At 33.9% G+C, this 72,089-nt stretch overlaps 2 protein-coding genes across 2 annotated transcripts; one reads left to right on the forward strand and one right to left on the reverse strand.

The window, feature by feature from the left end:
- The first annotated feature begins 16,432 nt into the window (after positions 1-16,432).
- On the forward strand, positions 16,433-17,913 carry LOC133187825 (potassium voltage-gated channel subfamily A member 1-like). Its single transcript, XM_061323222.1, has one exon. It carries the CDS (start codon positions 16,443-16,445, stop codon positions 17,883-17,885), a length of 1,443 nt encoding a protein of 480 aa, XP_061179206.1. The 5' UTR covers positions 16,433-16,442; the 3' UTR covers positions 17,886-17,913.
- A 14,057-nt stretch (positions 17,914-31,970) lies between these two features.
- Positions 31,971-51,079, reverse strand: LOC133187495 (uncharacterized). Its single transcript, XM_061322894.1, has 4 exons — positions 50,625-51,079; positions 38,060-38,239; positions 37,315-37,485; positions 31,971-34,941 (listed from the first exon to the last, which is right to left on the reverse strand). Exons 1-4 carry the CDS (start codon positions 50,890-50,892, stop codon positions 34,829-34,831), a joined length of 732 nt encoding a protein of 243 aa, XP_061178878.1. The 5' UTR covers positions 50,893-51,079; the 3' UTR covers positions 31,971-34,828.
- Positions 51,080-72,089: the final 21,010 nt, after the last annotated feature.

Raw genomic sequence — 72,089 nt, forward strand, 5'->3', positions numbered from 1 at the left:
ATGATAAACGTGATGACTTTATTTTTTTCTATTGTCAACTTCCTTTACTTATGTTGCAATATGCTAACATCACCTGCAAATGGACTTTATATCTCCCATTTGATTCAATATCAAGAACATGTTCTTCGTAAGAACAAATTCTATAATGAGGCAAGCTATTGACAAATACGCTAATGATAAAAGTATATCAGAAATCTAGTTTAAGGTCATATTGTCGATACAATGACCTTGTTATCAAATACATGTACAGTTATCATTATATTGAATGTTGACTGACTTTTTTAACCAATTTGTTATGTCATTTTCACACTGAACTGTCTACGGATTTTTCCGCTTAACTGATTATGAGGAGCACTTGGCTGGTGTAACCTTTTGAACTTGAATACTGTTCATTATCTTCATCATCCTTTTATCGGAGTCATTTTGTACGACACAAAACCATATCAAGACAAGTATAAAAGTATTACTTTGATGCCAACTTAAAATCACCGACCAATATTTTTTTTGTAACAATGTTTAGCCATTTTTAGATATAATTGATATAGGAATCAAAGATGATGCCATTACTAACATCAGAAATAAGGATCAACAAAAAGTAATTTGTTGTAACATTTCTAATTGGTTTAACCTTGTGTTCTCAATGTAGGAGGACTCCCTCAGAATGTAAAACAACTTTTTGAAAGCTGAAATATGATTGAGATCAATATTATTTTAAATAAGATTCGTCAAATGTTTAAACATATTCTATGATATGTAGGAATTAACTTCATATTTCACAAGGGAAATTTCTGAAAAGGGTTTTAAAAAAAGAACATGGTGTTTTCAGATTATTGCATGTTTGGGGTAAATCTTCAGTTCTATGGACACCAAGTTACTGCACTGGAAAACCCGGAGAAGTCCTGATATTAGAAAAACATTTGAAATATATGGTTTTCTAGAGTAATACCAATTTCAGTAAAGGGAGTAATGAAAAGAAGAACGTGAGAAATGTTTCTAGGGTCTAGACATTCTATAACTTATGATAAACGAATATTAAAAGCTCAAATAAATGACTTGTTTGATCTGTTTATATAGGTCATGTTCGCTCAATTTTTATATTTAAAGTCAGGTTTTATTAGATATATTTGCATACATGCACCTTATATACTCGTAATGAAAATCAATTTTAAATTCAATTAATCAAGCCATTATAAAAGAAACATTATATAAGTGATAGGTTGAGGTGAACTGAATGTGGACCGTGTACCTCGCCCTTTTTATTTAATTGATGCATTTAATGCTATTGAAAAGTCTTCAAACAAGATTTTAAATATTTGCTTTCTTATTAAGAAAATATCAGTTCTATACTGAAGGACAATATCATCAAAAACTTGGATTCATTTTATTTACGAATTATGTTTGCGTTTGTTTTAAGTGTCATTGTATATATGGAAAACAAGCCAATAACGCAATAATAATGCAAGCCATTAACAATGTGTTTAAAATGAATCTCTGTCTCTCGTATCAAATACTATTAACATTTAAGGATAAATAGCACAGACAATGTCTTTCTTCTAAAATTCAAATATCTTTGCTTTAATATGTGCCTCTCTCACTATAGAAGTTAAAAATGTGTTTAGTTATACAAACTTATGTTTGGCCAAGTCACATAATTTGGTGAAAAATAGACGACCCTACTTCAGAGTTTTAAAAAAATGAAAATTTTAGGAAATATATGTTTTGTTAATGTTAAGTTTCTAGGAACATTTTCAAAAGTCTATTTTTATATTTTACACAATTAAAATTTCCTAATTATATTTCCATTGCAAGAAATGATGTAAAAATAGGAATGGAATTCTTCTGTGTGGAAGATGAGAAATTTAATTTGTGGTATGTATCTTTAACGTACTTTCTGTTGATATGAAAATTGTTTCAGAAATAATTTCATCATGAATATAAAATCAAACCACTTCCTGCATTGATATCCTTAGATAAAATGATCCTCACAACCTCAAGCAGTGTTGATATAGCTAATATCCGACAAGTTTGTGCCCCCGCCCCTTCTGGAGTGTTGTAACAGCTTGTTTAAGAATGAAGTCGGGTGACCCATTTTCGCTTTTTGCAGAGTATTGTTATAGTTAAAATCAAAATTAAGCAAGTCAATCCCTCCTTTGCAGAACCAGAGTGAGGTCTATAAATGTTTCATATCTGAGTGATGTAACAAATATGGCATCAAAATCAAAATAAGGGAAAAAACTGTAAAACTATTGCAGAGTATCGTTACGGGTAGTACCAAAATATAACCTGTGTAATTTCCCCATTTAAAGTTATGTTTATAGCTAGTATTGGTACCTTTTATTTAGATTGTTGTCACATGTACCTGTATCGGAAAAAGTTCTTTTAAATTCCCCAATTTTCATTTAGAGTGTAATATCAGACACAAATCGGACAGCCACTATCAGTATTAGAACAGTGGAATCTCCTATGTTAGTCTTTCTTAACAATAGTATCGGTAGTAAGACAGTGAAAATCAAGATGTAGAGTGTTGCATGCATAAGGTTCTATTGAATGGAAATTCTTATTTGTTGAGTGTTGAAAATAACAGATCAGAACTACATATAAAACATTGCTATTGCAGGCATATGTCACCCCGTGCACTCCTTAATTGTGCAATATCGAAGGTGAAAGCAGCGTAAGCAATTACTGTGAAACTGTTTACAATTTCAATTTCTCATATATTTGTCCTTGTTTTCATGGTAACAGAAATTTTGGAAATTAAAAACAAGAGGCCCAGGGGCCACATCACTCACCTGAGCACTTTGGCTTGAAAAAAGCAGAAATCAGTTCAGTATTGAAAAGTTTAAATATAAAAGTGGTTGGGGGATGATTTGAACAAGCTTTAATCTAAACTTCCTTAGGATTCTTTTGAATTAATATACCACATAATGGCTTTGCTGTTCATAAGATGAATTTTTTTTTTATTGATATATCCTTTATATTGCCTTGTATAAATATGATCCCCTGTTATGGCCCCTCTATTCTCCTGGGGGTCATGATTTGAACAAATTTAAATCTACATTAATTGAGGATGCTTTAATATTATTATGATCAATCATGCATCGCCCATTTTGGCCCCACCCTCCCCCTGCGGTTCATGATTTGAACAAGCTTGAATCTACACTACCTGAGGATGCTTCCATATTAATATGATCAATCACAAATTTTCTGTTCTAGAAAAGATTTTTAGAAGTTTTTCCTATGTATTCCTATGTAAAACTATGATCCCACATTGTGACCCCACCCTACCCCCCGGTCATGATTTGAACAAACTTGAATCTACACTCTCTCACAATGATTCCACATAAGTTTCATACTTTCAAGCAGAGTGGTTCTTGAGAAGAAGGTTTTTAAATTATGCCATTAATTTTTCGCAAAATTATAATTATCTCCCCTTGGAAGAAGGCATGGTCCTTCATTTGAACAAAGTTGAATCCCCTTTACCCAAGGATACTTTGTAGCAAGTTTGGTTGAAATTGTCCCAGTGGTTCTTGAGAAGAAGATGAAAATGTGAAAAGTTTACAACGACGACGACAACAACAACGATAACGACAACGACAGACAACGGACAAATTTCGATCAGAAAAGCTCGAAGGTTCAGGTGAGCTAAAAATACAAACATGGGTGAACACTTACCAATTCATATTATGCAGTTTGATATACCGGTATCTTTAGAGGAAATTATCAAATTTTAAAAAAGTCCTCTTTTTTCCTCTTCCAGTGAAAATATTTATCAAATCTACTCAATTTTGTTGAAGAAATTAGTTTGGCTTGACGCAAGGAAAAATCCTTTGGTTTTTTCGAAAGAGTTGGATGAGTAGTTATAGAGAAAAATTATGTTAAATTTTCAAACATCCACTGATTCCATGGAACGCTGATGATTTTGAAATGTTTAAATGTTAGATAGATAACTTGACTTGGTGATTACTAGTATAAATACTCGGAAGTTTTCCAAGATTTTCCAAGATTTTCCAAGATATCTGCAAGAACATGAGAAAAAAAGTGAAGATTACGAACAGTGATCGATTTAAAAAAAAATAAACAATACAAATCTGTGAAGAGCGCATATAACATGGACCCCTGGAAATTCCAGAAAAGGGATCAGAGCAATGAAATGAGCATCCCCTGATGACAGGTCTCATCCGCCGTGAGCCCTTTGTAATGATCAGATAGACGGAAGTCAGTCAAAAGTCAGTCAAAATACGACACAATGATAGGTTATACTTGCTAACAAGGTCATTATTCCGACCATAGAATTTACTAAGACTTTAAACGAGATTGTTGAAATCCCTGTAACATCTAGTTATCTGTCACTAGCCTGCCTCGGTTTCAAAATTGATCGTTCTCGGAGCATGCTCTTGAGTATAGAATAAGACATAATAACAACATATGCAGGTGATAGCGGGATATAAGGAAAGGTGATGTTGGAAAACCTGAAGTCATCTCGTTTGTTATACAATTTAGTTGTTAGTTGGCATTTATCGTTTTTAGTCAGTAAAACATCCAAATATGAAAAAGATATGGCTGACTACGTGGTGTCTTTTATTTCAAGTTCACTGGGATATGTTGAGTTGACATATGAATGGATGATAATATTGTTAATGCATCGTCGATATATCTAAATGTTGAGTTGAAGGCCACAGGAATTTTTTTTTTTCATGGAGAAATTAATTCTGCTTCATATGACTTTCTGCTTCATAGGGATGTCAAATCGGTCAATTTTTGATAATCGGTTACTCGGACGTTTTTCCGATCGAGTACCCGGGTACTCGGTAAAATTGGAAATACAAGTGTGTTAATTTTCTTGAGCCTCGTTAAGCTCTGTTTAACCCTAAAGCTGTTTTTATCAAGTTTGTAAATAGAAACTTGACCCATTCATATTCAAAAATCATTTTTTATGTCTCTAATAAACCGATTTTCCACTAAATATGCTTTCCTGTCAACTTAAAAAACAAATTATAATCAATCAAAAAGTCATTCAATAAAATAATTGAATTAAATGCGTTGAAGATGACATTACTGAAACATTATTTTAGAAAAATATAACTTTTCCGTGAACTTTGATAAATGAGAAATATATTGTCCCAGAGCGGCGGGGGACCGTCCTCGCCTTGTACACCCCTTTCTGTATTTATCAAATAAACACAAAAGACACAATTAATACATAAAAATTACAAATGGTTTACAGTTCTTGTTTAGGATCTATTGCATCAACGCAGAAGGAGCTAGGACAATCTGTTGCGCAGGTTTGCATTGTGATTATTAGACTAGCGAAAGAGAAGGAACGGACGTTGTTGGGATCACTAGTCTAATATTATTTCTTTTGTTGTTTGTCCCCTCCCCTCCCCCTTCCCCATATACACTTAACTTACTTGGCAAACTTACTTTCCAAATTTTTTTTAATCTTTAGTTATTTCTTCACTTTTGAAGTGGGTTATGCATGTCCGATTTCGCTGAAGTATATTAACTAAATAATTTAACAAGAGGCCCAAGGGCCTTAACGGTCACCTGAGTATAATACAACAATTTAGAGAATCCATAGAGTATAAAATGAACTGAAAGGTGAAGCTTTGTTGCCCAAAAGCAAGAAAAATAGGGTGATCAGGATCAACAAAATAATTAGTCTAGTGTTCATTAACAGTTCATAAATTAGGTTCTAATCTGTTTCCCATTTATCACTATCACAATACAGTATATTAACAAACTATCAGTGCTTCTGTACTATTTTAATTCCTTGTTGAAATCTCTTACATTGGACTCTCTTGGTCTTTGATGAACATTGAATAAGACAAGTTATTTTTGTCTCATTTTTATTTATCTATTACTTACAAGTCTACCTGATCATTAAAACTACGGAAGTACTTTTTGTATTATACAATAAAAAATCTTGCAAAATTCTCTTATTCTATTAACCTTTCAAGTACATTATTTACAGTGACTAATTATCAAAAGTAAATGGCAAAGGAGAATAACTCCCCTCAGTAGAATACAAATTAATAGAGCCCTGGCCAGGACCAGAACACTTGACAAAATGGTCCAGATATTCAAAAATATTTATTAAAATTTTTACTCTTTTTGCCTCTGATATGCCCAGGTGCAGAGAAGATTTTCAAAGAAATAATGCATTTTTTACTACAGATTCACTACATCATCAATAGAGCCCCCAGCCCCCCCCCCCCCACACCCCCCCCCACCTCCCATCCCCACCGAGAAACACCAGAGCCTCTCACCCTGGGACCAAAGTTTATTCATCATACATGTAAGTAATCACTTTTTTTTATCTGATTAACACTAAGGAGCAGACAGGATTATTTAACAGAATTAATGCATTTTCACTATATTATCAAGAGCCCCACCCTTACACCAGCACATCTGACCCAGGGGTCATGCAATTCACTACTCTGAAAGAAGCAATCATGCTCATCATAACTATACACTTAGCTTCTTTGCTTTTTAACCAGAAGCAGAAAAGAATATTTTCAGAGAAATTTTGCTTTTTCACTATATAATCAATAGAGCCCCCCCCCCTTTTCACCAGAACCCTTGACCCTGGGGCCATGAAATTCACAATTTTGGAAGAGGCATACTTGCGTATCATAACAATGTACTAATAGTTTGTTTAAATAATACCCAGGGGCAGAGAAGAAGATTTTTAAAGAAATAATTCACCTTCACTATAGGATATATATGGCCCCGCCCTAGCACCAGAACCCCTGTACCTGGGGCCATGAATTTCATAACTTTGGAAGAAACATCCTTGCTTATCATAACAATGTACTTAATTTGTTTAAATAATACCCAGGAGTAGAGAAGAAGATTTTTAAAGCATTAATGCATTTTCACTATATAATATATAGAGCCCAACCCTAACACCAGAACCCCTGATCCAGGGTCCATGAAATTCACAATTTTGGAAGAGGCATCCTTGCTTATCATAACTATGTATTTAATTTGTTTAAATAATACCCAGGAGTAGAGAAGATTCTTAAAGCATTAATGCATTTTCACTATATGATTTATATAGCCCAGCCCTAGCACCAGAACTCTTGACCCTGGGGCTATGAATTTCACAATTTTGGTAGAGTCACTCTTGCTTATCATAACTATGTATTCAATTTGTTTCAATAATACCCAGGAGTAGAGAAGAAGATTTTCAAAGAAATAATGCACTTTCACTATATGATTTATATAGCCCCGCCCAAACACCAGAACCCCTGACCCTGGGGCTATGAATTTCACAATTTTGGTAGAGTCACTCTTGCTTATCATAACTATGTATTCAATTTGTTTAAATGATACACAGGAGTAGAGAAGAAGATTTTCAAAGAAATAATGCACTTTCACTATATGACCTATATAGCCCAGCCCTAGCACCAGAACCCCTGACCCTGGGGCCATGAATTTCACAATTTTGGTAGAGGGCTCAATGCTTATTACAATCATGTCAACAGTTTGACTGCTTGATGTCCAGGAGTAAAGAAGAAGATTTTTAAAGATTGCATTAATTTTGGTGGTTTTAGCCCCACCCCTCAGGCCCCAGGGGGGCAGGGACCATGAAATTCACAATTTTTGTCCCCCTTCACCCATAGATGCTATATGCCAAAATTGGCTGAAATTGGTTGAGCGGTTTCAGAGAAGAAGCTGAAAATGTTTAAATGTTAACGCACGACGCACGTCGCAAGACGGACGACGCACGACGACGGACAAAAACGGATAGCAATAGGTCACCTGAGTGACTCAGGTGACCTAAAAATGATTTGAGGATAATAAACCATACTTAAACGATGTTCACTGAAAACAATCATTGAAGCCATCCAAAAATTAATTAAGGGCCACAATAGGTGAGAACAGTTGTGTACCAAATTATTGGTAGCTAATTACTGTATATACGCAGTCACAGGCGGTAACGGGTGTTTTACAGGTGTAGATGACGACACGCTAATTACCGTGTGCATATTTAAGTTATTTTTTGATAGCTTTTTGATAAAAATATGTACTTTGAAATAAGAAAAAATACACATCCGAGTAACCGAGTACCATTTTTAGTATTCGATACTCGGACGTTCGATCGAGTACCCGGTTAACCGGGTACTCGTTGACATCCCTAATATGAATATAAGAAGAGGTCTGCTAATAAAGTAGCATAATTAGTGCCCATGTAATTTCCAACCGTTTGCTGGTTTCCGAAAACTACATTTATGTTGTCAAAGAGGACCTACAACATTTTTAAAAGTTAATTTCAGAGTACTTGTGTGTAAAATCAAAGTGATACTTAAAAAAGTAATTCTGTTGATGACCAATCACAAGGTATGACAAATTCTGACTTCCATTTTTATTGAAGAAGCAGTTATTTATGATATCAAAAGCCTAGTTTTAAATTTATCGTGAGGAATGGTTGTATAAAGTGTTGAAAAGTCGTTCGTTTTCATGTTACTGACTTTTTAAAAATTTGGCAATTTAAAATCCTCTAATAATTCTTTGGAATTTTTGAGAATCCAAATTTGATTTAAACCACTTCTAGAATATCCTGTTGCACAGTACGTCTGAAGTTTCTCCTTTACAGCAGTTAATATTCATGGCCGTAGGAACGGGGGGGGGGGTGCCCCCACCCCCATAATTTTGCCGATATATATAGATTACTATAGAAAACATAACTACTATATAATTGTGCCCCCTCAATAAAAACATCTGATGACCTTTTTTTTATTTTTATTCTTTTATTTATTTTTTATTTTTCATCTTTTATATATATATATATTATATATATATATATATATATATATATATATATATATATATATATATATATATATATATATATATATATATATATATATATATATATATTTCTTTTTTTTTTTTTTTTTTTTTGCTTGTCAAGGAATTTATGGTAGTTGATAGTGCCCCCTCAACTGAAATTGTAGGGCTGTGCCCCCCCCCCCCCAAACTGAAATTGCTTCCTACGGGCCTGAATATTTTTGTAAGAAGTAAAGATAGGGGCTTGGTAGAGCATTTCCTAGACCCGGCAATGTATTTCTGTGTGTAATTTTTATGAAGTTTAGGAATCCAGTATAGGTAGGGTAAATAGAGCTCACCTTGGTTGACTGGAATAATAAAAGTATGAAACACTGAAATGTGATTTTGAAGAAATTCATCCTTAGAAAGTGAACGGCGAGTATAAATTGGATTTCCAGAGGAAGAATAAATTAAAACCAAGTTCTTCTGAAAAAAAACATGGGGTCCTTATCACGGTAGGCATTGGCACGACAAAAAAAAATTACTGCTCAGTGGCCCTGAGTGCTGAGTATAGGTCTAATTTTGAAGCCCTACGCCGATATATGGTGACTTCTCTATCTCAGTCAAATATTTCGAATGGGACGTAAAACAACAATTAATCAATCAATCAAAACGGCTTGTATTACTTTCAATATTTCCCAATAGTCTTCCAAGAAATAGTCTTCCAAGAAATTATAGAGGATTTTTCGTTATATATATATTTTATATATATTTTGAAAATAAAATACAATGTACAGTTTAAAATCAATTGTTATCAAAGGACAATATTTGTTACTTCATTATGTGCAGTTTTAATGAATAACTTTACTTTAACATCTTCCTGTCGATTGCTAATGCATTTGAAACAAGAAAGTCTAATGTAGGTGTGTATTATCAAAGGATTACAAAACTAGTGACACTTCTGAAACACTGAGTATTCAATTCTCTACTTTTGTTTCATTTTTCTCTGGGACTTTCCAGCCAATTTTGGAGTGTTATTCCTTGCATCAATTTAAACTTTTATCCAATAAATGGATAATTTTACTCCTGCCATGGACATTCAAAAATGCATATGAATATAATTTGTCCATCTAAAGGTATTTCAAACTGCATCTCTTTAATTATTGGTTGATGATTGTATATTGTTTTTACGTTCCACTCGAGAATTTTTGACTCATATAGAGACGTCACCATATACTGGTTAAGCGCTTCAAATTAAGATCTTTACTCAACACTCAGGGACATTGAGAAGTGATTGATTTTTATCGTGGCAACGCCTACCGTGACACAGGGCATTGGTTTTTGAGGTATCATCCTAAACATCTTCACTTAAAAATACCGAGCGCTTGGCTAAAAACGGTTCCTACTTGTACCTATCCCTGATCAAGTTAGGCCTGTCTCGGCAGGGGCTTGAATTCACGGCCTTCACGATTCTCTGAAATGACTTTAATATTTATTTATGGGCCTTGGCATGCATAGTCACATAAGTTTCATTGAAATCGGTGACCATGCATGCCAGTAAATTTTAAGACCGCGGAACATTAACTGGCAAAATTGGAAATATGCAGCTTACGTCATTTCTATCTGTTACAATCAAAACATTCAATTCGGCACGGACGTCCGAGAAAACATTGGATTGAAATTCTAGTTTGAAAATCATTTTCAATCCACCTCAGCTACGCTAGAAGGCAATGCGTTACTGATTGACCCAGAATACAAATAATTTCAATTTCGGACTATTTTGAAGATTAAATATATAAATCAGAATTTCTGATCAGTGCTTTTAAAGAAATATAAAGGAACAAATATTTGATTTCTGTTAGGTATGTGCATGCATGTGTTGGGGGGTGCATGGAGGGGGCTGAACGATCTTGGAAATAAAAAAGAAAGTTTTTTCTCGAAATTATTTGTCTTTTGGATCATACAATCACACTGTGCGTTTGAAAACAGCTCAGGTGGATTGAAAATGAATTTCAAACTAGAATTTCAATCCAATGTTTTCTCGGACGTCCGTGCCGAATTGTACCCGACCATTTCATTGTCTATCATTACATGTTTTGACTGTAACAGATGGAAAAGACGTAAGCTGTATATTTCCAATTTTGCCAGTTAATGTTCCGCGGTCTTAAGTGGTTACAAAATGACAATTGATATAATATTTTTTGCTCGTATATAAGTGCATGGGAAAAACTTTTTATAATGTCAACATTCAGATAAAAAATATTCTATTATTCCTCACTAAATTAAGCATTACTTTATATGTAGGACATTTGCATTTATCAATATCTGAACCCTATATGTCGGTGTAATATAATTTGTTAAGTTCCTAGTTCTTTTTATCTTCAGTTACTTTTATCTTCAGTGAAGGAGGTTCGATCCTGAGCATTTGAGCAGATTTTTGTCTGGCACTATAGACATGAAAGTTTGCATTACATTTTGTTGCTAACAATATATTTAGACTCTATTTTACCAAATAAACTATATTCAATTATAATTCACGTTTAAATTCCATACAAAAAACAATAATTAGTTATTAACTATATTTTGTGGCAGAAGGTTTTCTAGAAGAAAGTGTTCGATTTCTATTTCAAAGTATGTACAGTACTGGTAATTAAGTTTGGAGTCCTAGATTTCCGTGTAGACATAAAGGATATTCAATGTTTTGTTGATGAATATGGAATTTATTTCACAAGTGGGACAGGATTTTTTTAATATTTTCACGAGTGCGAAGCACGAGTGAAAATATTAAAAAATCCTGTCTCACGAGTGGGAATAAATTCCATATTCATCTACAAAACATTGAATTTTCTGTTTATTACATTTTCTTTGATTTTCCCTTTGCCTCTGTCTTATCTTAACACAGTGTCATAGGCTTGACGTCATAGTCGAACGGTTGAGACGTCACAGCTTAGCAGTTCTGAGACTGAAAACATTACATAGCATGGCTTTTAGCAACATATTTGGGAAGAAATTTGCAGTTTTAGCTGTATCTAGTTAATTACTATCTCTATCTTATGACAGTCCAGAAATTATTTTTTACTTACTTTGATATCCTTTCACATTGTGAGAGAATATCATTTTGGTATCCTTTCACACTATGAGAGAATATCACTTTTATTCAATAAAAAAATCACAGTATTTCACTGTTGAAAATGTAATAATACATTATATCTTATGCGCCGAAATAAGTTAGGTGTATCCTGTTTTACATATGACATTAAATATTTTGGAGTCTATAGTCATATTGTGACACACACACTTATATTGTCAAAGTCGAGAAAAAGCCCAAATTTTAGTTTAGATTTAACAATTATTTTTGTAATCTCTAAAAAAAAATTACATCAGAAGCCTCCACTTTTTGAACTTTTTTTCTGAATATACTCAATAACTCCTTTGAATCTGCTGTAAATACAAAAAATCTTTAAAAATTAAAAAAAAATCTATGTCTTGTTAATTTTTAATGCCAAAAACGTTATAGTATGTGAGTGCGAAAAGGTCACATGATTGGTTATGTGTAAATTATAAGTTATTTGAAGCTATTTCTTTCTCAACGTTTTCAATTGGTCCTTGTAACACAGAATAAGTCTGTATTTGGTTCCGTAATTTATTCGGATAAAAATAATGAGGAAAAGTCTAAGAAAGTGATTTTATGTGCAAGGTTATATTACAGTGCAGAAAGGTCATGATGAATGAACCGTAGCGCCTAAAGAACCGTATTACAGAAGCATTTTTCGTTTTGATTTTTAATCAAGCTATGTGTGTAGATTATTAAAAATATAATTTATAAAAAATATTCTGAAAACTTTTGATTGCAGGATCCAACCCCCTTAATTTAGCCTTACAAAGTGAACAACTAATTTAGCTGTAAAGGTGTATTAATTCAACGCAACCTTGTTTTTTTTTTTATCCATGCTAAGTAAAGGTGGAACTTCTACAACAAAGTACATGTATGTCTTGAGAAAAAAGTTCACATAAGAAAATTCTCTCACAACTTTCATAGACCTTTCTGGGTTTATTTCGGTAAAAGGAGATTTTATATACATGTAATAAGGCACAAATTGATGTTAAAAGTTAAGGTAAAAAGTTTTCTGTTATAAAAAGGTTCTTCCAACTTAACAAATAACCTTTTCTTAATATTTTAATTTTTAACAAATATTATGTTACCTTTGGCTGAGTGGAGCAAAAAATAATCATGTCTGCTGACACAGTCTAAATCCATTAGGCAAGATACCCGCACTTTGACCCCAAACAACCATAATGCATTCTAAGTACTTAGTTGTTCCAGTAATAGCAAACACCCAGACAGACTGTGACCCTCCCGAACATAATTAGGGTGTCGTGTGGCTCATTAATACGAAACTTGTGAGTCGTTTGTTGTTTTATCGCATAGTTTCCCGGAGGTCGGCGCTCGTTAGTCAGACTCAGACCAACAGCAGTGGAGAACTTGTTACATAAGAGCCAGTAATTGGGATCCCAAGTGAGTTTGGTGTGAATCGACAGTTTCATGCATTTGTGTACATCATGAGGAAAAGAAAATATGAAAACTGGAGATTAAATATATTTTACGACGATTTACTTGGCGAGAACAAATGTAACTTATTGATGTGAGTTATTTTTTTCGTAGAGATCTGAATTTTAGTGAGATAGTAATTGTCTTAATCGCACTTAAGGTATTCGAAGATAGGTTATTATCTTATCATTTTAATGAAAGTTACTTGTCAATAATTATAAACATGTGTATATATCGGCACGTGACAAAAAAACATTTGTCTTCTTTAATGTCTCTATTAATGTCTTTAATGTCAATATCCAATTGTGAATTTTGAAGTTATAGGGTGAGAGAAATTAAAAAAAATTCCAAAATTATCATGTTGAGAATTTTGTGTTACCTCCACAAGGTTAATTCAAAATACACCGTGAGATTTCTACATATACATTTGAATTTGATTCCTTACAAGTTACAAGTAAACCACACATTCATGAACTATATATTCATAGAATTTTGTGATGTTTTTAATTTGAATCAATCAGGGTTCCCTCTCACGTCCTCTCTTGGTTGTAGTCGATCTGTTGGTTCACCGACATCTTAAAATCATTGACATTATTATGGTCTAAATAAAAATTCAGAAACTTAAATTAATACAATTTTGAAAACGCAATGTACAGAAGTGCATATACATTGTAATATATAATAATCATAACTGGTTAGCAGTTATTCCTCTAATCATACAGAATTTGGACAACTTTACGGAATCCGTAGAAGAAGATGATTTAATGTTAGTAAGTGATTGTCTTTGATGTGTGAGTAGATTTGCCAAAAGATCTTGATTATCCAGTATACCACTTATTTGTCACTCATCTCTCACAACAGGTCGATGCTTCTAACAGCAATTGATAAGAAGCCGTTATTCTTCTTTATTACGCACAACAGAAATGTAGACATTTAAAATTTTATGCATTAACCATTATTATTATTTTTTTTTGTATTTATTCCCAAAGCAAATGATTGATTAATCGATTGTACTTTTGCGTCCCATAAGCAAAGAAAATTTTAAAATAATTAGCAATAGACCTTTTTTTATCGATTGTAGGTACATTTGATGCAATATCAAATCATTATAAATTTTTTATCATAAATTTATTGTTATATTTTTTTCATAATCAAGACGCTTAAGCATTCTGTGATATGGAACTACATTTACGTCTTTTGCTAGCTTACAGTTGAATTTTGAATTTCAAAGTTCACAGTAAATGACTTCTTATTTTGTTCGAATGAGTGCTAAAAACATTCTTGCTATATGCACAAAGTGTGTATTGAATTCAAAATTGAAAATAACAATAGATGTTGTTCCTTTTAACATAGAGGTGTGTAATTTGATTTACTCGCTTGTATTAATGGCTGTGTTAGTTTGATTTGACTAGGAATTAATGCTGGAGAATGTTGTTCTATTACTAAAGAATAGACCTTTACGATCTGTGCAATTGATCGAAAATTACTTTTAGCAATGAACTGTTGTTGATCGTATCAGATTAATTAAAAAGGGCTAATATGGCGTTATTATTTAAAAAACTGTCGCATCTGAGTGAAATACAGAGCTGTTAGATTTTTAAATATCTACTTTAATCTATTACAGAAGTTAAAGCATGCGATCCAGAGACATGTTTAATTGATTTATAGTTGTACAGATAACCATATTTGATGATGACCACACATGAGATTTGCGTGTATAAAAGAACTTTATTTTCCTTGACAGGAATACAGCAATAAGCAGCGTGTCCTTACAGCTGGTGAACTTGTGGAATGAAACTTACATAATAAAATCTACTGAAGTGCACAATTACAGCGTTATCTGATTCTTTGCGATGTTAAATATATATATATCTATTGGATGGATTAGTGAAATTAGTTACAAACTAACAGTGGACGAGCACGGGATCCAGGACACAATGCTTGTTATAAATATGTATACACCCAATTATTCCACATGATGGAATCTACAAACTCTTGGAATATACATGTATTGTGTCTATTGTTTGTCGATATCATACCGTCTTGTTAAGCCATGTTTGGATGCCCAGCGTCACGTGTATACTAACAAGCTATGTGTTTTGTTGTCGAGTCGGTATATGCAGGCTCTTCGGGGTCATTAACAATACATTAGAAGAATTTGGGTGAGAAACTGAAAAAAAAAAAATTGGAATGTATAGTATCTTAGTGTTGTGAATTAACAGTTATAACTATGGACAACGATGAAAATGAAATATGTTTCTGTGTACAAAAATCGTTTTTCGGTGCAGTGTGCAAGTAGAGTGGACGAATACAGCAAAATTATTAGCATCAAGAAAATATTCCGGAGAAAATACTGTGACTTGATTCCCGTCCATGCTGAACTTAATCGTTGACTACAGTGAGAGATACAACACATAAAACGAAGTCACAATCGAGTTTTAAATTGTTTGAAAGGATTTTTCACTGGGCTTTAAATATGTTTCCTTTAGTTAGGAACTATACATTTAATTGGACAAATTGTAGTCTAACAAATGTCCCTTTACATACGTTCCATATTTATTTACTGGATTTAAATTCATCTTGCACTCGAGGAAAGTATGGGATTTTTCAATCACATTTGTTGTCCAAAATTTCGAACAAAGGGCACAGTAGTGGATTGCTTTATTCGACACTGAAAATGTTTACTATGTGCGGAGGCATTAGAGAGTGCTTCTTGGCCCCGGATTCGTTATATACCTTATGTGTACCTTAAAATAAGGTCAAATTATAAAGATCTGTAAAGGACCCAAAGGAAGGGGGCCATCGCTTTCGCTTTGTTCTTGGATTAAATTTTTACACCGATTATCCCATGAATAAACCGTTATTTAACGCAGTTAAATACGGGCGTTAATCTTCTTTCATGTTTTACCACGTGACATTGGATTATATGTAAGTGAGGAATTAATGTGACCATTTAAATATTTTTTCATATTAAACTGTTACCGGCATATAACAGAAGTTGACACTCTACTTTAGAGTTCAAGTTTTATATCAAAATTTGCAATGAATTTCTCGGGAATAGATACGACACTTGTGTGATTCTATAAAGTAGTTGTTGTGTGGTACTAAGAACTTCTTGAAGATGCATTTCGTAGCAAGAAATACCACCAGCGAAACAGGACTGCGACCACCAAACCATCATCTCAGTCCCGGTGTGTACGGACATCGGTTACGGTCAAACTCTAATGACTCTAAACACAGCTGGTTCAAGTATAAACTCGCCGGATCCGGATCCCAGATCATCCCAAACAGTGATAACGAGGCTACGGATGACGAGGTAGATTTTAATGAAAACGAGGACCTTACTCAGGAGTTTGTCAAAAGCAATGAGCTGACGAAGGACCACGACTGTGCAAAAGAAGGTTGCAATCGAGTGGTTCTTAACGTAAGTGGAATGCGGTTCGAAACCCAGATGCGGACTCTAAATCGTCTGCCACACACACTCCTTGGAGACAAAGAGAAGCGAGATAAGTTTTGGGATCCGCGCACACAAGAATATTTTTTTGATCGCCATCGGCCTAGTTTTCCTGCTATTTTGTATTTTTATCAAAGTGGAGGCAGATTAGAGAGGCCAATAGAAGTGCCAAGTGATATTTTTCTCAGTGAGCTTCAGTTCTTTGAACTTGGAAAGAATGTAATTAATTCCTATAAAAAGAAAGAAGGATTTTTCATGGAAACTGATGAAGTTCCAGAAATGCCTGATGGAACGTTTCAGAGGAGAATTTGGGAACTATTAGAATACCCAGAATCATCTATCCCAGCTCGTGTTTTAGCTGTGTTTTCAGTCGTACTGATTGTTACCTCCGTTACAACTTTTTGCATAGAAACTCTTCCAGTATTCAACGGTACACAGTGCAAGAACACGACAATCATTTCTGAAAATGGTGAAGTCATTCCAAGATTAATGCCGAATTTTGATCATCCACTTTTTATTATCGAATCCGTCTGTATTGCATGGTTTGTGATAGAACTTGTAGCCAGGTTTATATTCTGTCCCTCCAAACTGAAATTCATGAAAAGTATGATCAATTGGATTGACTTGGCTTCGATAACCCCTTATTTTATTTTCATGACTGTTTTCCTAATTACTTGGAAATGTGAGCAAGGAAACCAAGGGGGAATTCTGTCCGTTCTTCGAGTGTTTCGCGTTGTACGTATTTTCAAATTAAGCAAACATTCGGAAGGCCTCAAAATTCTAGGAAAGACACTACAGACAAGTATGCAAGAACTTAGTATGTTTGTGTTGTTTCTAGCAATAGGCATCGTGATTTTCGGTGGTGCTATTTATTATGCCGAATTGCCTGAACAGCATACCTTTTTCACAAGTATTCCAGATGCATTTTGGTGGGCAGTCGTTTCCATGACGACTGTAGGATATGGGGACGTTTACCCAAAAGGTGTTTTCGGAAAACTAGTCGGAAGTCTCACCGTGTTGTGTGGATTGTTAGCCATTGCGCTTCCGGTTCCTGTTATAGTTACGAACTTTAATAACTTCTATAGGAATTCGATGAACAAACCGAAGTAACAATTTATGTTCGGATGAAAGGTCTTCCGTTTCTCTAAACGATATGAACATACCCAATTGCTGAAGTATAATTAAGTGCTTATAAACCTTAGGACTTGCAATTCGGCAGATGCAAAGCCTTATAGGCTCTCAAAGAAATCTGTGATAATTTATTTGAAATCAGTCCATTTTCTTCCGAGTCTTTCTTATTTTTCCACATTACACGGTGCATTATAAATATACCCACTTTGTTAACATCACATTTTTGATATGTGACAAAAAATATACAATCAATTAATTTTGACATTCTTGTTTTTTGTCAATGCTGGTTCGATGAAGGTAGTTTCATGCCTGTTAAACATGATTGTATATGTAAGGAATTTTACTAGCTAGGGCGCTTCGTGAAATTTGCATCCGTGACACGTCTGTCTGATTAACACACCACTAACACACATAAATTTAAAAAAAAAACACGCAAAAACATGTACATGCTTTACATATGTATGTTTACATTTAAAATGTTCAAATCGTTAAAATTGGAATGCCCATCTGCAGCATATTGTTATATTTACATTACCATCCCGTGATCAGTAGCCTCATTGTGGAATGACAACAGTGTGAATCTCATCGTGTATACATATTAATACACGTGAGTGTGCACGAAAAGTTTATTAAAATTTATCCCATGTTTACACCTTTATCCCGTGGATATGACTCATTGGATAATTTTTTCATATTCCACAGTTAAGTGTAGTTGTGACGTCACAATGGTTTTTGCGTAAGAGTGATGAAGTAAAATAAAGTGGAGTCCTATATAAAACAGCGTAAAACATTGGTTGTGAAGTATTAAACATGGGATAAAAAGAATCTCCCATGATTTGTAGTTGGATATGACTTTTATCCAACTCGTTGTGTGTTTTTATCCCCTCCCCAAGGCTCGGGGATAAAAAAAAACACACAACTCGTTGGATAAAAATCATATCCAACTACAAATCATGGGAGATCCTATATTTATTTCATAATTGGCTTAGTCATAAAAATAGTGTCACATAATGGACTCAACCCATACATGTATATTAATGATCTATGTTATTGAATAAGAGAATGCCAATTTTTCAAAATTATATAAAACAGGTAACATCGATTTTTACAGGTCCCAGTACTTGCAATACAAAATATTATATGTTTACAGGTATTTATCCCATGTTTACCCCTTTATCCCGTGGATATGACTCATTGGATAATTTTTTCATATTCCACAGTTAAGTGCACTTGTGACGTCACAATGGTTTTTGCGTTAGAGTGATGAAGTAAAATAAATTGGAGTCCCATATAAAACAGCGTAAAACATTGGTTGTGAAATATTAAACATGGGATAAAAAGAATCTCCCATGATTTGTAGTTGGATATGACTTTTATCCAACTCGTTGTGTGTTTTTATCCCCTCCCCAAGGCTCGGGAATAAAAAACACACAAGTCGTTGGATAAAAATCATATCCAACTACAAATCATGGGAGATCCTATATATATTTCAGATAGCATGTATTCTCTGATTAAAATAATCATAAAAATATTTGGACTAATTCAAAGTCAAAAGAGACACAACTTTTAAGCAATTTAAAAAAAAATCCTTGAGGCGATTTTGTTATGTTAACGTTATTTTGTACGAAAGCCGAATAGGCTCATTTATGACGAGGTAAAAAAAAATTATTCGTTATAATAAGTTAATTACCTCGTTATAACGGGTTACTTATCTCGTTTAAACGAGATAATCAAGTTATCTCGCTTTAACGAATTAGTATCACGTTACAAAGAGTTATCTCTTTATTGCGGGTTATTTATCTGTTATATATAATTAGTTAGTTGTCTAATGTTTCTTGTTAAATATTACGAGAATATATATCAGGAATTTAAGAAATAAAATGACAGTAGTTTGGATCCAGTAGTTTATATCGATTTGAACTAATGATTATCAGTCGAATTTAACTTGAAGTCGATCGATAAATGGTTAAAATTATCTCGTTATAAGTGGTTCTTTTTATCTTCTCATAAATGAGCTTATCCGGCTTTCGTAATTTTGAATTCATAAAATTTAAAACAAGTATAAGTAAATTTAATTAAGTTGTTATTTTGTAAGTTCCAAAAATTTTGATATATATTATTTTAATAACAGAAAATATAGACCCATTTATGCATATGCTGAACTTTACTATGGCACAATTAAGTGATTAAAACCATGAAGGTTGCAGTAGTACATGTAGGAATTGTAGTATTAGTACATGTGGTAGTAGACCATATACTGTTGTAGTAAACACTAGTGATGATATTGACTGCTTTTAGTGGCGGAATTTTACATCCCGTATCATTAACCAAGCAACAGGCTAACTACTATTGATATAATATCCTTTAAAGCTCTAAACTATACCAATAATGAATACCGGTGTAATCCACTACTGTGAATTTTAAAAATGATAGTTTTAAAACGAAATATTTTAAATATTTCGTCAACTGATGAAACAAATATGATGCAGATATTTCATTAATGAGTGCAATGACATCTACAAATGCTAAATGTACATGTACGTGGTCATTAATTTATATGTTTTAGGATTCATTTTCGTTAATGCATATGGTTACTTCAGACAGTTTTGAGTTCGTGTTTTACATTAACATTGCATGTGCTAATATACAAGGTGTCCTAAGTGCATTTCAGCATTTCCTTGTGTTTAAATGAACCGTCTATCTATCTTATGTTTTATGCCAGACATACGGGCTTTTGAGAGTAATTGACCCTAGGCTACTCGAATATCTACAGCGCCTAATCAATAGATTATCGTACAATACAAGTTATACAATAAATATTTAATCCAATAAGGATCATATTTGTCAATGCTGGACCATTTATATGTTATCAAGGGAAATAATTGGGGAAGCGGAAAGAGCCATAAAAAGAAATTGCTGCTAACGAAGTGGCCAAAATAGATACACATGTATACAAGTGCTTGTATAGAAAGTGGGCTTTTTTAAATATTAATAATCATATTTGATACTTTGTATTTCTACAAATTTAGAAGTCTGAAAATTATGTTTCTCAAAATGTCTGTGAAAATAAATATTTTACGTCACAAAACAAATCGAGGCTGAAAATTATATGAATGTTTAATAGTAAGAATATGTTGTTTGTCTGGTATGATTCATTATTATTACCTTTACACATGTAGTAGATTTCAAGAATGAAACTCCCCCGCTTTTCTTCTAGAAAAAATAATAATGTTGATAGACTATTAAAGGAAATTAAAAAGAATATGTGATACAATGAAGCTTATAAAAACATCATCGAGATAGTGGCGCCCTTATTATTTTTGGTGCTAGTGGAATGTAACTGATATTCTTGACCAAACACAATGAAACATGTGTATAGAACTAGTACTCTTAGATAACTCTTCTGCTTGCGAAATATAGAGATTATTTATAAAGAAGATGGGTGAACAAGGCTTGCAGAATGCCTATAGCTTCAGATATTAAAAAAAATCATATTTGTGAATTAAGTATTTAAAGTAAAGTTCTCATTATTGAAATTTATGAAATTATGATCAACAAAACTTTTCTGAGAAAAATGATCTTGGAAAAAATTATTCTTTTATTTAAAAAAAATAAATGGGATTCGTGGGATTCGAACCCCTAACAATAAAAATCCGGAGTATCATATTGCTTTGAGACCAACACTCTAACCACTACGCTACACAGCTCCTCATGAAAAGTGGCATTTAAATCATGTTTGTGATATGACCCTTGACTTAATGAACTTCAAGTATTTCTCGGAAAGATACGAATGCTCTGTCATAAAAGTATACTTTTAAGGTATAGTGGGTCTTTGGTCCATGTTTTTGTAAACCAAATAATGTATATTTTCATGCAAACTTTTAGGATTAACTTTCAAAAAGGTGGAGCGAAGACCCACTCATATCGAAAAAATTTGTTAAAATCTGAGAAAATGATCCTTTGTGTCCTCTTTAGTGTGTGTATGCTATTTCTTAGGCATACAATTTTAGTCTTTGTGAGATTTTTGTAAATTGTAGAGATTTTACATAAAGTATACGTTAATGTTAAATGAAATATCAAAGAAAATTTTGATATAATTGAGATTTTATTTTTCACTTCATGTTTGTTGCATTATAGGCACTTCGCCCGCCTTGTTCACCTATCTTCTTTATCATAATACTCGTAATGTTCATATTTCACATTATTTTTGGTAGCTCCATCATGCATCCATGTTGTTCAAGTACACTAACGGTACACATGCAGTAAATGCAGATCTGTAGCTCGCTGGTCTTAAAAAAAATTGAGTTGGACGACAAGAGAGCTACAGTGCCACCCATTGAAAAAAGTGCATATTTATTGCGCACAAAAAGTGCGCTGTTTCTCGATTTATTTCTTCGTATACCTAAACTACCATCTCGAATATTCCTAACGTTCCGAACATATTCTTTTACTATTTCCACATCAAATCATTCCTTGTTGTTAATAGCCCTTTTGGGCAAATTGAGACCAATGAAATTTTTGCCTATTTATACTGCCATTTTGAGTGGCAAGATAATTCGGTCAACTTTACGAAGGTCAGCCGTGCAGATGTCAATTAGGAGAGTAATTGTGCAGTTGAGGTAAGAATCTGGAGATATAAATCTAGAGTCGAGCGCGATTTTTTGTGCGTAAAAAAATGTACAGTTTTTTTGTTGTTTTTTTTTTCTATGGGTAGCACTGTAACTCACCGGACTATCAAAATTTATTTCTTTCGAAGAGCTAATAGTACAGCTCAATACATAATGACATATTGTCTTTGATTATGTACAGTGCACTCCAAAAAATGTTTTAATATGCAAATATATAGTCTTTCAGTGTCGTTTTAATAAGGAAAAAAGAATGTATATTATACTAAGTTAACTTTAAAATAATGTTTGTTTGGCCTCTCCCGACTCAGGATGCAAAAAAATGGGTCGGTAGGTAGGTGGGATTTTTTTGTCTCAAAAAATTTCATCATCAATGCTGAATTTCAAAATCTGGACGTTAAAAAAAGTGTTGAGTCGGGCCGTTTTTAGCCAGTCAGTCGGGAGAGGACAATCAAACAATTTTTCAAAGATGGCCCTATATAGAATTGAACAGTGACAACTCCAGCACTGCATCGTCTTATGATTTACCGTTTGACAATATACAGTTATGGACATTTAGTAGGGAGACATAAAAAAAAAAATATCAGGCCCAAGGGCACTTGTGCCCGAAAGTGACAACCCTTCTCAGACCCGATAATTTTTTAAGTCTCCCTACTAGTTTTATAATCCTGAAGGATCTCAATGTAACAAAATTAATAGAGTATAGAATAGTAGGCAAAAATCTTGTATTCTCCTACCCTGTGACTGCTATGTGTCAACAGACAACTTTCACGTCAGTTTACCGATCCAAAAGATATAATATATCAGAGTTATCTCGCTTACGACATTTTAATGTCATCTGAAGGAAGAAAACACAGCTGCCACCCTGCACACTCACTTGTGCCATTGTATTTGTCATTTGAAAGTAGACAACACAGTTATCACCCTGCATGTGAGAGAGACATCACGAATTGTCTCCCTGAACGTGACAATCTCTAGACCAATAAGATTGTCAAATGTATTATTCTGAAGGATAATTATCTCGTCAAATAGTTTACCTCTCTTGCCCTGTCTGCATACTGGTAATTAGTAAACAAGGACACTTCTGAAGTCTTCATGCTGTGGTTACAGGCCCGTAGGAAGCAATTTCAGTTTGGGGGGGGGGGGGGGGGCACAGCTATACATTTTCAGTTGAGGGACCACTATCAACTACCAAAAATTCCTTGACAAGCAAAAAAAAAAAAAAAAAGTCATCAGACGTTTTTATTGAGGGCGCTCTAGCATATAATAAGCATATAATAGCTATGTTTTCTATAGTATCCTAAAATATCGGCAAAATTATTTGGGGGGGGGGGGCCCGCCCCCCCCCGTGCCCCCCCCCCGGTTCCTACGGCCATGGGTTATGGTCGTGGGATTTATAATATTTGATATAACTCAAATGAAGGTAAAATGACTTGAATGAAGCTTAAGGACACGGATGTATACTCCGACTCCAGACCATCATTTTTAGAAAACAGGCTGGACTGGACAGCTGTCAATTGACAAAATTTTGGACCAGAAAACTACAAAGGCTACTGTTGTTCTAGGGTTCTAGGATTCTTTGAATTTTTCCCCAAAGATGGTGGTCAAGGGACATAACTTTGAAAAAATGTGGATTCAACTATTCTATGGTAGTTTTATTCATTAAGTTATATTCGTTATATATATATATATATATATATATATATATATATATATATATATATATATATATATATATATATATATATATATATCTATATATATATATATATATATATATATATATATATATATATATATATATAGGGTAAAGAAAATTATATATATCTATATCTATATATATATCTATATATATATATATATATATATATATATATATATATATATATATATATATATATATATATATATATATATATATATATATATATATATATGTATTATGTAAATCACACTTCACCAGATTACACCCGATAGACCGGACGCAATTCATAGCGCTCCGGATTTCTTTGTTCACAACTGTTTACAAACTCCAAATTAAACATGTAACATTGTAAATATTTAGTGTTTGGTAGTTTAGTAGTAGTGCTAGTTGTTTTTGCTTCTCTATTTCCTTTGTTTTTATGACTTCTTAACTTTTTTCTTTGTCCTGAGGAAGGGACAGGTTGTCCCGAAAATTTGACAATTATTATTGTTCGTGTCGTTGGTCATTTTTAGTGCTATATATATATATATATATATATATATATATATATATATATATATATATATATATATATATATATATATATATATATATATATATATATATATATAAATCATAAAGGGGGGTGCATCAAAAAAAGCAGGGTATGTTAATCTATAGTAAATAAAACAATATGAAATAGACTTAAGTATTCTTAACATTATATTAGACCAAGATGAATATATAAATTGCATGTATTTTCCCAGTACAAATAAACAACAACGATTTCTGTTCAATACTTAAACGATATTTATGGCAGATACCCTACGTTGAAGTTGAACTAGATAAACTCAATATGTACACCTTTATATTGTACAATTTTCTCAAAGTCCAAAAACATTTTTTCATTAGTGTTTAGAGCTTCCTTAAATAAAGGATCTAAATCAGTAAAATTGAGGCCGATTCATATGATGATATAGAGTTATTTCCCCTGTAAGATCGTCAATGATGACAATGTTAGAAAAAAGGCGGTGAGTGGGAGTAATAGTTTGGTACACTTGGGAATAATAGCATATTTAAAGAAAAAAGTAATGCCATCTTGTAAATTACATGTAATTGTTATGGTATATAGAAAAGATTTGATTACTAGTATATATACAATACAATCATGAATGAAAAACATATAAAATATGTCCGATTAGAATTTGAAACACTGTTTCGTAAAAGCTATATTCACTAAGGAAAAATAATATTTTTTTAAAGAACTTAAATGTGGCAAGGATTAAAATTGAAAATTAAAACAATACACACTACTTTAAGAACGTCAAAGGTGTAAATACTTTGTATATACAAGCCACACGGCCCAGTATGACGTAAAGTTAATTCCATGATAACGTCAAAACACAGGCACTTGAAGTTACAACTTCATCTTACTTAAAAAATATAACCATAACCACATACCTGAATTATTAGGTATGGGCTTACTTTTTTTTTAGTAAGAGAAATATGTAACGTCAAGTGTCTCTGCGTCAAAAACTTTTATTACATGTTCATCGACACAGGCTACATTTTCTTTTTTATTCCATACTGCCAAATTTGTGCAATTTTATTTAGGTATAGAACATAATTGATTTTATTTTCAAAATTTAAATCAATACAGAGTAATTTAAGGTCAAGATCTAGTAAATGGCTTTAGACTAACATTTTGGTGCTAGATCCATTATGACGTCATAATCAATTTCAACTTTCTTTTTCCCGTACTTTATGGCTTTTATAGAATTATGTTGAAAATAAAGTATTTTCATGGAATTCAATTTGAAATCATGCGAAAAGTAATCCCGATACCTATATTCAATTTAATATTATTCTATAGATGAGGCCAAGAACATACAAATTACCATTTTCTGAGAGACTCTAGGCAATCTGAAAACATATCCTTTGTCTAATATGGAAAAAATTCTCGTCTTCATGACAGGTTTTATTAATTTTTCATTGAAAATGACAGTTTAAAATATGAATTTTTGTCTTGTTTATCTACAAATTGTAACGGTGTCTTATTATAAATCTGGAGCATGGAAATATAAATAAGTCCGTTTCAGGGTTCTACTGACATCTCCATTTATTACATTCATTTTCAGGGTTCTACTGACATCTCCATTTATTACATTCACAGATGAACACATAGAATAGTTGGAATAATGGAACAATGAAGGAATTTGAAATAATGCCCTGAAAAATCATAATAACAAATAATAAATACATAGCATAAAATATTCTGATTTATTTACATTTGCAAATATTTTTCTTAGATGAACCTATTGAAGAGAAAATATGTTCAATTCTGTATGAACTTATTAGGGGGTCAGAGGTCATGGCGTGACCGAATCACACAGCGAGATGATATCTTGTCTACATATTTCTGTCACAGTGACACTGGTTTCGGAACTTCTAAGCCGTTAAAGCGATGAAAAAGATAAAATTATTGAAACATATATGTTTATTTCGTTCAAAATATGATCATTAGTTCTTTCTCCGGTGTGAAGAATGTTTTTAATTAGCCTAAAATCACGCTTACCTTTTTAACCCGAAATTCCTTTGAAGGTATGTAAACTGAAGACGATTCCACCGCGTTTGACTTCATATATTAAGAACTCATACAATAATAGTAAGATTATTCTCAGTAACGATCATTGTTTTTTCATTATGAACTGATATTTCCTAAACTGGACTGCTGAACATCAATGGAGGTATTCAAATGTTGGAGCGAGGCGAACTCTCAAGACCAAACAGCTTCTAGGTCATTGCGCGTCACAACATAGCAATACGGCGGGCCGTTCGTGTAATAAATGCAGTTCTTTTCAGAATATTCATCTCAAATGTAAATAAAAGTAATAAACAACAATGTTAAAAAGTTCACTGGGAAATGAACTTGGTTGGTACGTGATCAAATCTTCTGAGAAGCCCTTCGGGCTTCACAGGATTTGATCACGTGACCAACCAAGTTCATTTCCCAGAGAACTTTTTAACATTGTTGTTTATTTCTTAAATATCCGTATCAATATAGTAATTACAATCTGCGGATAACAGATACGCTGCATAAAGGGAGGTAACTATGTACATGATTTACATACAATCAATGCCCCCTTTCAATATTACGCTTTGAAAAATATAAAAACACTAATATCATAAATATCATACCAATCTATGGGACTGAGCCTCTCCCATTCATTGTAGTCACAATATGGCTCACTGTACACGTATGTCCAGATCATAAAACTACAAATTATCATAGTTTACATAAGTAAACCTATCATCATAAAAACATCTAGTAGATATATATAAAATAAAAAATACTTTCAATAAAATAGTTACTCCTTAATTACTGTCTCTCAAATCAGATTCTGACTGTGCTAGTGCTATGGAATTAACTTTGGCAAAATTACAGATTTTACAGTTAAATCAAATATTAGAAATCATATTAGAATTAGTATATAAATGTTATCTTACCTTAAGAGAGAAAAGTATTGTCTCTGTCAATGTCAGAAAGTCATAATTATAAAACTTGGTAAATACAACCCTTTCTGGACAAATACTGGACAAAGAATGACCATAACAAACAACAACTTTTTGGAGGGAAAAATACTGAACCAATAAAACACAACCTTACAAAGTCCAAACCAATGAAAACAGTGAATACTTCAAACCAAAGACCAAAGACCAGAACCTTCATAACCCAAGGCAATAATAATTAAGTACAGGTACTGCCTGTTCTACTTGGGTGACCTTTAAAGATTTAATAATGCATTTATATTTACAATTTAAAAACATATGAAATACATTATAGATTTATTAAATAAATTAATAAATCTAATACTGTAACAAAATTATGCCCCGAAACACCTTATTTGACCAAGCTAAAGTTATAAAGCATCATTAAAGGAATTTATTTCTCAAATTTGAGAAATCTGTAGGCACCTTTCATATACTAGATCTTGATCTTAAAAGCGTCAACAGTATAAACACTTCGTATGTATACAGAGGCTGCGCAACCCAGTCCAACCTTGTGCTAGATTTATAACAACGTCATAAATAGGAATATCCTATTTTCATCAAATACATGTAACAGTGGGTTTTTTTTTCAATTCTTGTAATGTTTCCATGGGCGCTTGGGTCAAGGATAATATGCATATTTTCTATATAATACATACATACAAGAGGAAATTCGAACTATATTCGTAACTTTTTTTTTCAATGCACAGTGTTAATTTTTAGTTTTTCGTAAATCTTTCTGCTTGATATACACTAGACTGCCACAGAAAGTTGATATTTAGCACGTTTTAAAAATGACATATCCCAGCTGTATACTAAGAAGAAACATATACAGCGGGGATATGGAATTCCATATACGACAACCAACTGCAAAAGTCACTGCTCTTAGATGATACTCCTTGTTTTGTTTTCTTTAATATTTTAAATACGCATGCTTAATTGAATAAACCCTATGATAGATTACACTGATAACAAAAATTGGGGGATTCCGGAATTTTTTAACGATGAAGGCGTGGAAGAAATAAATAGGAAGAATGAATTTTTCCTCTTATATACAAAACATCTAATTCCGATATTTCCTGGCAGGCAAATAATTCAATAGTTTTTTTTTTTTTTTTTTGGACGAGGGATTGGTTTTTTGACAGGGGAGAGATTAAAGGCTTATATGCGTCAGAAAAAGGGAGGGAGACAAACTTTTAGTAGGATCTTTGGTAATATTTGTTGGTATATGGCATTTATATCAGAAATACTAATTTAAAAAAATCATAACACAATGCATTTTACTATATGTAAAAACAGCTGAGCTTAGGCAAAGAAGCAGTGGGGGGGGGGGGGGGGACAACCCAACATGAATCCCTTGACAAGGAATAAAAAAATGTCACAGGCGTCCTTATTGAGGAAGTACTACTGTATAGTATATGTTGGAAATTTAGTGGGAACACCCCCCCCCCTCCATCACCACGAATGTCTTCTAATATTAGCCATTAAAATGATTTAAATGAGACACGTATGCAAGTTCTTTTCATAGGGTAAAAAGAACACACTGAAAGACATTGCTACATGTATATATTTTACACTAGGCAAAAGTTATGTTATTATAATTTTCAGTATTTTTTTTTTTCTAGTATAAATACATATACGAACAAATGTTACTCAAGACCCTATAAAAAGTTTGTTCTTTTGTCGTATGTAACCCCCCCCCCCACTTAAGAACCGCCCTCCCCCCCCTCCCCGCCTCCAAATAGCTATTGAATTATTTGCCAGCAAGGAAATGTTGGAATTAAATGTTTCGTTTTTGAGAAGAAATACTCATTCTTCCGATTTACTCTTTCCTGGCCTTTACAGTTTCAAAATTCCTTAAGTCATCATTTTTTGTTATTATTGTAAGAACTACGCACGCATACTCTCGATTCCCGCCTACATTTTCCATCCATTTAATTCAATATAAATAGCAATTTAGCCATTAAAACTTGTTTGAATGGAAAGAAAAGTTCATTAGTAATTGACTGATAATTTTGAAAACCAGTGTTAAAAAGTTAATTCTTATTTAACACTCCTTTCATAAGCGGGTGAAAGATTTTATCAATTGAAATCAGTCTGAAAACATCACCAGATTTTCAAATACCCATGAACAGGCCCGTAGGAAGCAATTCCAGTGTGTGTGTGTGGGGGGGGGGGGGGGGGCACGGCCATACATTTTCAGTTGAGGGGGCACTATCAACTACCTAAAATTCCTTGACAAGCAAAAACAGGTCCTCAGACGTTTTCATCGAGGGGGGACAAGTATATAGTAGCTATGTTTTCTATAGTACTATAATCTATATATCGAAAAATTATTGGGGGGCACACACCCCTGCCCCCCCCCCCCCCCGGTTCCTACGGCCATGAATGGAAATGGATAAAAGACTCTAAAATCTCCCCGTTTGTTTAACTTATGTAAAATTGAAAATGTCAGATTGAAAAAGTACATTTCTTATTTGTCATCTCATTTGAAATTGGTAATGAAATGATTATTTTCCTGTTTTTAGGGGGGTGTTTTGAAAATAGATTTCCGTTTCCGTTGATTTCTATAGTGAAAAACATAAGTTTTACAAACCAAAGACATAAATCTTATAATCTTATAGTTACGTCTTATGAAAATTCACATGAATATATCTGTATAAATGAGAAAATTCATCCAAATATGTGTGGCAGTTGGCAGTAAGCAGTGAGCAGCTGGCAGTAAGCAGTTGGCTTTCGCATACATGGAATTCCATATTATGGGATATGGGTTTTTGGGGGGGGGGGGTTGTTTTTTTTCTTTCTGTTTTTGGTTTTTTTTTTGTTTTTGTTTGTTTGTTTGTTTGTTTTTTAAATACTATATAAACCCTAGTCTCCTAACAGTTTTGGTCTGATACATAATTCTATGTATCTTTTCTATTATTTCGATGAACGGTGTTGCCATGGTTACTGAAAATAGAAATTTCTGTAAAATACTCTTCCTACAGTTTTGGTGTGATTTCAATATAACTTTGCACAAAAGCAGATTACACTAAGATAAATAATTCATTATGTAGGTTTTTGATTTCGTCGAAGTTTCAGAACGTTGTTGATAGCAATTTCTGTGAAATACCTTCAGAATCTTCTCCTACAGTTTTGGTCTGATTTCATTATTAAAATAACTTGGCACACAAGTAGACTACACTAAGATACGTAATTCTGGCTATCGTTTTTTGATTTTGGTAAATGCTGTTTCGTTGGCTACTAAAAACTAGAAATTTCTGTAAATTACTTTCTAAACGCTACTGCTAATAAAGATTTGGTCTGATTTCAAAGTTTGATATGTAACTTGGCACACAAGTAGATTACACCAAGATACATAATTCTATTTATTGGTTTTTGATTTTTTTGCAATGTTTAGTAGAGAGAATTTTCTGTGAAATACTTTCAAAATGCCATGAATACTAAAAATAGAAATTGTTTGAAGTTAATTCAAAACGGTACTCCTTCTACAGTGTTAGTGTGATTGCAATTAATCTTGCCAGAAAAGAGACTAAATCAAGGATTTATTTGCAATTGCCGTTTTCAAGACCAAGTGCTACTTTTCTCTTTCTTTGTTTTAAGTACGAACCAGTAGAGCTACAGTCTCGTCAGAGACTTCTGCTTAACTTAACATGTATGTTTTAAGACCCATAGTGACCTTTTCTTAAAAGAACCAAAGCGTTTTTTATATGTTATCCTATAACCTTAGAGTTTCCGGTATGTGGGTCACTTGGATCTGTGGGTCAATACGAAAGAGTATGCTCTACGTACGAACAATTTCTACAGAAGGCAAGCTATTGAAAAACAAGTTGATGAAACAAGAATATCAACATTCTCGTTTAAAGTCATCATTCTGCAAGTATGGTCATTGTTAGGTCATTTTTTACACACAGAATTGTCTAAGGTTTTTTCCTTATTTTTCCCAATCATGATAATGAGCATATGGCGGGTGTGACCGGTCGGCAGGGGATGCTCAATCCTCTATGGCACCTGATCCCACGTCTGATGTTTTAGAAATCCATGTTTGCTCTGTTCCTAATCTGAGCTATAATACTGTTCGTTATCTACATATCTAATTCAATATTCATTGAAGAGTTTTGGCCTTCATAACTAATACACCATATCCAGTTTATCGTTTTTTTTTTTTTTGTTCCTCAATAGATTGAAACACACTTAAAAAATCAAATCAGCGAGCACGGTTTATTTATACAAAACATACACATGTACATCAAACATCAGCAAATATAGCAAAGTACATACATTCAAGCAAATACCCACACAGTGTACGGCAAACAGATATCGAGTCTGGAATATGTACATGTACAGATAACGAAATAAGGAAAATTGGAAAAAATAGATAAAAGATAAATGCAGACTGGTATATAATTTCTATTTAAAAGACCATCTATAATCATATAGCACTATTGCTCTGTATATATTGAATGTCTTGCAACACTGTTTCGTAAACAAGAAAGGCCATGGGCCGCAACGCTCACCTGATTAACTAATATGGTCCTCCTGTTCGTCACCAGCAGATTTTCCAATATATATTCCAATGAAAAATTTGATGATATATTGTGGCCCCACCTTACCCCGGGAGTCATGACTTGAACAAACTTGAATCTACACTACCCGAGAATGCTTTGCTATTCTTGAGAAGAATTTTTTTAAAAAGATTTTCCTATAAACTAGTATTCTTATGTAAAACTTTAATCGCCCTTTGCGGCCCCGCCCTACCTCCGGGGGTTACGAGTTGAGCAAATTTGAATCTACATTATCCTAGGATGCTTCCATATGATTGATCATGGCTTTGCTCTTCTTGAGAAGAAGATTATCCCTATATATTCCTCTATAAAACCTTAATGGCTTATTCAATTTTGTGGCCCAACCTTACCAAGGAGGTCATATTCTGAACAAACTTGAATCTCGCTACCTTAGGATGCTTCCACATAAGTTTCATCTTTTCTAGCCCTGTGGTTCTTGAGAAGAAGATTTTGAAAAGATGCCATTAATTTTCACTAATTCTTGATTATCTCCCATTGAAATAAGGTGTGGTCCTTAATTCATTTGAACAAACTTGAATCCCCTTCACCCAAGGATGCTTTGTGATAAGTTTGGTCCAGTAGTTCTTGAAGAGAAGTCGAAAATGTAAAAAAGTTTACAGACAGATGGACGCCGGACAAAAAGTGATCATAAATGCTCTCAAGCTTTCCGCTCAGGTGATCTAAATTTGCTTTAAAATTATGTATATGTATGCACTTATAAGAAAGTTACTATATATAATAGGTCTTTCAACGTTCAAAAGAATAGTATGCTAAAATTTTGATGGAAATGTAAAATTTAAATTAAAAAAAAGCTGTTACATAGACTTATTAAAGTTTGATAATAACACTATTTTCCAGAGTTTTCACTCCATAAAATTGCCTCAATTTAGACACGTGTTACAGGTCATAATTGAATAGAAAAAAAAAGACAACCAGTGTTTAGTTCAGGTTTTCTTCGTATATTTTGAAGTGTTCAGTGAAGGTTTTCATTTTTCTAATACAATATCATATGTAATTAAATACCTATGCCTTTTTTATCCTTTGAGCAAACTATTAAAAAAAGCGCGTGAACAGATTCTCATTCAGAGAATAAAAGAATCATACACATACACAAAAGAAAAACGATCTCTCCAATACTAAAAATAAACATTGCATTCAAAGAAATAGGAACCATACATTAATGCTCATTTTGATTATGAACACATGAAATAAAATAAAACCAAATACATGCCTGTTATGAAAATTACAACTATCCCGTCGCAAGTCAGAGAAAACAGTTTCCTTGGCTTTCTACAAAATTCTTGGCGTAAAAACATACTTCTTTTTAGACAGGATCAAAGTACAACATTTGCTTTATCAGAATTAACAGAAACAAACTTTGCCTTAGGTCTAGGAGGCAACAAAGCATATGTCACTCAATACCCCGTTAATAATTTTTTGTATAATCTGACTTTGTTGGTTGTGGACTGCCCACTGCTGAAATTTCCTCTTCACCTAGAAGTTATTCCAGTTTCTCAACAATTAATACAAAATCATTATCCTATAGTAAAACATGTGACGTCACAGATCATGTTGACTATTGTATGTGTCGACGTCAAAAATAAATCTAGATCTAGAATGTTGCAGTTTTACTAGTCTATATTTCTATTTTGTTTTTACTAAATTTCAAAATTGTGCAATGGAAATGGGAGAGAGTTATTAAAGGAGAAAAAATCCCAGAGATCTACAAAATACGAGCACCGTACTTTGAGAAATGGAATGGCTAGAATTTGTTGATAAAAAAGCTAAACATAAATAAATTGTAAAACACTTCATAACAAAAGCACACCTTACCAAACACAACAGTTTATACATAGAGGCTGCCATATAATACAAGATACTGAAGGAAAAAATGGAACATTTTTGTTTCCACAAACTTTCATCTAAAACGATGACCCTAGTGCCAATCTTTCTTGATAAATCTTAACTTTTTTATGTAACCATGCATTTTCATATTTAATTTTTATGTAATACAGTAAGTGCCAAACATGAGAAGGTTATGCCAAAATGGACTTTAAAAGTGAAAACCTTTATCTGACGGAATTTCTTATCCGCAAAAGGCTAATTCTTGCGGGCAAGTCAGTAATACACTGAGCATATCATTGTGTGATGAGAGTTACCTCCCGTTGCCCGTTCATAGTTCATTTTGCTGGGAAGACTACTTGAATATCATATACCTATCGCATAACAAAACACGAGGTAGTTCTGATGGAAGTTTTGCTTAATAAGTGAAATCTGAGCTTCAGTTAAGCTCAGCTGCAAAATTGTTGAAAGATGACACATTTTCATAAGTGTACCCTGATCATAATAGCACACATTTTTGGAATGACAGGATATAGTCTCGAATCTTAGCGGCTCACAATTTTAATAATATTCCTTCATATTATGTAAACTTTTTTCTCTTGGCTTATGAATTGTGTCATGATATAATTAATTGAATAAACTATGCATTCTTTATATTCAAACTAACAAGTACACTAAAAATGTTGAAAAGGCTATTGTTGACGTGATGGAGGTCAAGGTCGCTAGTCTACTGGCTCCGTTTTCACCATCTTTGACCTGAGGCTTGATTGCTGAAAAAAAAAACAGAGGTGTAAATTAATCTCGGTGTGACAGATAAAGATCAGGCTCTAAATATTGTATACTGTTTCAGTGTTTCTACAGCAGACAAAATAATCACAGAAGACTCATTGCAGCTTTCATAGTTTACAAGAGGAACATTTTCAGCAGTTATCTCTCTTTGCCTATTCATTCTTACATAACGTTAGGAATCTACTCCACCACCCCAGCTCCAAATCAGATGACATAAAGAATCAAACATAGTATTAAAATAAGTCTTACTGCCTATTCAACATACATACCAAATTTGAACTTAGTAGGACAACCGTAGAAGAAAGTTAATAGATAAAAAACAGATATTTTGCAGAAGAATGGCAGACGGACAAACAGACAGATATATCCTTGCGAGGCCCTAACAAAAGCTCAATGATCCAACACGCTAAATGAGAAGATAAAGTCAGAACTTTGACATTTCATTAAATTTCCTTACGTTTCATTGAAAATCCCATTTTTGCCCAAAGGAATAATATCTGTGTCAATTTTGACTAAGCAGTATCAATTTTATAGTCGATCAAAAGCAATTTAATTATCTTGAAATTCTAATAATGATTCCAAAACTACCGATACATTTACAAAACTACCTGCATACATGTAGTATCATCATCTTTTACGACATTTGAGACTAAAAAGCTGGTGGTATAAGTAAACATATTTATAAGCTTATCAAAGTAAAAGTGACAGTGACCATCCTATAGCTAGACGTTCGACTGATTCTAACACGACTGGACGTGCAATATTCTGAGGAATGAGTTGATTTTGTCGCAATAAATACACATTTTACAACTGACTTCTTATGTGTTAGACAGTCAATTTTCTGAGAAATGATGGATTTTTTGATAATAAGTTTTTGAGAAAGGCGCCGATTTTGTGCCGGAGAGTCAATTTTCTGAGAGACGACTATGTTCGTGTTCGATAGTCGGTTTTCTGAGGAAAGAGTTGCGTATGTGTTCGATAGTCAGTTTTTTGAGGAAGTAGTAGAGTTTGTGTTCAATACTCGGTTTTCTGAGGAAAATGTTGAGTATGCATTAGGTAGTCAGGGTTACCTTTGAGTTAAATAGTCAGGTGTGGAGTTTGTGTTCGATAGTCAGTTTTCAAACGAAGGTAATAAGAATGTGTTAGATATTCAGTTTTCTGTGGAAGGAGTTGAGTTTGTGTTTGATAGTCAGTTTTCTGTGGAAGGAGTTGAGTTTGTGTTTGATAGTCAGTTTTCTGAAGAAGGATTTCAGTTTGTGTTCGATAGTCAGTTTTCTGAGGAAGGAACTGAGACTGTGTTAGAGAGTCAGTTTTCTGTGGAAGAAGTTTGTGCTTGATAGTCAGATTTCTGAAGAAGGATTTCAGTTTGTGTTCGATTGTCAGTTCTCACAATGTTCTGAAGAAAGATATGAGTCTGTGTCAATAGTCAGTTTTATGAGGAAGGAATCGAGTAATTGTTAGAGAATTTTTTTTTCAATGACTTGAGTTTGTGCTCGATTGTAAGTTTTCTAAGGATGGAGTTGAACATGTGTTCGTTCGTCAGTTTTCTGAGGACAGGTTTGAATTTGTGTTCGATAGTCAGTTTTCTGAGGAAATTGAGTATGTGTTAGAGAGTCAGTTTTCTGATGAAAGACTTGTGTATGTGTAAGAGAGAGTCAGTTTTCTGATGAAGGACTTGTTTATGTATTAGAGAGTCAGTTTTCTGAGGAAGGACTTGTATATGTGTTAGAGAGTCAGTTTTCTGAAGAAGGACTTGAGCTTGTGTTCAATAGTCGTTTTCTGAGGAATGAGATGAGCATGTGATCAATAGTCAGTTTTCTGAGAAAGGAGTTGAGTATGTGTTAGAGAGGCAGTTTCCTGATTAAAGAGTTGAGTATTTTAGAGAGTCGGTTTTCTGGGGAAGGAGTTGAGTTTGTGTATGATAGTCAGTTTTCTGAGGAAGGATTTCAGTTTGTATTCAAAAGTTGGTTTTCTGAGGAAGGAATTGAGCATGGTTCAATAGACAGTTGTCTGTGGAAGGAGCTTCATGAGTTTGTGTTCGATATAGCCAGTTTTCTGATGAAGGATTCAGTTTGTGTTTGATAGTCAATTTTCTGAGGAAGGAGTTGATTTTGAGGGAGATATTTAGAACATATGCGGACATTTGGCACCGATCGTTTTAAATATTACGACACGTTACCAGGCCTGGAAAACATACAAGTCCCGAAATTATGTAATATTAGACCAAGAAAACTGAAAGATCCGCAGTCGTCATTAGCTGCGATAATAAAAACTTAATTATTGTCTTACTTGGCATATCTATATGTCACTATCGGCATACGTACAATGCATATAACGTCGTTTAAAATACTCACAGTATCTGACTCCCTTCTCCGTCGTTGGTTTGGGTGTTACTGGTGATGTTTCCGGTTCAGGACTTGGAGTTGTAGGGGCATCTGTTGCCTTTGTTGTGGGCTCAATATATTGAATGCATTCATCTTCGTAAAAAGGACAAACATCCTCGAAATAATCAGGCACTGGCTGACCTGACCAAACAAAAAAAAAATAAAAGAATAGGAATTGGAAAATAGAGGTGTTTAATCTAAAATATATAATGAGATATAAATGCCTTCTACTGTGATTAAGTGGAATATTGGAATATAGTAGCTGAATATGCCTCTGGTTGAATTTTATAGATTATTCAAAATGGCGGGAAAATTTGAAGGCATACTGGGTAATCAGACGACATCCACAAATCACTTTGTATCTTAGGCAAATCATTAATCATTTATGCATCACTATTAAATAGTCTATGCTTCTAAGTGAAATTTAGATACTTTAAAAAATATATGGAGCTATTTATTTCTCTAATTAGATTGATTTGGGGAGGGGGAGGGGTGTTGTAATACGCTGTAATTGTCCCTTTCAACTACTGATTGTAAATTGTTACGAAACAATTAATAATATGCTACATGTACACCGTAGTGATTGTACAAGTATCATAACTCCTGTTTTATTTAACATTAAGCAGTCTGTATTATGATATAATAATAATGAAATAATTAACTATTTTTGGTTTTCATATCTTAAATTACAAACTGAATAAATTTGTACATTTACCTTTTGCTAATTTAGGAGACTTTTCACCACAGATGGTAAGTTCGTCTAAATAATTAATCGGATCATTCAAATACTTATTGACGAGCTCGCCATTTTCCTTTCTCTCTAAATATACAATAGTATCTGGTTCCTTTGGAATACTAGTATTGTGACACATTCCTGATGAGTCCTCGAATACACCTAAAATGTAAAAAAAAAAAAATAATAATAAATAAAAGTTAACAAAGTTAGTGAAACTTCATTTATATGCAGAATTACGTATCTTAAATTCTATATCGTTGTTTCTTTGTAGTAAAAATTGCGTAATTGTAAAGATCAAAGAACCTTTAGAAAAAAATTTGCTTAATATAAGTAAAAACAAGCAGTATAGAAATTTTGGTTTTGCATGCTCTAATATATATCTCGGCTAGCTGACCCAAATGGTGCAATATTGCAGTTGAAAGCAGAATAAGCAACTATTTTAAAATTTTGCAAAATTTAAAATGTTCAGAAATCTTTCAGTTTTATTTACTTGGCAGTGAGAGCTATTTTGGAACTTAATGAGAAAATAACACATCAGTATCATGCAGTTTGAATTACCCTTTGCTTTAGAGGATAAGGGAGCAATGAGCCTTAACAGTCACCTGAGTATCAAGAGTTTTTCAGGCTGTGACCACTTTACTCCCGCCTGGTATGGAACTCTTGATCTCATGTGACAAAGAGTTTAGTTTGGTTAGGACTCTACAGTATAATTATTATCAAATTCATACAGCTTGTCTCTTAGAAGCTCATGAGTAAAGAAGATATGGTTCACAATACAATAAATTTCAATATATGGCCAACTTTGACCGGTACCCTGGGGACATAAATTTACAATTTTTGTAGAGGGTTAAATGCTCATTATACTCATGCAAACAATTTACAATCTAGAACATATGGCCAACTTAGCCCCAACCTAGGTCTGAATCGTGGGGGCATGGAGGGGGAGGGGGGAACTTCTGGTAGAGGGCTAAGTGCAAACAGTTTTTTTCTTCTAGGTGTTCCCGAGTAAAGAAGTGCTGCGGAGAGGATTGGAGTGAGATAAAGGATTAAGTACTCAATGTAACCATATAATCATTTTGCCCATTATTTATCCTTTAAAAACGAGAAGTTTTCAAATATGTAATGCATTTTCAATATATATACAATGTATGACCAACTATATTCCACCCTAAGCATGGATCCCATCGTTGGAAACCACAGCCAAAATGTACGATCCTCTCCCATTCTGGAGAGAGCTTTATGCGGCCTCCGGACCGTGACTTGAGACGATGCATGGATCCTGGGGCCATGAATTTCATAATCTTGGTAAACGGTTTAGTACTTATTTAAAATCATGCCAAGTATGTCCATGTTAGAATTTTGTCACGTGACTCCAGAGTTCTAGTTTCAGATGTGGCCGAAGTGGCAAAAGCCTGAAAATCATGATGCTCACCTGGGTGACCGCCAAGGCCCGTGGGCCTCTTGTTTTTAATCATACATTTTTTCAGGTCTAACAATGTATTTTTCAATTATCAAATTAGGTTGAACGAAAATTATCTAGATCAATACATTAGTCACACTCATAAGCATAAGAGCATATACAGTATACACACATATATATATAAGCTTGCTGATATTTAAATTTTCTAATAAAAACTCAGTTAGGTTCAATGAAATGAATAAACAAGAATATTTTCATTTTTCATTGATACTTTTGTGCTCCATTTCTGCAAGGTGACCTAGGAGGAAAAGCTGATCTTTTCGTCGGTATATATCAGAATTTTATGTATGCACCCCGCCCAGTGTAAACCTGAGATGTATGTTTTCATTATCTCCGCTGCAGCCATTGTTTTGGCTTGGTTATTGTCATCGGAGATAATTTGGAACTTCTGTTATACATCAGCCGAGGATCAGCTCATTGTCCGCGAGAAGTAATGTTAATTAGGGAACGTGTATTGTCTATGTTTCATCTTTTCAAATCGACTTCACCGCCCAGCATGAGGGAAAAAAGAAGCCTTTACGATTTTTAACTGGAAACTGAACATATTTGAGCATGTGAGACTGTTCAGTATTAAGTACATATATTATGATATTCTTTATTACTGAAATGATATTTATATCGAGACTAAACATATAACTAGAAGCGATACCTTTCTGCAATAATAAATTGCACTTGTAGCTTAAAAGCATCACATCGCATCTTTATTAATAGCACATGTTCGGGGTTCAGAGACATTGTAATAAATCCGGAAATATTCAAGGTGACATATATGACTGTACCCCTCTGAAGCGAATACAAAGCGTTCAAACTACAAGGATACGAAGACTTTTCGAACATAACTGATGGAAATGAGGCATACAACCACACACCAAAAAAAAAAAATCATATGGACGACAGATGTGTAATTTATTTTATCTTACATGAGAGTTTATTGAGACATATTTTCCCAATAAATCAATGGCAAAATCTCTAATTGGTGAAAGAGCCTTAATTGATAGTGGCAGAAATGGCGCGGGATAAATACCAACCTTATTGATGAGATATTACATTTATGGGGTTACGAGAATTAAAAAATAATTAAAATTGATATTCTCTGTGAGTTTTGTTTATCGTGTCAACTTCTTAAATTCAACAGAAACTTCAAATTCTACTTTCCAAACAACAGAGTAAATACCTTTCCTATTTCAGAATAGTATCAAAACAATGTGTGAGTGCCTTATGAAGGTTTTCGTCGTTTTATAATTTTACTTAATCAAATAATAAATTAAGTTATTTGTCGTCCCTGCTTAAGAGAATTTTAATTAAAATTTCACAATATTTCGAAATAAAAACCTGGATTGGCAGTTTTAGATAAATCAGAATAGCTGTTTCGGTAAAAATAATGTACAGCTGAACCATAAAAAATGTTTGAACGACTTTGATTACTTCATTTTGTCAAAACAGTTCAAATCATACAGTCAAAAAAGCGTTTCGGTTATGGTGGAACATTTCAGAAGTACGCTGCGATTCTTCTGTAAATTACACACACCAATAAAACAATGAGAAGAATTTTTCCTGTCATAAGCATGTCTTTCTGAAGAGCACAAGGGGGTTATGTAGGAATTTATGGATTGTCTAAGGAAAAGCTTACTTCTTGGTTTTTTAGATTTATCATGGAATCTTGCACATTATCTATGCAATAAGCAGTCTAAGCCTGCGACATGCCAACATTTTACTAACGGAATGGCGTAAGAAGAGTGTCTTTAGTCTTCCTATGTTACTTTGATGTATTGCATAATTATACATGTATATATTTTTAATTATTCGTCAGGGTAGAACTAGTAGATACCTCCTAGAACACTCCATCAAAGGGTTTGCACAGTACAGCACTCGATAGCAGATGATAAAAGAAAATAAGGAAATTGACGGTATCGTCTAGCATGAGACAGGCATTCCTTGTATCTAATGGAACATACATGTATGTAATTAATTAAAAAAAAGTTTGGCTAGAAGCAACAAATAGGGTGATCACATAAATTTATTTCCTGTCGTTGTCTTTTAAATATAGTATATAAGTATGCACTAAATATCTTGATAAAATAAATATATCCAGGCACGCGGGGTCGTCTTTATATTTCGATAGTTTGCACGGGTCTGCAAATTTCGCTAACAGTTCAGAAAATCGAAAATGTCTAAAACCGTCCTCGTCATTTGGCAAATTAAACACACTGGTACAGGCTTTCCAAGGTTTCATGTGTGTAACTAATCCTATACTATACATTCCCACGGGATCGGGCGAGAATATCGGGGATGGAGTAGTTAATTTACTAAATTAGTCTGTCATTTCAGCATTATTGCTGCAAAAGTATCTCTGAATCGTCCCCATGTGTAATATTCGTAATGTAGAATTTCCGTCCCATCCAATGGACATTGTTGTAGCAATGTATCCTATTAAATGAAACCTTGTGGGGGGAAACGTTCCGTTTTCATGAAACACAAAACGACATGGGTGTGAGCTTAAAGTATTAGGGGGGATAAGCCCCCTTTATTTTCTTTGTCGAAATACAAGTGAAATGTAGTTTATGCATGGTATAAAATGAGTTTTATTAGACGTTGAAATCATGCGGTTTAGTCTAATGGGTACTAAAGCTTTTCAACAATTTCTAAAGATGTATTTACAATAAATGGTTTTTTTTTTTAATTCCACAGTGATATTTAGCCGCAAGATGAAAAATGTACTCCAAAAGTACGAAGATTAATTCACAAGTATTACTTTATTAAGAATTATCAAGAGAAAAGATAATTGACTGTGAGCTTCTAAATCAACGTGGGTAAATTCAAGCGATATATTGAATAATGGGCGCTTTTGTCTTTTCGACCGTTCGACGGTTAAATCGACAAGGAAAAAAAAAAATTTAACAACATGGAAAGATTTACCATACAATATGAACACTCAATCATGATGAATGTGACGAGATGAATAAAGATTCAGCACTTGATACCGCAGTTAAGCGCATTGATCGGTCAATACTTGCGTGTTTCCTAACAAAGATGAAAAGAAAAATATGCAAAATTTGGCTGCACGTCACATGAAGATGAAATGAATGTGGTATGTTGCACAAATTTCCAAGTGACGAAAGATTGATCTATTTTTTTTTAATTATAAAAGATGAATTCATTTTTCTTTTTTATCTTTTGACCTATTTCAGTCCTACAACACATTTTTCCCTTCACGAGACACTGTAACAAAATTAAAGCGACTCATGAATTCGTCCTTGGAATTTGACTGGCCCTCCCACACTTTATAAACTACTTCCAAGTCCATTAAATCCTACTTAATATTACCATTGTTGATGACTTATGCAATCTACAAGAAATTTACTAGTAGAAGCTGATGCAATTAATGAGATCGTGAATCTGCGAGACCCAGATGCTGAGTTATTTGAAAACGGCGGGATTCAATGAAATTCTCGCCAATTTTACCAGCCGACAGGATGGGCACAAATCATGAAATGAGTTTTTGATCTTCTTCCAGTGTGTCTCTTGTTATCTTTAGGGTTAAATAGCCAATCAGGTGTGAATCAGCTGGTCGTCTTTGAAGAGTTAGAATTCAACAGTTAAGTAATGGAAGATGCGCAATAATTAATTTTTCCCTTGGTATATACTTTTCATTTTGCTGGGACGCCCATTGAGTCATTGGCTAAATAAACAATCTTGATTTTATAACATATACATCTCATTGCATTCAAGTTTATGTCCCTTTTTGCTGCTTCATTAAATAAATGTTCATCGCTATTTAAAATGGACCATTTTCCCTACCAAGCACTGTTTCAGCGATGGACATGTAAAGATCAGACTGTCCCCTTGGTGTTTTCGGAGATTCAATCCAATTTTGTCCCAACAGGACAGATTGGACGGTGATGACGGAAGGGAAAATGAAAGGCTTTATTACTCTCCGGAAAATTGATATCAGGAGAGAAGCCATCTATCCTCTGAATTATTGGAATCCATTATCGTAAATCAAGGAACAGTTGCGACCAGATTGGTTCTCCTAAAGAAGTGATTCCGGACATTTCCGGGGGACAATTGCACTTTTGTGGGTCAATCTGGTGGACGGGTTCAAGTCAAAACTCCTCCTCTTAAATAAATTCATGTAAAATTCGTCCGAGAATTATTGGAAAATTAACGAATGAACAAAAAGAATATAAGAAATTGAATAAGTGGCAAAATGAATCTCAGGATAGATTTATTCATGCATAGCGTTATAATAACTCCCTGCTTCATTATCTGGACACATCATTTGGTAGTAGAAAACTTTTTACAAGATAAAGTTTTAATGTGAGCATATTATTCATTAAGGATTACAAAAAAGTAATTGTGAAGAAATACCTTGCAGCAAGCTTAAATGTTACATCATTACATAATTTTGCCCTAAATGCACACGTGGTAATAACTTTTTTTGGTCTTCAAAAATAAGATAATTTACGGTATAGAGTCACTACTGCAGATGAAACTTCCTTTCAAAACGAATTTTTCTCAAAAGATGTGCACTATTATTTTTACATGGGTGAGCAGCTATATCTCTATGTTTTTCTGACAGGGACGAGAGGCTATAATCATTATTTCTGCATGTATGCAAGCAATTACTGAACGCAGCACTGACATCTACAAGTATTGCCCTGAGTAAGAACAGAACAATGCGCAGTCATTTGTAGACATGCAAAAATCAACAAGCATGGCTCTCTATTGCTTTTCCATGCTTCTTCTAGGTTCCTGAAACTCATCTCGCCAATAAAGATTCTCTGAATGACATTTTCATCGAAGATCGCGGATGCACGTTGCATATGCAAATCTAAAACAGAATGGGGCATTTTTCAGAGTCGCGAGAGAATTGTGCTCGTTGAGCAATTCTTTCTCATCCAATTTTGCAGAGTATTTACCGATGTAATTAGATTATGTATTGGTTATTTTCCTAGTAGCATGGAGAGAGTAAAACTGATGCCGGTAGCACTATTTAGTGGGTTATTTTTCGTGATATATTGGATAGGTTCGAGAAAGTTTTCCTAATATTTCACAGTAATGTCAAGGGCTATCTTCTCCTTTTCATTTCAATCTCTTTAAATGTCAAATAGGGATAGGGTTAGCTTGGGTTTACGAAAGACCTAGGTATTAAAAATCTACCATTTAAATGAATTTAGTTACAAGAAGTAGTTAATAAGTCTTCATACTATTATCCAGCCGGAACATAAGTACACCAGACTAGGAAAGCAGACGACATACTACACCTTTGACTTTATTTCACCTTTTCAAAAGAAATGAAAACACTTCAACTTTGATTGAAAAGGAGATGTTTTTTATCAACTTTCAGAACAGTGGGCCTTTTATTATTCGTAGTTTACACGTCAAGACATCATGTCTGTTGTGGCGCAAAAACACAACTTTCTTTTAATTTGATTAAGGAGATACCAGTAGGACCAGGGCTAAATGGTGGAACATGGGTACTTCATTGGTAGCCAAGAGTCTCAGTTTACTCATAAGAACAAAAACATATTCCATTGTGGATCACCAAAATATAAATCAGCAAACACCATGCGAGTAAAAAAAACTTACACTGCAAATATGCAATACGATGGAAATAGAAATGTGCAGATACTGCGAACATGCAATATGATGTGCAGATAAGATCTTTTGAAGAATGTGTCCATAGTGGTCGTATTGTGTCCATAGTGGTCGTATTGTGTCCTTAAGACTCTGGTTGTAACCAATGGTTTTAGAAACAATAATCTTATCTTGAACAAACACAAGACAAATTTGTTTTATCAATCGTAGACCTCTCATCGTCGGAGATGAAGGACCATCTTATCACCCGCCTGTTATCCACAGTTTATCCCAGCTGTTCGTTTTATAACCATCCAATCATGGTTTACAAATATTGGTCTATTTATGTATATGTTTATTCCAGTTTCGAAGTACATTTATCTCAGGCCTTTACATCATGAATGAAATAACTTAGTTTTTATAACAAGACAGCACGCAAACATGGGGCACCTAAGGTGTATTGGCATATAATATTTTTATTAAAATTTTGTTAAACATCTGTTTTTTACTCTTCGTGCTTTTCACAAACAAATGACCGCAAAACGTGCTATGAAGAAGCTGCTTGGGGTTAGCAAAGTACATTTTTTTTTTTTAGAAATGATCGGTAAGACGAACTCAGATGGGGAGGTAATGACCCATCCTCGTGACCTATAAAACGGTTCATTATATTCCCCAAGCCTGAAAATAGATACAAACGCGAGAGGGTGGCGTCATATGGATACGCAATTAAATACAAGTGATACACTGTAAAAAAGGGTTGAAAAGTTTGAAAAATGTGTATAATTATCATAATTTTTTATGATACAGGGTCGACATCAGTGTCAAATGTGGCATACTTAATAGCTAAAAAATTCAATTACACAGTCCCAGGCATTCTATACTGAACGGTGTCATATTTTCACAAAATAAGACAAAACACTGCGGTTTTTGTTTTTAGATTTATAGTTTTGAAAAATAATGGCTTGTGTACTTGGTTGTTCATTTACTAGGGGTAATAGCTAGTATTAAATGAACATGGTGGCAGAGAGGTAGTTTACAAGTAACCTGAAAGGTTAATCAAAGATCATGAATAATAGACAACCCTATGTTGCTGGATCAAATGAAAGTGTATTATCTGCGAAAATAGGTAGCGTTAAAACCAGAAACAAACATTCATTATCAATAATTTAACAGAATGTGAGCGTTAGGTTGATTACAAATATTCGATACAAAAAGTAAATAAAACACATTCTCACTACACTAATAAGTTGTTATTTTGTGCATTATTATGTATGTTTTTCATTAAGTGAGTGAATCAGTGAAATTTCTAACATTCTAAGAAGTTTATCATTTTTTATGTAGGTGTGTTTTTCATCATCTACGCCTTCTGTCCAATTTTTGTGGTTGAGAGATGTGTTTCTTCCCTCAGATGAATCTCTCTGATAATTCTGTGAGGTCCATTTAATGCAGGGTATCCGACATCGATAAGTGTTTGACACTTTCATGGCTTGGTTAACAAAATGTGAAGACATGCACAGCAAACTTTACTTCATCATCTGCAAACTCTCTCTCTCTCTCTCTCTCTCATCATCATCATCATAGTCCAATCCATTTACCATTTAGATAACAAAGCGGAAGGATACAGAATATTTATAAAGAACACACACACGAGTAACTCAAATTGCATTTGCAATATCACCCAGCTTGTTGTACTACGCGTTTTCGTACAAAGGTTATATTTTAGTCGCATGACACCTGACAGAATGGAATGTTATATAAAATGAGGTTTTAAAACAATACCTTTTTAAAAATGTAACCATGTATTCACAACTTTATGTATCATATGAATATTAAAATTTGTTTTTGGTGATAGCCTTGGAGTGCAGTGAGGAAGAATTAGGTTACGGCAAATAACTTATGAATAATTCAAGAGGTTTGTTTTACTCTGCCTATGAATATTTTAAACTCCTACGAATTACATATTTCACTTATAATCCCTCCGCTTTAAGATTGAAGATGAAGGCTCAAGCAGTAACGCAGAGAGCAGATATCATTCCATCTGTTATTAGTAATACAGGACGCCGAAGTTTGTTAATTAGTTAATGAGGCTTATGGGTGTTGGGTGATATATTTAGAGTTCTTGTGTCCTTGACCTTAGGTAAAATTCGGTAGAAGGAGTTCCAAGTGTCCTAAGGCGTGCTGTCTGAGCTTCTAGAACAAAGAGGATATGTCAATATATTGTTTCTTGACTAACATATTTTCTTCCTTCTCGTGGCGGCCATGGACTGATGACAAGGGATGGTAAAGAAACACGCAAATCAGTGCATTTATTGGCTTCAGGTGCAGCTCCCGACAATGATTTAGATGATGAACAGATGAAAGAATCGATGAATGATGCACACACCCTGGAAAACTGACTTTGAACCAAGAAATGACCGATTATCTTTGGCGAGCGACACTGTTAATGAAATAGCATTGAGATGAACCTCGATTTACCCGTTCGTCTAAACGATAACAATTATGCATTTATGCATCTGTCATAAAGAAAGAAAATGAAGAAGAAAGGTGAATAGCATGTTCCAACATAACGCCATCAGCGCTCCACGTAAACGCCATGCTAAAATACAATCATTAAAAGTTAATTGACAAAATGCCCCTAGGGCCTGTGAGGCCTGACTAAGATCGACAATCATTCACTGCTATTGTTCGCTAATCATTTAAGCAGGTGACAATGATATTCCGCATATTAAACAATGTAACCAAGCCTGATTAATTGTTTTGTCTGATTCATGAACACTTATTTCACCTGACTTTGCAGATGATTCATATACGATCACAATCGTCAAATATTGATTAGAAATCTAAGTTCAAAGAAACAATCTTTTGCTACTTTAGCTTCATTCACTAATGTACTTTGGATGATTGGGTGCCGGGTATGATTATTAATTATGGCGACTTTCTGGTAACACTTTCGTTCTTTGATTCCTGGGGGGCCTGTTCCTCCAAATTGACACGCGACCTAGTAAAACGCCATAATTTATGCAGATTTTGGAGATGAGAAACATTTGTTTGATCTTTTCTGAATCCTCTAGCAATTTCCTGTTCTAAAGGTACAGCCAAGAAAGGGGGAATAATAATTTTCACCGATTTCAGAAAAAATAAGCCATTTAAGGGATTTACAAAGGGTTATATCCATATGCGAAGTTACACTGTGTATGAATTGCTAAAGAGTATTTATGCTGTTTCACACAGTTTGTAACCGAATTCAGACACAGAAATAAATGACTAAATTGCTGTCTAGGATTGAGGTGCAGTTTTACAATGTTCATGCATTTAGAATGCCTTATCACAGTCATATCTCGTCATCTGACATAGACAATAATTCTACTTCTGACAAAAATAACACAAAAACTGCCTAGTTGTACTTTTTCTCAATGTCACGTCTCTAGCCTTGTATACACGACGATAGAGAGAGAGAGTTGATGATAATGATAATTTTGAAATTCAATTCAGAACAATTCTTAAACTTTTTAAAAATTGAATTTATACGAAGTGAGTAAAACATGTTTTTTTCCCACAATAATAAGGGATTGAAAGATTTATGAAAATATTCTGAGATGTTATCGGATTTTATGCGGGGCGTAAGCTAAGCACTAAAGATTTAAATAACTTAAATACCAACAGTATTCTCAATTGTCATGGTAACAAACTACTGTAATATATCTATGTAATTCATGCTACATTGAAACCATGAAATTACTCCCAGCACTGAACAATGTAGATAATACACTACTGGGCTCCATTCAGTCCACAAAGTAGGTCAGAGAAATGATATCCCCATTTTGATGAGGAATTCAGTATCGTCAAATGTCACGCATCAATTTTCTACTGAGTGTCGAATTGTCAGAGCGTGTACATTTTCTATTTAATTGAGGATTCGGTAGATTATTAAAGGCAAATAACAATGGGCGTGGTTAGAGCGAGTTTTCAACAGGAGTCCACTTTGAACTATGCAAGGAATCTAGGTCAAAAGTCATGGCAAAGCGCACCTTCTGTTTCGACGTTTGCAAACAGCGCCAATTTCTCTTCTTCAAAGTCGTCTCTTTTGCTCCTATATCGCTAAACATATATCAAACACTATCAACAGTTCAATGTTTCTAACAAATTAGCCCCTGAAGAGTTAATGTTGGGTCGCATCAGAAGAAAATGTGAGAATGCTAGTTATAAATTGCTGATGCGCCACAGGTGGTAGCACGGTGGTTCTATAAGGAGTGATCTCATCAAAGAACAAACCGCGAAAAACGACAGTAAGATTAAATGGGAGCGACAAACCGATACAGACCCAGTATTGACAAGGGACCTTATTTGGAATAGAGTTCATCTTTTTTTTGTTCCAGAATGTTATGTACGAACAGCTTTACTGTCCCTTGTATCCCTTTGTTTTGTTTTGAACCTGTTTTATTGTATAATAGATACAAAGGGGTTGGATATAAGTTCTTGCAACTTTAGAAATCCTCTCCCTTTATTCCAAGTTCTGAACAAGTAATTGAAACGCAAGTTCGCTTTTTTATACAGAAATTTCATTTCTTGCCATATACGCATGTAATTTGTTTGTATTGAAGAATTTTTCCCTAATAAAACCTCCAAGGAGTTCTTTCATAATTAATTATGAGCTCCTGTTATTGGCAATTTTATTTCTTCAGGTGACACCTATAAATTAACAATTTTCTGGTGGTCAGTATGTACGGTCTCTAACCACAGGGCATAGCGAGGCCCAGAGAAGCGTGTCAAAGACCACATGAACTAAAACCAGCTATATAATTTATTACCCGAATCCCATAGGGTGTATTGTAACTTGTCACCAAATCTGTAAAATTTACGATTGATTTACATCTGTCTATCATTGCTTGATTTCTGATACGACACATGAAAAAAAAGTTAGACACCAAAAACTAAGGAAAATCTCGGCACCTGTAAAGGCCAAAAAAAAATTAAATTCCATGCATATTTACGCATGACATGTCTCGTAAATTACTACAAAACGTAGACGGGACGAAACAGGTCATTAATGAATGAACTCCAAAAAAATGTGACAGGTATTCTACAGGATAAACCCAAAGAATGGTTAAAACGTAGGGTTCGTTATCTTCTATTGACAAGACCAGGATAAAGCTTAATCACAAATCTACAAATCTTATCAGCCTGATTTAGCCAACTATTAAACTGTCTTGTCAAAAGCTTTATTAAGTATTATTAAGTATTTTTATAAACGGTAGTGGGAGACCTATCGAAGCGTAAAGTTCAAGTTGAAAAAAAAAATATGTATGTACATCCACAAGGTACCTTTTAAGTCTAAAATGGTGGAAAAAGAGAGATTGTGCACTTAAATCAATGCCTTGTCATTTTATTCTTTAAAAAAAAAATGCAAGAACATAAACCTTTTTAACTTGTAACTTTTACATTTTTTTTTAACTTTTATTTATCTATGTCATAGTATATGCAACTTACCAAATCCATAAATTGTCACATCTTTTGTCATGTCACCACCCTTGTAGATGCACTCAGCTTCGAATTGAAGAGTTTGTGCTCCCTGAATTCCGGGAAAATATTTACTGTCTCCATCATTAACTTTGATTATTTTGCCAGATAAAACAACATCCGATTTTACCACTTTATATGCAACATCTCGTTTCACGTACTTACACAAAGCGTCAGATAAATAAATAAAATCCAATATACACAGTATACAAAACATATATCCGTATATTCCAGCCATAATGACACGTGGAATTAATTAATTTTATAAAAAGTTAGAAAAAGCACAAACAGCTCTGCAAGTTAGAAGTCGTCTGCTGTCTACCGTTGATCGCGTGCTGTCCCAGCGAAAATCCGAAGACAACACTAGTGCGCCAGCCCCTCTCTCTCTCTCTCTCTTCTGCTGCGCTCTGTTTGTTGGTTGGTTTCACTGAATTGTATGTGTCGTACCCACACACAATAGACAGACACGTGTATGCAGATACGTACGTGCAGTGGAAATGAACACACAACAACTTGTCACAAACAGCAAGCATTAAAAAATCGCCTAAATTAAAACCCACTCTAAAGTTCATCTATATATGTCACCGATAAGAACAACAACAATATGTTCCCTGCGACAACAACAGTAATTATTGCCTCAGCACCTTCTCCGTACGGGAACCACGCCCCCTAAACTCGTTATTTGTACTAATTAGATCACCAAAGGCCAGATGTCCAACTGTGCACTGGAAACCAATTTAAAGAGTCCACGATTCAAAATAATTGTCGGTCCCCCTTTTATTTGTCGCACTATTAAGTGATAGTATAAATCTACTTTCAGCGTATTATCTTCAGTAGAAAGGCAGTGAGGTATGCCTGATAATTCAAAGATATGACGTAATGATTCCCTCCGACCTAAACAGGTGTATATATAACACACACAAACAAAAAATTGAAATTGGAATAACGAGTGGCTTTTTTGTTTCGCGGATGGAGGAAAAAATCCCTTTTATGTGCGACAGATGTCTCCGGAGTGTGGCGTCGTCTGTCCCTGAGCAGTTTTTTTTCTTCATTCAACTGAATATTCAGATGTATTAATAAACTCTAACATCCAACCACAAGGAATATTGATCTGAATGAAGCACAGATTCATTCGATTATAAGTTGCCATTGATCGACCAGAATCTTCTCAACCGAATAAAAAAAAATCTTCAAATTTTTATCATTATTGATCTTGTTTGTATTTTTTTCTTATTTAATTTTGTTTTGTCCTGATTTGCACACTATATGTGCAGGTGATAGGAATCAAAACATGAAAGGTTACAAGCTGTGCAAGAGAAAGTACAAACTGCACAAGAGAAGGTTACAAACTGCACAAAAGAAAACATCTGCAACATATTTTGGAAATTATTTGTTATAATTTGATTTGTTCACTACAAAGTATCACTCAAAATATTGAATTTAATTCAAAGTCGAAGAGTCACACGGTCTACATGTACCAAAAATCATATAATTTTTTTCCAAATGTGGACCTCTAATTAAAACTTTTGAAAATCCTCCAATATTTCTTGGTCAAAGAAAATGCGTATATCTTTAAGGACCTTTTTTTGCACAGGGAAGTATTCAGCATATCTCCTTGCAGTGTTATGATAAGTAAGGGGATTCACTTATCTATTTTATCGAAATTGCCACTAGTTTCAACATAGTCAGGGAAGTAGTGAGTAAATACAAAGGGACTAAAATTGAGAATTCACTCTTAACGAGAGCCGTACAGAATGACACAGTGTAGGAATAATAAAGGGCTGTCTTGTTGTAGTCACTTTGCATATAGATTACATGTAGAAACATCCTAATACATGTAACATGGTAAATAATATTGTAGAACTTGCCACAAAATCTCAGAAAAACCGATTTAGTACATAAAACGCTTTCAAGAAAAAAAATAAAGTCAAGTAATTACTGATTTTAACTAATATGTATTTTGTGCGATTGAAAAACAAAACTTGGATTATCTACAAGTATACATTATGTACGCTGACATTGAGTAGTTCATGGCGCGGTAACGTGTTGGTATTACAAGGTTTCTATGATAGGAAACGCGTGGTCTTATTACCAGAAGGAGTGAAATGATTGATTTATTAGTGTTAACCTGTTAGTGGATTACGACATTTCTATTCCCCATATAGTACTATTGAAAATTGTTAATTGAATACGAGTGTCGTTTAACATGTCACCAAGCCATGGGCAATCGCCATCGTGCATGATCGGAAGTTAAGGGTAATCGACTGTTTCATTTTATATTACTTTTTTCACATTTTGAGGCACATTTATTGAATTTGACAATTTGCAATATTTTTAAAAATATAAAGTCAAAATTATGAAGTATGTTGAGCGTATCTGCATAAATAATAGTAAGAGACAAGAGGTCTCTCTCCCACAGTTTTGAATAATATTTAAAGTCATTCGCTCGTCAGGAAAATTCATTATAAATTTAACAGTGTCGAAATATTTGTCACAAACATTTTCATTCCTGTTTGTCATTTTCTTCCCAGTCATGTATCATTATTCGTAAATACGGCTTTATAATGAAGAGTAGCCTCGAGTGCTTATTCTCCAATCAGATTTGTTGACATAACTGTCACATGACCGTAAAAGACAGCGAGGACTTTTACAAACCGTGAATCCCTACTGTAAACACTACAAGTATCCGAATAAGTTACAGTAATAACATTTTATTACTCTAACAACTGATATTAAGGGGGCCCTTGTTACGACATAAGTATATCTGCATTAACGCACGGTGTCAATATCGATCAAGCAACTGGTAAACAGAAATACCAACCGGGTCAAACTAATTAACCAAATAGATACTACAAATACCACTTCTTGACTAACAGTATAGGAAAACATCCCGAGTGTCGTTTTACTACCTGCTTATGAGCAAATATGCTCATGTTCTATCTCAAAGAAGCGTTTATAACCTGCCGAGGGTAATGAAAAATCATTGGAAACTGAAGTCATCTGTATAGGTGGTTTGTCAGCGAAATAAATAGTTTACCTCACGCTAAGAGCAGGCTATGTGTAGTGTACATGTACAGGATGCTAGTGTCACAAGAGAGTTCGATGAGTTTTGTAGTTAACATTATATATACTAATAAAAACATGCTTTAAGTGAATCAATTCAATAAACGATATATCAGCAAGAACCCCGAACAACCAATAGTAGACTAGTATCAAAGTCAATGTCAACTTATTTTCAGAGTTAGGGATAAGAATGCCTAAATTGTTGCTTAAAAGAGAACTTACACCGTGTTGCTCTACTGTATTTTTCTTTTTGTATGCTTAAATCTACGTAATTATGCACCTGTGTACCAATTTCAATACGTCTTTACAATTTTTTGACCAACTGCTGTTCCGCTTTCAATACAACGATTTATATTAATTTTTAAACTGGACACAATATGACCGACAACTAGATTGATTGCATCCTCACAGCGTCAGGGGTCCTGAATCAACACGTTGCCGTTGGACGGCAACGTATTGACTCAGGACCCCTGACGTTGTGAGGATGGATTGATTGATTGTTTGTTGTTTTGGGTCCTTTGCGAGAATTCTCACTCATATGAGACGTCGCTATGTACCGGCGAAAGGCTTCTTTAGACCCCAGGGCCATCGAACACGGTACTATAGTATCTCCCGATCATGAAGAGAGCGCCCTACCACTAGACCAGACCGGTCACACAACTAAACACCAAGTATCTATAAAACAGCAAATATACATAAAATGTGTTGTTGTTGTCGTAATAAAAAACTAAAAAAGAATTTTGAGAGAAAACTTGCAAACAGTGAGTGCATTTTAAGTAGTACTATTTTCCAAATCGCTCTATTTTAATGAAATATTTTCGATTGATTGACGTTTTCTTTGGCTGCCGTGCTGCAAAGCCATTTCCTTTTTATTTCTTTTCCGTCACAGAAATAGAATCTGCCATATAGAAGTAATTGGAATTAATTTTCCCCCTTTTAACGCAAGAAATAGAAAGAGATCTTTGAAACTTCACGGAGCAATTATTTTGATAAAATCAATATCAATGGTCATATTATTCTATAAAGCCGTCAGAACACACCGAGTTTAGCCGCCATTGCAGGTTCTAATCTGATGACAATCTGGCCGTTTTGTTTGGGATCATATTTAATATGTGAAACAATTTACCACGTCGATAATTTGTGAACAACTGCTGCTACCAATATTCTCAATTCATCCAAAATGAAATTGAACAGATTAGAAATGAAGATTCCAATGTTTTCTTTGAAGCACGTATCTAATATTGAAGTTATAGCCAGTTATAGTTAAAGAGTGTATTTTGTCTTTAATGATTTGGAAAAATACGTATAATCAATGCTGAATAACATTTTACACAGATAATTGGGAACAGAAGGCACGTTCCTAACTGTCCAACAACAGTGAATCAGTGACACTGAAAGGAAAGAAAAAAATTATGTTAGACTTTGCTTCGCATTTAACCATTTCATGACTAGATAATACCAGAATGCTGTGTAGGATTAGAACGCGCAATGAGTTAGGGAACCTAAGATGATCCGGGCAGTAATACGACATATGGTCATTCAACAAACAATCATTTGAGTACAGCCCATGGGTCATTCATTCCTTATGACCTTTAGAACGAAACAAGAAGTTATCTCTTATGAAAACAAGGGCGCATATTTTGTTAAGGATTGATGTACCTTACTTGTAAAAGACAGAATACATTATATTAACAATGCGGAACAAGTATTCCCGGATTTTCAGACATGTTTCTGCTTCGCCAGAATTACAAATCACACCTGGCTTCAAAGTCTGCTATGGCGTTTTCTTCTGACTAAAAATTCCTTTTCCCAGCGGGAACACAAAGTTGACTCCCATATCATAGCCTTGTAACTTTTCAGATGCTACTATTTTGTCTAACCGGGCGTATTAATTTCGAGCAATATGTTGCTAAAAATAGAGACCATTATTCTTTTTCTTTTTTCTTTTTTTTTTTTTTTTTTTTTTTTTGCGTACGCTATATGTTGGACTAGTTAGGAATCTTAAGCAACATGGAATGTCCCGTTACGAATTGTACATATGCTTCAGAGTTTAATTATTCACCAGTTTTCTTTGCAGCAGAGATTTGGGAATTGTGACTCAGTTTTAGTCCGTGTTCTTCTATTACAAATGAATAAGTTGTAAATTATACGAGCGTATATTTAAATAGATATCTATTTATCAGCTGCCAATATATAGCTCGAAAGTTGTAGAAACAAACAACCTTGAAGATCATTAATGTCGTTCTATTTTTGTTTTTCTCTTAATCAGGATTTGTCAAATACAGCTACAAATGTATAAAACGTGGTTATCGTTGCTGTATCAGGGTCTTTAACCGGAATACGTGTTTATTTTATGGACACTTAATCATTATGTTCTGTTGCATTTTTAAAACAGACAAAGATGTATAAGACTCTCCAAATTTGCATTTTTATAGCCACAAAAAATAAAGTATGTCAAGCGTAACATTTATGTGTAATGGATGTTTTTTAAAGACTCATTTTACACACCATAAATAAAGAAAAGGGTTATAGCAAGGAGTATCACAAAAAGCAGTGCATTGTTGGGATACTCGATCACTGTATATTTTAATGTTGATACTGACATAGTAGCGCAAATTATGCAAATATAGCAAATAATTTAAAAGATCACAATGTGTAATAGAAGACTTCTAGACGATATTAAATATGTCATATTAAGTTTTCACCCGTATTTTAAAGAATTTACAACTAAATTATAGGGAAGTATGAGCAAACCTACAATGCATATACAACTGAGAATCAAGAATTTTTTATTGACCATACAAATGAATGTATTATCTGACCATACAATTTAAGTGAATGTATTATCCCCGGTGTGACAATATTGAAAAAGAATCATCTTTAAATTTATAATGCCCGAAATGATAAATAAAATATCATTGGATATCATGGTATTTCTGCTCGTCAGGGGCGAACACACCCTATATCAGGCTAAACTTTCCTAACTAAAAGATATAACGTGGACAAGATACTACGCGGACAATGTCTTAATTTGACTTACTAGTATGACCTTGCGACATCAAAATTGATAGGGGCATCAACATTTTAGAATGATGTCTGTCAAACAAACGGATGTCAAAATAATATATTGAGAGGACAGTTCGATCTACCGACAGACAGACTAAAAAGTCCTTTGAGTTATGACGTTCAAACCCTTCGACTTGAAATAAATAGGGATCATGTACTCCTTAGGGATACCAGTGTAAGAAATTCAAAGGTTCACAAGATATATTGAGTAGACGATATTTTCTTGTGTCAAGAGTACCTTGACCTTTGTTTTTGTGACTTCGATATCAATAGGGTCATCTGCTTAGAGGATTCCAGTGTATCAAGTTAACTGTCTGTCAAGCAAAGGGTTCTCAAGATACTAAGTACTGAGCGGATATCATCTCCCTTTGTCCAGAGTAGTTTGACCTCAGGCATATAGAATCTGGGGTGAGGGTTGGGTGTGGAGGAGGGGGAGGGAAAGGGTTGCAGGAGACCTGCTCCCATCCCCCTCAATTTTTTTTATGAATGTAAGTTTTTACTTATCTACTATATAATGTTCATTGAAGGGCTGGTGCCCCTCGGTTAACCTCGGTGGACCTTAAGACCTTAACCCAACCCCCCCTTCTAATTTTTTTTTTTTTTAAAAATGGAGTTGGAAGAATTCTCCTCTTTGGAGGGGGGGGGGGTTAGTCAAGGATTTTTTTTTCAGGTAAGTTGTCTTTTTTTTTTCATTATAATACCTCCTTTTTAAAGATCTATCCTATATTTGTGCCTGACATTTATTTTTTCTACATCGCACCTAAAATAGGTTTTAGAACACAACTGGTTATGTTTACTTTAACCCAGTATCACTTATTGCATTTGGCTAGGACTTCAGCAAATGTAAAAAGTAAGATGCCATGGATTACCTAATGAGTTTGTATCATATAATCTTTATGAATCATATAATAAAACATGCAGTCAATGCGATGATTTAGCTACCTTCGAAGAACAATATTCACCTCGCCCTTCGGGCTCGGTGAATATGTACTCCGCAGGCGGCTATATCGTCGTATTGACCTCAAAAACAGTAATAATTGTATAATATTGATAGATTATTATTATTCGCTTCACTCGAGAATAAAAGTTGGTAAACAATTTGCATTATACGCTGTTTAAGATAGTTCTTAAAAAATCGTTAGAACTCAACAATGTACAAGTATATCTAATTAAAGAAGCACGAATATCACAGTTATGAACACGTATAAGTTATTTGCTTAATGTTACTATTATAATCACTTTTTAGAATGACATAACTATAAAAAATGCTTCTAACATAAATCCGTTTTAAAAGGCTTAAAATGGAAGATATTCGTTTAAAGAAACAGACAATAAACACCACGGTGAACGAAGACAATCACTGATGGCGCCTGACAGCATCTCGGTTATGGAGATTAATCATCGAGAGAAAACAACGAGAGACATTCACCTAGAATGGACAAAGGTCCAGCATTAAAAATACATGAGAAAAATACACGGTTCCATTGTTTGTCGTTTCTCCTCTTAATACGCGATAAAATATAACACCAATGCGGATGGCTTTTCTCCTCAAACGATCTACTGTATGAACTGGGTTGCTTAAGTTCTCCTACAAAGAATGTGTGTGGTCAGTATATTGTATTTCAACAGGTTAAATTATATATTCTGTCGGGGTTTTTTTTCTGTGGAAAAAAAGAAGAAGAAAAAACAACAACGGGAAAGTTCGATCGAAAATATTCATGAGTGATTAAATTTCAGATCTGCATGCTTGAAAAAAAAAAAAAAAGAACTATCCGCAAGAGTCCTCGTGTCATGTTGCCGTTTGCTACTTAATTTAACACCCTCCATTTCAAAACGATCAGACAATTACACCAATGCGCAAAAACTAGAAAATATGAGTAGCTGAGCGCACTCAAAAAAACTAAATACATCTTCAGTTAACAGGGTTCTCCATCTTCTCTTCGGCGTCTCATTTTCATAAAAAAAAATATCAGTACATTTTGTTAATGGATGTTCAATTATCCCGCAATCAATAAATGACTCAGGCAGAAAGATTTCATCACCTCGTACTATGGTTTTTTGCTTTTGATCTTTGAACGCAAGACAACAACAAAAAATCAATTCGGATAAAAAGCATTCTTTTGGCGGATCAGTGTTAAATGGAAACAAAGAACATGTAGCTTATTAGCTTCAGTAAACATTGGCGATATGCTTGATTTCTGAATCACTGATGGAGAATGAGGAGGGATGTGATCGCGTAGACGGGAGGATATGGCCCCTCTGGTGACAAATGTCTCTACTATCGGACACCAGTTTCAAAAACTCAAGTCCCGAGGGCCAGGTCTGTTGACAAAGGACTTTTATAGTTACACAAATGAGACGTAGGTCCGGTGAATATTTATTACAATCCTAAGACCCAGCGACAGAGGACTAGATTTCACAAACCATTGGCAAAGAATTAGTTGGGTTTTTTTTTTTAACGAACTCGAAAGTCAAGCTTTATGACAGAGGCCCTAAGACTAATGCAATTCTGACAGGACCAACTTGAAGGTACCATGATATCTTTCGCAGAGACAAGGTTGATCGGGCTTTGTGGTTCCTGTAATCTCCTTCTTATTCTTGGACAATTGTTTTCTGTCCCCGTATCCGGAGATTCAGGGGTATATAGATGTAGCTTTTGGTCTGTCTGCTTGTTTGTCCCCAAAATTTAATCTTGGCCCTAGCTTTTGAACGGTTGGTTATAAAGTTTCATGTTTTCACACGTGTATTCCTTTTAACAAGACGTTTCTTTGAGTACACATTTTGAACTCATGACATTGAACTTGGAGTTTGACGTACCTTTAAAAACGTTAAACGTAGACATAACTTCTCAACGGTTCGTGCTAGGGCTTTCATGTTTCACACATGTATTCCTTTGTTTTGGTACCAACATTTTTGACTTCATGACCTTTACGTTTGAGTTTGAATGACTTTTGAAACTTTAACCTTGGTCATGAGCTTTTTTTTTAAATATATGTACACAAATTCATTCCCAGGCTCCAATTCTCTCTACAAGATGTGCTTGTAGTTTGTCAGTAAGGTGGGCTGATCAGGATTTAGTAATGATTATCCGCTGAGCCTTGTATGGTAAAATCAGAAGTACGGAGACACGTTATCCTTATCTACATGTTTAATAAGAGTGTTTGTTCTTTACAACAAAATGCATGATTTGGTTTGAACCGTAATATCTGGATGTTTGAATTCATTGTGAAATGCAACAATATACTTACGAACCTTTTCCGGAGTAATCTAAGTAAACAGACAATCGTCTCACAGCTTGAATATTGTTGAATCCGGAAGATGTTTGTGACTCTCATCAAATTGAAGATGAATTTCATTTTTCCTTCAATGTCCCCGATATATATTAGTTTAGGAGAAAAAAAATACATAAATGAGTATCCTTTACAGTGCACTTCAACTACTTCATGCATTCGATGGGTTCACAACTTACACATATCTTCCCCTGGTGAGCTTGTGGAAATATGTCCATCGTGATGCTATGCTGAATTGTCAGGTTGATCTAATTTTAAACTGTATCAAATAAATTTTCTACACATGTTTATATTAGTATTCAAGTATTATTGTTGAACAATGTGTTGTATTAAAATGGAACTGTGGAACACTCGATCAGGGGTCCCATACCTACGTGAAATTTTTAGACTCTGTGAGATTATTACATGCCCGTAGGAACCGGGGGGGGGGGGGGGCACAGGGGGCATGCCCCTTCCCCAATAATGTTGCCACCTTCAATAATAAGGTCTGATGACCTTCTTTCTTTTTTTTTGCTTGTCAAGGAAATTTTGGTAGTTGATACATGTAGTGCCCCCACCCACCCAACTGAAAATGTATGGTTGTGTGGTTGTGCCCCCCAAACTGAAATTCCTTCCTATAGCTACGGGCCTGTAATATAATAATTGTTCATATACATCATTATCATCGAAAACCATCCCTTCCACCTTTTCTTCCAGCCAGCATATATTCAGTAAGTTATATTTGTTATCCAAGAGCTCACAAATCCACTAATAAAATTGTAAACATATTTTTGACACTTTATCAAAGCATGCTATAAACTCAACTCATTCCATAGATTCATACTCTGCTAAAAGCAGTCCTTTTTGGAGAACGAAGCAATCGGAAACGAAAATTACTTCTTAGCATGTATACTGCATGTTTCTAAATCTTAAATAAAAAATGGATGAAGGTTGAGCACTATATACCTTTTATTGATAGTATCATCATTCTTTTGCACTCTATCCATATACAAACAGATTTAATTTGTTAATTCAATTTGCAGTGAGGACGTTATGTAAATATACAGAGATCATATTGAATGAAAACATTCCATTTCTCCTTTCTCCGTGGGTGAAATAACATTTTTTTTTTTTTTTAAAAAAAATAACGAATACGGACATTTGAGGGTTTTCATTATTTTTTTATCCATACATGTAACAAAACTACCAGTGAAGCTAGACTTGATTAATAAAACCAATAATTTCATGTTTATTAAGGAAACCCGCTCCTCAATCAGGAACGATAACTCTTAAAATTATTAATTACTTTGAAAAAGTCTCAAAATGAATCATGAAATTGAAATCTCTCGAGCAACAATTTTCATTTTATGCATTTCTATATGATTCCTGGTTCTTTGAAATCTTAGAGACTATCTTGTAAAAAATTGTCATTTGTATACCTCTTAAAAGTACGAAAAACCCCCAAGCATTTTTAGAGAAATCGAATTTCCTTCAATCTAGCCCTACTTAGATACCAAAAGCTTATCAGCGTGATATGAAATTAGAAGTGATTTGTGATGTCTTTCAATATCACAAGTTTTTAAATTAAATTTATACAATATAACAAATGAAGTAAATAGAAGAACTAAAATATCGTATATATAAGCATGAAATAAAATCATGCAAATTTCTCTGAATGCCTGGATACCTATAATAGTTTTTTTTCATCCTAAAATATATTTGCTGATCATTTTTCAATAGAAAATGCATATCCAGTGCTTTTATTCGCTTTTCCTGAAAATATATTTGAGATCTGATAATTGTTCCTATATAATATGAATAACTATAATGATGAACTTTGAAGAAATGCCATGGGTAAATACTCATAACTTTAAGAATTCAGAGACATTTTTGCGAGCAGATTCAATTACTTAACTGCTGATTTTTAGAACCTGGGGATTGGACTACCTTCAATTAATTTTTTACGAAGCATAGCGAAAAATAACTCTCTTAATTGTTGTTTCGTGCAAAATGGTCCATTGATATTTCATATTTGAGTCACGTTGTGAAGAATGCATTAACACTGTTCGATTAGCACGGAAATTCAGCTCTATACTATCCTTCTATTAGAGACATCATTTCAGTTGGTATTTGAATTAAATGAGTACTACTATTTTTTTTTTTGTCAGCAAATTGTAATTGGTTTAGTTGCACTGTTTCTGTACTTTCACAGGCTTTACTTGCATATAATGACATGCATAGTGCATACGTTTCGGAGATTTTGTTCTTTAAAAATACAATGGTATGTTTTTTTATATGGTTTTCATCCTGGCCAGTCATATATCAATAATATATTACTTGTAATATGCTGCTCATATATACATGGATTGCACACACACAACCTCACAAACATACACGTGTTTGCAAGAACATTTATGTTTTACGATATTTAAACTATATATTTTTGTTAATGTGTAGATCTAATAAACTTGAAGCTTCCCCAATACACTTCCTGGAAGTCGGCATATATTTGTATTGCCTTGTCGTTTGAGTGGAAAAGGTTAGACTAGTTTATGTAAGCATTGTTACTGGATTAACATTTCTCTACCAATCAATGCTAAATTTTTTGTAGCTATACTAATGTACATGTAATACAACTATATTTGTGTCTCGAAGAAAAAGTGTACAAGAATTGCAATTACTAGTACATTGCAAATTCCTGGTTACATAGAGTTCTATAAGTATTTAAAAAATGTATTTATTTATTAAGATTAGGTACATGAATATACTGTTAACGGATTGATTAAAAAAGTAAAATAAATGATCAAAATGGCTTAATTTTAGTAACTGACATTTCGTTGGATTTATACTTTTGAATTCTCTTTTCTGTGATACGACAGAAGCTGATAGACTGAATAATACGACACATGCTAAAGGTCACTCTTGATAAATTCATTCCTTTATAACTTAATCAGTCCAATATATAAAGTGTTCAGGGAACTAGCCTGCCAAAGTTCACCCACAGTTCGCATCATTGTCTGAACAAAATACAATAACAATTAATGCACGTGCAAGGACAAAAGCACGCGCATTTCCCACGCTCCTTCTGTCTCCCTGACCGTTTGGTCTCCTATCAGTTCCAACAATACAGGACCATAACCGCCATGTTTACATGTAACCAAAGCCTTGTCATCTGCTTATCAACTACATAACTTCATCTGCAGTTATTATACATCGTGTTTCGCTGTATCGGTTTCAATGACCCCACCCCCGGTATATTCATATATCATTTTCTCTTAGTGTCAGGTTCTATTGGGAACGCTTTGTCATTCTGCCGGAGGTATGTGCAGGCTAACATACGGTATCAATTTTACTTTGTGCAAGGTGCACGTTTTATGCTCTATTTAAATATCCCATTTTTACTACGACAGCTAGATTTTCCCTCTGTAGCTTCATTTGCAGATGTTACAAAAATAAAGCGGTTTGAATTTCACTATAGGGTCTAAAAGATTCATCATTCTAAAGTAAAGATAAGATATTAAATTATATAATAAATTGGAATTCTAGGGACATCTGAACACATTTATACTTAAATTAAATGATTTGGCAAATCATAACATTACGTTGTAATAATTAAACACACAATGTTCTAAACTGTACCTAGGAAATCTCAGTGCATATATAATTAAATTCCTTGATTTTTATGTCATTCGGGGGCATATATTTTTTGCTCTGTCCGTTCGTCTGTCTGTCTGTATAGCTGTTTGTCCGCAAAAACTTGAACCTTGCCCATAACTTTTATTTGGTTGGAGCTTTAGCTTTCGTATTTCACTTGTATTCCTTTTGACTAGATTTTTCTTTAGATATCATCATATTTGACCTTTTGACCTTGAAATTTGACCCACTTTCACAAACTTTTACCAAACTTTAACCTTGGCCATAACTTTTGAACAGTTGGTGCTAAAGCTTATATACTTCACACGTGTATTCCTTGTTATAAGGCCTTCCCTTAAATATATACCAACAATTTTGACCCTTTTTCCTTGACCTTGGAGTTTGACCTACTTTTGAAAGACTTTCATCTTAGCCATCTTTGTGACAAGACCTTCTCATGGGTACCAACAATTTCGACTTTTTTACCTTGACCTTGGAGTTTGACCCACTTTTGAGAAAACTTTAACTTTGGCCATAACTTTTGAAGGGTTGGTGCTAAGGCTTACATATTCATTTCATAACACCTTTCTTTGGGTATTAATATTTTTTACCTCTTGACCTTGGAGTTTGCCTTGCATTTGAGAAACTTTAACCTTCTCCACAAGTCATAAGGTGACATCAGTGATTCACAAACAATTTTTTTTTAGCAAACACTGTAGAGTTCGATCGGGATTAAATGAAGAAGAAACAATCTCTTCATCGCGCTATACGACTTCTAGATTCATACCTTTACACTATAATGATCATTGATTTTCACTTAATGCAATAATACTCCAATTTATCTTATCACTAATCACCTACATTAATAAATCAATCATTGACAAGATACAATTTCTAATTATAGATTCCATCTTTGTCTTCTCTTCCAATAATTAGGTTTCTAAAATTATAACCGACCCCATTTTCGATACCTTAAAGAAAAATTCGTCTGAAAAGTTTCAAAAGACAATCCAGTTCAATGTAACCTGAATATGTTATGTTTCATTGGGACAATTTCCCTGACAGGTATATTAATCAAGGTGTTACAAATGAATTACAGTGTAACAGGACGAGATCTGAACATATAATCTATTGGATAATTAATCAGTTATTCAGATTTAATTCATACAAAAACTTGATTTCTATTTTTTTAACCGAGAGAATTAAATTCCGACTGCTTTCAAAACAAAAAAATCCCCCTCACAAAACACAGGTAAAACGGTATCTTTATAAAATGTATTTCTTATTTTCGTCCATAATTTGATAAATAAATAGTAATTTATAATCCACACTTTGTACATACTGAGTAAATTCTACGAGTATGTTGCCTAATTTCTCATCAAGAAAATATAAAGAAGAATCCGATAGTCAGTTTATGTATATGCTGCAAAATGGGCACAGATCTGTTACACTAACATGGACACTAATCCCTAAGGATAAATAACTTTTTCTTCCCAAATTCAAATATCTTTGCTTTAATAGATACCTCCCTCACAGGAAAAGTGATATCTATTTAGTTTAACTACTTCATGTTTGACAAAGCCACATTATTTGGTGAAAAGTGGATAAATGTATCTTTACAGTTCAATAAAATACTGTATTTGAAACATTTTAGAAATGAACATGTCATGAAGTTTTTTTCCTGTGAGGTTTCTGAGAACATTTTCAAAAGCCTATTTTTACATTTTACAAAATTAAAATTTTCAAATAAGATTTCCATTGAAAGAAATATTGAAAAAAAGGAAAATTAACTCTTCTGTGTGGGAGATATGAAAATCTTTGTGGTATGTATCTTTAAAAGAAGCACATGCAGGCCATAACTAGATGCTGTCATGAGACATTAATACCCGCACTAATGTGTTTGCCTGATTCCATACCATCTCTCCATGTTTGAAGGAGGAGTTCTGGGAACCAGGGTCTTTTAGTATAAAACACATCATTTTTCAACCCCCATTTGACCCCCCGGGTGAAAATGAAAATTCCGAAACCTTACTGCTTATCTACATGACACCACCATCCATCTCCCAAAAGATGATTAGGCTACTGTGTAAAATGTAAGAGGAGTTCAAGGAACTAGGGACTTTTTGCATAAAAAAAGTCATTTTTCGACCCCCATTTGACCCCCAGGTTGAAAATGAAAATTCCGAAACCTTACTGCACATCTACAGGACACCACCAACCATCTCCCAAAAGATGATTAGGCTACTGTGTAAAATGTAAGAGGAGTTCAGGGACCAGGGGCTTTTTGCATAAAAACGTCATTTTTCGACCCCCATTTGACCCCCAGGGTGAGAATGAAAATTCCGAAACCTTACTGCACATCTACAGGACACCACCAACCATCTCCCAAAAGATGATTAGACTGCTGTGTAAAATGTAAGAGGAGTTCAGGGAACCAGGGGCTTTTTGCATAAAAACGTCATTTTTTGACCCCCATTTGACCCCCAGGGTGAAAATGAAAATTCCGAAACCTTACTGCACATCTACAGGACACCACCAACCATCTCCCAAAAGATGATTAAGCTACTGTGTAAAATGTAAGAGGAGTTCGGGGAACCAGGGGCTTTTTGCATAAAAAACGTCATTTTTCGACCCCCATTTGACCCCCAGGGTGAAAATGAAAATTCCGAAACCTTACTGCACATCTACATGACACCACCAAACATTCCCAAAAGTATTCTCTTTAGAGAAGTGGACAGGCTTTCGCCTACATCCACTTCTCTTCGCAAGCCTTCATGTTTTGATTCTGGAAAACGTGTAAATCTCGAACCGGTGACGGTCTACACTTCAACTGATATTTCGTCTAAAATACGACTGAATGTACGTAATAGAGATGTTATATTAACAATTTTAACATAAATTCACACAATTGTCACAAGAAAACTGACCTTTAAGAATTGTTAATCCATTTTCACAAGTTCTCCATCCCGGATTTAAATTATGTGCAAGTAACTCTTGAAGTATTCATAAATCTCTAATTCGGATAAAAATGGAAACAATTTTTACAAAATAACAATGCGAGGGAAATCGTCTACTCTGTTTAAACTAACGAGACAGTATTTCCTCAAGTTTCGTTCAAATTCTTTTGATCTTTGTTTTAAATCTTTTTTTTATTTCTCGGGAAAGGTAGAGTTAATATCGTTTAAAAATAAAAAAATATTTTTTAGTATTGTCAGTGAGGAAGTAATGAAGTATTTTTTAAGCTCAAATTTACATTTAAATTGTATTAAAATAGTAAAAATAAGTATAGTTAATAATATTAATTTTGAATAATATGCTAAATAAAAATTGAATTGTCAAAAACTTTTTTTGAACATTACTTGTCAATATGTCTTCGCCAATTTTTCCAAATTATCCGACTCAAATTTTTCAATTTTTTCTAATAAGCTGTGGTAGATAAACATTAGTTTAAATCCGGGATGGAGAACTTGTGAAAATGGATTAACAATACTTAAAGGGCAGTTTTCTTGTGACAATTGTGTGTATTTATGTTAAAATTATTAATATAACACGTCTATTACGTACATTCAGACGTATTTTAGACAAAATGTCAGTTGAAGTGTAGACCGTCACCGGTTCGAGATTTACACGTTTTCCAGAATCAAAACATGAAGGCTTGCGAAGAGAAGTGGATGTAGGCGAAAGCCTGTCCACTTCTCTAAAGAGAATATCCTAAAAGATGATTAGGCTACTGTGTAAAATGTAAGAGGAGTTCATAAAACCAGGGGCTTTTTGCATAAAAACGTCATTTTTCGATCACCATTTGACCCCCAGGGTGAAAATAAAAATTCCGAAACCTTACTGCACATCACACCACCAAACATCTCCCAAAAGATGATTAGGCTACCGTGTAAAATGTAAGAGGAGTTTTAGAAAGAAGAGTGTGACAGATGGACGGACGGACAGACAGACATGAGTAACAACAATATACCCGAACTTTCTTTAGAAAGTGCGGGTATAATTAATGTCGCCTTATTAACCAATCACATGGGTTTATCCCATTCACTCTCTGGGATACTCGATTAGCGTCCAAGGCATGATTTATTGCTAGCGCTCGAGAGCGTTAAACTACGTTAGTCTATTTTCCTGGAATACGCATGCTCGACTTCACGGTAGGGCATTCTGGGAACACAACTGTAGATAAACTGTACCATGTAAATTTCATTTAATTATCTGAAAATACATATGATCTGAAGTTTTGTGCTTTGTTGTCTAAGCTGTATACAAATGGTAAACTAGATGCTGTCATGAGACAGTAATACCCGCACTAAGGTGTTTGCCTCTAAATGCACACTCCTTCATATTGGGCTTACCAAGGAAAAAGTCAAAATAATTCTATAATTTACACAGTACATGTATATGTATTCGTCAATTCGAGCATAAAATGCGACCTATGATCCTCTTATTGGTATTTCCTTTACTTAATTCATTACCAGTCTGAAATAACAGAATTTAATTAATGATGTAAATTAAGTTTTGATAAAAGGGGGATATAAATTTTTGGCCCATAATTGGAACTTTTTAAATTTATTTTCTCAACAACAAATAACATTATTTTAGTAATAGCGTTTTTGATGAATTTATCAAAATGTGCAAACTTTTTATTTAGTATATTTGATTAGGCAAAAACCTCCTTGAAAAGCCATACCCAATCAATTTTGTCCCCCCCCCCCCAACACGCACACACACAAATTGCCTGTTTTTGGAAATAGGCCTAGATGCCAAAGTTACGTTAAAACATCGTTTGTTATGATAATTTAAAATTTGTTCTTGTACTGTACATGTATGTGAACACCTTTTCTACATCACATTGGGCTTGCGTCACCCTACTAGTACTAGTTTTACCATTATCATTGCACATGGTGCAGCGTGGTGCAAACATCATGACATGTATATCAGTAGAAATTCATTCATTTTGTGTTTTAATTGGATTACATTTCATGAAGTTGACAGGACCTTTGACAGCCGGTAAGTACAAGTTTAAGTATTGATTGGGGTAAATAACCGAAATGCAAATGGTGAGGTAAAAGTTTAAAAAGGATCAAAGATCATCGGATTCTGAAGAGTTATCTCTCGTTGTCGACATTACATTCAGTTACAGGCACAGATCCAAGAATTTTTTCCGGAAAATTATAAACAAAACAAACAAACAAACAAAATAAACACAATGATGGTGGGGTCCATGTTTTTAAAGGGGGGAGGGCGTCCAAAGTCATTTTTTATTTGCTTCTGTAAATCAGTATATAGTCCTATGAAATAACTCTGCAAATTCCGGGGGGAGGGGGGGGGGTCCAATCTCCCTAGCCGCTCCCTGTCCCTGAAATGACAAATGATCATGTGACTCCAAAATAGAAGAAAACTTTTCCATTTGACTATACATTATTTTGTTTCTTGTTTTATTATGTTATGTACATCTACTGGTTTAAGGTTATGAACCCCTGGAGGTCATCCCCACTCTCTTAATGAACTGGAAATGTTCACAATATGACTACATCAAATTAAATAAAAGTGCATTAATGATAAGATTGCTTGACATTTCATTCATAAATTTGGGTCAACCCATGTAGAATTAGGAATGAAAATTATTCAAAGAGATGGACCATTAAACTATTTGACTGTATATATTCACATTTTTTTTATGTCAAAACAAAGTATTAGTTACATGAACAAACAGGGGAAGGGGCGAGGGGAAAAACTCCTATAATGAATGTTAACCTCAAATCCGACTTGTACGTCTTCATTATTTTTAAGTGGTGGTGTCTCCATATGAGTGAAAAATTCCAGAGAGGGACATTTAACAACAAACAAACATTAATGACTTAAAAAACACAATATACATGTACATGTTTATTAGTCAACGGATATACTTCTGGTCATATCTCTAGTTCTCCCTTGAATCAGAAATGAATGATATAAATATTTTAAGAATGATTAAGAATTGAAAAGGTTGTGCATTTTAAAATTGACTAAGCTCTGTGGTTGAATTAGCTATACCAGTTAAGCTTATTTTGCTACTCAAAGCACCTTGATTAACTATTTTTAATCATACTTAACTGTTTTCTGATATGTGAAGTTTTTTTTCAACATGCATACAAGTCATACCTTTTCAGCTTCTGAAAACAATGCATGAAAAAAAACAGCTTTTCAAATACCTACATATACTCTTTCCAAGTACTTGTGATCATAAGTTTTTAGCTCACTTGAGTTTTTCTGGTTTTCTGATCACATTTTGTCTGTCATCCATCTGTCCGCCTGTAAACTTTTCACATTTTTGTCTTCTTCACTAGAACCGCTGGGCCAATTTCAACCAACCCTGCCACAAAGCATCTTCGAGTAAAGGGGATTCAAGTTTATTCAACTGAAGGGTCACACCCTCTTTCAAGGGGGGATAATCAAGAATTAGTGAAAATTTGGTGGTATCATTTAAAAAAGTCTTAACAAGAACCACTGACTGGGCTCAAAAAGTTGAAACTTTCTTTACATAGACTTAGTGTAGATTCAAATTTGTTCAAATTATGACCTACTGGGGTAGGATGGGGCTACATATGGGGATCCAATGATTTACAAAGAAAAATGCAGGGGATTTTTTCCATCATAAATCTTCTTCTCAAGAACAGCAAGGGCATTATTGTCATCCGTTTTCGCAAAAGGGACCTAGGGGACATTAAATCTCATTTGTCTGTCAGTCTGTCTGTTTGTCAGTCTGTCCATCTGTCACAATAAAGAGCCATATAGCTGCCTCTACGACGACATGGCCGACTCAAGACTTTAAAAGGAAATCACCTGTTTCTATTTATAGATATACCTTTTCAATTCAAGATCAAACTATGTACTAATATGATTTGAGGACAAGTGTTATATTTTCATAGTTGCAAGTATGTCAAATGACAATCATTTAATTTGTTCAATACTCTAATTTTGAGACAAAAGATTTAGAAAATCAATTAAAATAAAATAAGTAGCTATGAATTTGCAAACTTTAATAAAATAGTTTAGGACTGTCTTTTTCCGAGATACTTTCAAAGTGTAATGTGTATATTATAACTTTCTGAAATTATGTATATTATAAAACGTAATAAAGAAAAACATAGAAAAGATACATGTACACAAAAAAATTTAAAGAAAAGCATAAATGGAAAAATGCGGGGCTCGAACTCGCAATCACCATATTTACATTCCAGCAATCATACCACTGCGCCAACGAAGTGAATGACATCGGATGGATAGATTTAAGACAGATTGCTAAATCTTACGATTATATGAGAAGAAAAATTTAATATATATTTTCATCATTTTCAATATGAAGACCACCTTTAACCAAAATTATCTAAATGTAATGAAGTGTCAGTCATATCCAAATAAAATTAATCAAAAGTTGTTTTTCTGGTTAAGGGTGGTCTTTGGCAACAGTGTGTCATCTCCAGGTGGATACCTCAATATTTACTATATACTCCATACAAACTGGATAATTTTCATATTTATCATATGAGGGAACTATTAATACTGAAATATCATTATTGTGTGGTTTGGTTTTACGCATGTGTAAACTAAGATTGTATGACAAAATTATGGTTAAACAATGAATTTAAGAAATCACTAGTAGAGTAGGCGAAAATGCCTATCAAATGCGCTATGGCTCTTTAACCTTGGTCATAACTTTTGAATAATAAGAGATAGGGCTTTCATATTTCACATGTACATAACCTACAAAAACTTTCTAAACATACTATGATTTTTGAACCCATGACCTTGACCTTGAAGTTTGACCTACTTTTCAAAAAAATGAAACATTATTTTAAATTGATCATTTTGAAAGAGAAAAGATAGGGCATTCATATTGTACATGTATATTACTTGTGACAAGACCTTTCTAAATATATCATGACTTTTGACTCTGTGACATTGACCTTGAAGTTTAACCTACTTTTCAAAAATGTTATATTTCCTTATAACTTTTGATTGAGAAGAGATAGGACTTTCATATTTGACATGTACATTATGTGTAACAATATGTTTCAGAGCATGCTATTATTTTTTACCCCTTGACCTTGATGTTTTACCTAATTTTCAAAAATTTTAACTTTGGTGATTACTTTTGAATGACATATGATAGGGCGTGCATATTTGAAACAATGTCATAAATAATGGCATCCCATCTACTAGGACATGGAAAGCAGGGGACCACAATTCTTTGAATTTGCTTGTTAGTCATTTTGATATGGAAACATCTTCATATAGTGTTGATTCAAGTTTTTTATGCCCTGCCATGAATATGGCCGAGGCATATAGTGTTTGTCATGTCCGACTTCAATCAAACATCATATGCTGATACATACTGATGTAGGCTTTTCAACTGCATCAACCT

The sequence above is a fragment of the Saccostrea echinata genome, unplaced genomic scaffold, assembly GCF_033153115.1.
Source record: "Saccostrea echinata isolate AGI-Se365-2 ecotype Australia unplaced genomic scaffold, CSIRO_AGI_Sech_v1 ptg000015l, whole genome shotgun sequence".
Taxonomy (NCBI): domain Eukaryota; kingdom Metazoa; phylum Mollusca; class Bivalvia; order Ostreida; family Ostreidae; genus Saccostrea; species Saccostrea echinata.

Coding starts and splice junctions, on each gene's coding strand:
- LOC133187825 (XM_061323222.1), top strand. CDS start 16,443: ATGCATTTCGTAGCAAGAAATACCACCAGCGAAACAGGACTGCGACCA.
- LOC133187495 (XM_061322894.1), bottom strand. CDS start 50,892: ATGGCTGGAATATACGGATATATGTTTTGTATACTGTGTATATTGGAT. Junction 38,240..50,624: donor TGTGACAATTTATGGATTTG/GTAAGTTGCATA, acceptor TTTACATTTTAG/GTGTATTCGAGGACTCATCA. Junction 34,942..37,314: donor GGAGAAGGGAGTCAGATACT/GTGAGTATTTTA, acceptor TTTTTTTTTCAG/CAATCAAGCCTCAGGTCAAA.